At 40.1% G+C, this 62,310-nt stretch overlaps 2 protein-coding genes and 1 long non-coding RNA gene across 9 annotated transcripts in view; 1 reads left to right on the forward strand and 2 right to left on the reverse strand.

The window, feature by feature from the left end:
- Positions 1–8,084: 8,084 nt before the first annotated feature.
- LOC116858710 lies at positions 8,085–20,281 on the reverse strand. Its single transcript, XR_004381003.1, has 3 exons — positions 20,258–20,281; positions 10,896–11,106; positions 8,085–8,479 (listed from the first exon to the last, which is right to left on the reverse strand). It is a non-coding gene; the product is annotated as an uncharacterized LOC116858710 (long non-coding RNA).
- A 5,249-nt stretch (positions 20,282–25,530) lies between these two features.
- On the forward strand, positions 25,531–39,546 carry GRSF1 (G-rich RNA sequence binding factor 1). 3 transcript variants are annotated; one of them, XM_032843750.1, is made up of 10 exons: positions 25,531–25,984; positions 28,481–28,637; positions 29,835–29,990; positions 30,619–30,762; positions 31,435–31,570; positions 33,260–33,444; positions 34,448–34,569; positions 36,110–36,245; positions 36,592–36,666; positions 38,113–39,546. In XM_032843750.1, exons 1-9 carry the CDS (start codon positions 25,631–25,633, stop codon positions 36,639–36,641), a joined length of 1,440 nt encoding a protein of 479 aa, XP_032699641.1. In that variant the 5' UTR covers positions 25,531–25,630; the 3' UTR covers positions 36,642–36,666; positions 38,113–39,546. The 3 variants fall into 3 exon arrangements, with proteins under 3 accessions (XP_032699641.1, XP_032699578.1, XP_032699718.1); XM_032843687.1 differs by having other exon boundaries at positions 25,532–25,984; positions 36,592–36,667; positions 38,117–39,546; XM_032843827.1 differs by lacking the exon at positions 25,531–25,984 and adding an exon at positions 26,260–26,280 and having other exon boundaries at positions 36,592–36,667; positions 38,117–39,546.
- An 11,584-nt stretch (positions 39,547–51,130) lies between these two features.
- The window catches only part of RUFY3 (RUN and FYVE domain containing 3), an 80,464-nt gene continuing 69,284 nt past the window's right edge, over positions 51,131–62,310 (reverse strand). For 3 of the 5 annotated variants that reach the window (XM_032843924.1, XM_032844068.1, XM_032843989.1), the window contains 6 exons: positions 59,975–60,094; positions 58,406–58,505; positions 56,666–56,730; positions 54,115–54,142; positions 53,253–53,321; positions 51,131–51,478 (listed from right to left, as the gene is read on the reverse strand). In XM_032843924.1, the coding sequence (XP_032699815.1) occupies positions 51,335–51,478; positions 53,253–53,321; positions 54,115–54,142; positions 56,666–56,730; positions 58,406–58,505; positions 59,975–60,094 (526 nt within the window). In that variant the 3' untranslated portion in view covers positions 51,131–51,334. Of the gene's footprint in view, positions 51,479–53,252; positions 53,322–54,114; positions 54,143–56,665; positions 56,731–58,404; positions 58,506–59,935; positions 60,095–62,310 lie in introns of those variants that run through there. The other 2 variants (XR_004381084.1, XM_032844180.1) reach the window with 2 other exon arrangements.

Here is a 62,310-nt window from a genome sequence, read left to right on the forward strand (position 1 = left end):
ATTATGTGTTAGTTAATTGAATTTATTTTAAAAAATATTTTATTTTTTATTTTATTTTGCAGAGAGAGATCACAAGTAGACAGAGAGACAGACAGAGAGGGAGGGGGAGGCAGGTTCCCTGCCAAGCAGAGAGCCCAATGTGGGGCTCCATCCCAGCACCCTGAGATCATGACCTGAACCGAAGGCAGAGGCTTAACCTACTGAGCCATCCAGGTGCCCTTAATTGAATTTAAATTTAAAAAAAAACCAAATTTTTAAAAAGAGTCTTAGGTTCCAGGGATTAGGATATGGACACCTTTATGGGGGGCAGTCATTATTTTGCCTGCCACACCATGAAAACTGATTAGCCAAAGAGAATCAACTGGAAAACTATTGTGAGCAATAAAATAATTCATTAGAGTAGCTGACTATAAAATTAATATGAAGAAAAGCAATATCCCATCCACCTAGCAACCAAAATGACAAAAACATAGAAATATATATATAATCTTGATTATGCAAGAAAAATGGTAAAATGTCATTGGGGAGAGCAAATATCAACTTGGGCATCAGAAGAAGGAAAGATAATTATTTTTCAGTGTGTCTGCTTTTACATCATTTAAGTTATTTTATAGCCATTTGCTGCTAAACAAATCAATCTGATCTTGTTACTGCCTATTCAAAATCTTGTATTGGTTTTTTGGTTATTGGGGGTGTTGCTAAATATTGAAATTGTTTTTGTGGGTTGCTTTTTGTTTTTGTTGTCAATTACTGAGCTCCCTTTTCCTATTTGGGGAGAATCTTCTATTGTGTATGGTTTTGATAGGACTCAGTTCCCCATCTTTTATCATGGAAACCGAAGGGGAAAGAAATTGCATCCTTCAAACCAGGGCATTGATTCTGGAGGTGGTTACACTAAAACCATGGGACACGCAGATCTATTCAGGGAACCTGCAGAATCATCCCGCCCGCACTGGCGGAGGTGGGCTCCTGCCAGTATGACTAAAAAACAGCTATTGTACTGTGTGTTTTTGACCTGTTGGGAGCTCCTTGGTTTTCTTCTGTTTCCCAGATCTTACCTTCAGCCTCCTGCTGATTTTGTGAGTCCCCCAGCTTGGGTAATAATGTTCTTTCTTCCAATTTCTTGTAACAAAAAACTCTGACTCCAGTTATCAGTTAAACCTCCACAAACACACACACACCTCTTAGCAAATCATACAAGGCCCCACTTTTTTTTTTTTTTTTTTTTTTTTTTTTTGCAGATTTCTCTCTTATCTACCTCATCCCCAGGACATACCTGGATTTTCCATAATTTCCCAAACATGCTATGCTTTTTTACTCCACCGTAACTACTGAGAATGCTTTCTTTCCCAGACAGGCAAGTACTTTCTGAGCCTTTTTTTTTTTTTTTTAAGATTTTATTTATTTATTTGACAGAGAGAGAAATCACAAGCAGGCAGAGAGGCAGGCGGTGGGGGGGGGCAGGCTCCCTGCTGAGCCAAAAGCCTGATAAGGGACTCGATCCCAGGACCCTGAGATCATGACCTGAGCCCAAAGCAGACAGATGCTTAACCCACTGACCCACCCAGGTGCCCTACTTTCTGAGCTTTTAATACCCACTTAATTCAACTATAATTTCTCTGAAGTGTCCCTTGGCAGTACTTTTTCTCCCACTTCTATAGTCTACTACAATATGTATCATATTACATTTGAAGTATTCGAACCATTTTGTATCAGGCTAAGAGATCCTAGGGAAGATCCACCCATGGGAGCCTGGTTCAGCACACAACGTTTTGGGGTTCCTTAATAAATATTAGTAGGTTGGGTGGGGGCTGGGGTAACTGGGTAATGGGCAATAAGGAGAGCACATGATGTGATAACCACTGGGTGTTGTACGCAACTGATGAATCACTGAATACTACGTCAGAAACTAATAATGTGTTGGCTAACTGAATTTAAATTAAAGAATAATAGTATTTTTAAAAAATCAAATAAATATTAGTTGACTGAATGACATTAGCTAAATGCATTTTTGATAGTCAAGGTCATTATGACTACAACCACCTTTTTCTGGTCTATTTCACTGTAGCCCTTCAGTGTCATGAAAGGTTACAGGATTATTTGTTCCTTTAAGAATATATTTAATATTTGGGGCGCCTGGGTGGCTCGGTCGGTTGAACGGGCCAATTCTTAATTTCACCTCCAGTGGTGGTGGTGGTGGTAGTCTCCGTGTTGTAGCCACTGGGTCCTGGGATCTAGCCTCCTGTCAGGATCCAAGCTCAGTGCAGAGTCTGCTTGTCCCTCTCCCTACCCCTCTGTTCCTCTCCACCACCACCACCAGCACACATGCACTCTTTATCTCCTTATCTCTCAAATAAATAAACAAATAAATAGAATCTTAAAAATATACATATTTATTATTGACAGCTTAAAAATGGCTTCCATGTTCATTTTTTAAAAATTTTTTAGTTAAAAAAATTTTTTTTAGTAATCTCTGTGCTTAACGTGGGACTTGAATTTATGACCCCCAAGATGGAGAGTCACAGGCTCTACTAACTGAGCCAGCCAGGCGCCCCTATACATATATTTTTGTTACAACCATGTGCAGTATGTCAGGGTAATAATTTCCAGGGAGATAGAGTAACTCTCCTAAGATTACATGATTTATAAGCGGCAATAATGATAATAAATTTAATAAAAGAAAAATGTAAAATTTACTTAACACTTACCATATCCAAACACTTTTTTACTTTCTGTGTGTAGTTTGACCCTTTTACTATTACTATGTCTGAGGTTACCAGTTACTAAGTAGTAAAGCTGATATTCGAACCAGATCTGCTGAAATGGAATCAGTTTTCCAAACCATTATCCCACACTGGTAATTTTTTTTTAAGATTTAATTATTTGAGATAAATAAGGGGGGAAGAAGAGGGGAAGGGGGAGGGACAAGCAGGCTCCTCACTGAGCTCACAGCTAACATGGGACTTGATGCCAGGACCCCAAGACCCCAAGACCACCACCTGAGCTGAAACCAGGAGTCCAACGCTTAACAGGCTATGACACCCAGAGGCCCCTACACTGGTAATTTTATTGTAATCTCCTGCTGGCTCCAAATGATGATACTTTATGGCTTCATATAGCTTCTTTTTGTGCTATTTTCTTGTTACCATCCTCATTCACTACTTCTTATCTGTGCTGGAAACCAGGTAAGTAAATTTGGTGTTAGGCCTAAAATTAGGATATGACTATCTGTGGATTTTGTAACATCTTTTATGGGAAAACCTTTTTTTGTTTGTTTACTTATTGATTCTCCATTATATTCTATTTAATAAAAGTCCCAGAAAAGTGCCCCTTCTCAAACAGTTTTATTTGAGTTCACTCATGCTATTGACCTGAAAACAAGGTTCTGTGAATAGTCAATGGAGTGCTGGAGTGGCAATTATCTGGAAGACATAATCTGTTTTTTAGTACTTGAGCTCATACACCTGAACAAAAGAGACACTGGCCCAGTCGTTGAACCTTTCACAGACCGTTTCTGCCGTCGTAAACTGTTTCAACAGAAATAAATGGCTGAGATGATAAATGGATATACCTTGCCAAAGAAGCAGAGCTCACAGCTTCAGAAAAACTGCTGAGCTCTAGAACTCTCGTTAGTAAATGCCCTCTTGAAGGGTTAATTCTTTTACTGATGAATATTTCTTTACTACCACTTCTTTTCATTTTTTTTTAAAGATTTTATTTATTTATTTGACAGAGATCACAAGCAGGCAGAGAGGCAGGCAGAGAGAGAGGAAGGGAAGCAGGCTCCCCGCTGAGCAGAGAGCCTGATGCGGGGCTCAGTCCCAGGACCCTGGGATCAGACCTGAACCGAAGGCAGAGGTTTTAACCCACTGAGCCACCCAGGCTCCCCTCTTTTCTTTTTATTATGTATTCTTATATATGTATGTATCACACACACACACACACACACACACACACACACACACAGTCCAGAGAGCTTAAATTTGTCTACATTACTGGCAAGAGAGAAAAGTCCACTTTTAGTACATGTGCCATCAAAACAGCGCGATAATTACCTTGCAGGAGTCTTCGTGTAATTTCTTTCAGAAGAATGTTTAAGAATCTGATTTCACTCATTCAGTTCATTCCATGCACATTAACTGAGTACTTGCCCTATGTCTAGCGCTCTAGAGATATTAAATATCTGTAGTGAACAAAATCAATATGGTTCCTACCCTCACTGATATCACATGTCTTATTGGGCAGCTTCATTATATAATTAACTTTTATTTTTAGTTTATAACCCAAGGTTATCATAAAATATTGCCTGTAAAATTTCTATAGCAATGTGAAACTTCCTAAATATACTTTCTCAAAAACTATAGGGCCAAATGAAATCATGGGATTTTAGTGCTAAAATACATTTTAAAATGGGCATATATTATGCTCTTCTGCTGTCTTAAATTTTATAAGGTATGGTATTAGTTTCCTATTGCTGCTCTAACAAACTTCATGTTTTCTTAAGCATCATGGCTTAAGAAAACACAGCTTTATTATATGACAGGCTAGAGGTCAGAATGGGTTTCACTAGGGCTATAATCAAGGTATCAGCAGGGCTGGGTTCCTTCTGGAGCCCCTGGGGAGAAACTAGAAGCTGCCTATATTCCTTGGCTTGTGTCTCCATTTCTTCATTTTCAAAGTACAGCACCACTTTGTAAACTGTGCTGAGATTATGGAAATGACTTGTTTTTTTCTTTTCAGCATTTTCTGACGGAAATGTTTTCCTTTTATAATATGAAAAAAACAAAAGAAAATTCCTAAGGTCTGTTTGGAAAACAGTTTAAAGTTCTGTAGAGCTGGAGTGTAAGTGCATGGAACAAACAGATCAGTAGAAATTGAGGTTATTCCAATATCTGGTTGGAACCAAACCAGTCTAACTTCGTAGCCTGGGTAATGATCTGAGCCTGATGTGATGAGCAACGGGGAACGATGGGGGATTTGTAAGCACATGATTGCCAATCAGATTTGTAATTTTAAATATTTTATTTATTTGACAGAGAGAAATCACAACTAGGCAGAGAGGCAGGCTCCCTGTGGAGCAGAGAGCCCGATGCGGGGCTCGATCCCAGGACCCTGAGATCATGACCTGAGCCGAATGCAGAGGCTTAACCCACTGAGCCACCCAGGCGCCCCCAGATTTGTAATTTTAAAAAGAAGCTTTAACAGGGTGCCTGGGTGTGTCACTTGGTTAAGCATCTGCCTTTGGCTCAGGTCATGACCCCAGGGTCCTGGGATTGCCCCGCATCGGACTCCCTGCTCAGTGGGAAGTCTGTTTCTCCCTCTCTCTCTGACCCTGTCCCCTGCTCATGCTCTCTTCCACTCACTCTCTCTCAAATAAACGAATAAAATCTTTAAAAAAACAAAAAGGTGTAATAATAGATTTTATTAAAATAAGATAAACTTTACCACTATTTTGTAATTCCCCCATTTAAATTCACAAGGCATAATTCAGTTGTTTCTATTGCTGACTTATCCCGTTTCTTCATACTAGCAGGGCAAATAATTAAACAAATTTTAATTGAAGTATAGTTGACACACAATATTCCATTAGTCTCAGGTGTACAACATCGTGATTTGACAAGCTCATCACAAGTGTAACTGCCATATGTCATCATATAGCACTATCACAATACCATTGACTATATTCCCTATGCTGTACTTTTTTATTCCCATGACTTATTCATTCCATAACTGGAAGCCCATATCTCCCACTCCTCTTGACCCATTTTGCCCATCCTCCCACTCCTGTCCTCTTCGGCAACCATCAGTTTTTTCTATTTGTTTGTTTTGTTCTTTAGATTCCACAAATAAGTGAAATCATATAGTATTTGCCTATCTCTGTATGACCTATTTCACTCAGCATAATACTCTCCAGGTCCATCCATTTATCACAAATAGCAAAAATCTCATTCTTTTTATGGCTGAGTAATATTCCATTACACACAGCACACACACACACACACACACACACACACACACACCCCACATTTACATTATCCACTCATCTGTTGATGGATATTTGAGTTGTTTCCATATCTTGGCTATTATATATAATGCTGCAACAAACATAGAGGTACACCTATCTTTTCAAATTAATGTTTCTGTTTTCTCTGGGTAAATAGTCATTTTTTCTTCTTTTTTTGTTTTAATTTATTTGGGGGGATACTCATTAGTGGAATTATTGGATCATATAGTAATTCTATTTTTAATTTTTTGAGGAACCTTCATGCTGTTTTCAGAGTGGCAAAAGCAATTTACATGCTCACCAACAGTTGCACGAAGGTTCCGTTTTCTCCACTTCCTTGCCAACAGTTGTTATTTCTTGTCTTTTTTATTCTAGCCATTCTGAGAAGTATAAAGTGATATCTCACTGTGGTTTTGATTTGCATTTCCCTGATGATGAATGATGTTGAACATCTTTTCATGTGTATGTTTGCCATTTGTATGTCTTCTTTGGAAAAATGTCTCTTTGGGTCCTCTACCCATTTTAATTAGATTATTTGTTTTGGGGTGTTCACATGTATAATTTTTATATATTGTGGATACTACCCCTTTATTTGATAACTCATTGCAAACATCTTTTCCCATTAGTTTTGTTGATGGTTTCCTTCACCGTGCAAAACTTTTAGTGTAGTCCCAATAGATTATTTTTACTTTTGTTTCCCTTGCTTTAGAAGATATATCTAGAAAAATGTTTCTGTGACCAATGTCAAAGACATTACTGCCTATGTTTTCTTCTAGGAGTTTTATGGTTTCAGTTCTCATATTTAGGTCTTTAGTTCATTTTCTAAAAAGATTTTATCTACTTGACAGAGAAAGAGAGAACACAAGCAGAGGGAACAGCAGGGAGAGGGGCAAATAGGCTCCCCACTGAGCAGGCAGCCCGACTAAGGACTTGATCCCAGAGCCCTGGGATCATGATCTGAGCTGAAGGCAGCCACTTAACTGACTGAGCCACTCAGGCATCCCTGGTCTTTAATTCTTTTGGAGTTTCTTTTTGTGTTTGGTGTAAGAAAGTAGTCTAGCTTCATTCTTTTGAATGTAGCTGTCCAGTTCTCCCAGCGGTATTTACTGAAGAGGCTGCCCTTTCCCCATTGTACATTCTTGGCTCCTCTGTCATAGATTAATTGACTATGTAAGCATGAGTTTATTTCTGAGGTCTCTATTCTGCTCCATTCATCTTTGTGTCTGTTTTGGTGCCACAACCACACTGTTTTGATTATTACAGCTTTGTAGCTAATCATTCCATTTAAAAAAATTATTTATTTGACAGAGAGAGATCTTAAGTAGGCAGAGAGGCAGGCGGTGGCGGGGGCGGGGGAGCAGGCTCTCCGCTGAGCAGAGAGCCCGATGCGGGACTCGGTCTCAGGACCCCGAGACTATGACCTGAGCCAAAGGCAGAGGCTTAACCCACTGAGTCACCCAGGCGCCCCAATCATTCCATTTTTAATTCACTTTTCGATGCTATGAAGATAAAGTATTTATTTCGTACACTTATGGAAAAATAAGTACAAATAACAAAGGGCATCTGATTAGTATTTAAACACGACCATTTCAAGTGAACCAAACTTTCTGAATAGACAAACTTTTATCAATCAGCAAACCTTTATTGTTCATTAGCCCCAGTACTCCATCATATGATATAGTATCTTCTTGGCCTTTGGCCAGAGGGAAAATAGTCGTGCTGACTTTGTTTCATTCTGATCAATAGGATCTGGGGGGCAGATTTTCAGAAACACTGTAGGGATCAGCAGGAGCTGTTGGGGGATGAACTTATTGAGTGAGACCTCTGCTTCCCTCCCTGTCCCCAGACATACGGATCACAAAGGGAAACTCCTTACTTATCTATTTTATGGCATGTATTAGGTTTTGTGTAAGAATAATTTGAGAGAAAAACTTAGGTTTGAAAATCTTGGAAAACGCTATACCAACCCATTTTTAAGGGTGAAATATTGGAAGCTATGGGTTCTCAGCTTATTTTGAAATAATGGGTAAACCATTCCATAGCTATGGTTTTACACCCTCCTTAGGTCTCTACATACATACACACCATCCTCTGTGCCTTATAATGCATCCAGCCTGGTAGGAGGTAAGATTTTAAGGTTCATTCCAAGGGCATGGCACCTATTTCAAATATTTAGTTACTAAGGAAAATTAGTGACTAAATATCAGATCCCTTCATAATTACTACCTAATTATCTAGAAAAAAATTGTTTCATATAATTGACTTACTTCTACTGAAAGCAGTTTGCTCTCATGACCTAGGCCAGCAAACATGAGTTATTACAGTTGCTTTGGCAAACTATATGGTTTATAATTGCTAGCTTTAAAATTACCCAATATACTTACTTGAATGTCAGTAGCAAAGTACAAGCAAAACAAAAACTGGAGTTATTTCTCTTTTCTGACAAAAGTAGTCCTCTTCTTATCAAATGGTACACTGAAAGAAGAAAAGCAGCTTAATTACTTTTCAATATATATATATATATATTTTTTTTTAAGATTTTTATTTATTTGACAGAAAGATCACAAGTAGGCAGAGAGGCAGGCAGAGAGAGAGAGGAGGAAGCAGGCTTCCCACTGAGCAGAAAGCCCGACGCGGGGCTCGATCCCAGGACCCTGGGATCATGACCTGAGCTGAAGGCAGAGGCTCCAACCCACTGAGCCACCCAGGTGCCCCTACTTTTCAATATATTAATAGAATTCTATTATCTTGTTGAAGAGTGTATCTTGTAATAGAACCTAGTATGTTTTACTTTTTAAAAAACTGACCAATGACTGTCAAATAATAATTAACTGAGTTCTACTTAAGATTAACCCTCCTAATAATGAGACTCAATTTTAATTTCCCTTTTTTTTTTTTAAAGATTTTATTTATTTATTTGACAGAGAGAGATCACAAGTAGGCAGTGAGGCAGGCAGAGAGAGGAGGAAGCAGGGTCCCTGCCGAACAGAGAGCCCGATTTGGGGCTCGATCGCAGGACCCTGGGATCATGACCCAAGCCAAAGGCAGAGGCTTTAACCCACCGAGCCACCCAGGCGCCCCTCAATTTTAATTTCTTAAAATAGCCTAGTCAGTCAATGAAAAGTCAAGCCCACAGCTAGTGTTAAATATGAAACTATCTTTAAGTTCCTATTTAGTTGCATGAAAGAAACACCATTTTAATTTTTTAAATGAAATAGCATTATTATTAGTTAATATCAAGATTGCTTTCACAAGGGGGGCCTGGTAGCCCAGTGGGTTAAGTGTCCAGCTCTTGATTTTGGCTCAGGTCATGATGTCAGGGTTTTGGAATGGAGATCCACATCAGGCTCTGCCCTCAGTGGGGAGTCTGCTTCTCTCCTCCTTCTCCCTTTGCCCCCTCCCTACTCGCTTGCACACACATGGGCACATGCACTCTCTCTCTCATAAAAATAAATAAATCTTTTAAAAAAGACCGCTTTCACAATACAATATATATTGTATTGATGGATTACATCAATATCACTACAACTCAAACTTTACCTTTTATTAACACCTAGCAAATGGAACCACATTTCAAAAGGGAAATTTCACATTTCTAAAAATATCAATTCATAGCAGTCAGATGACAGAAAAGGACCAGGCAAAATATCAGGCATTGAAACTAAGTAGAGCTACATCTTTTCTATTTCTTTGTCAGATAACAGTGACTTTTGTTTTTATTTCCAAAGACTGCTTATGGAACAGTGGTGAAGGAGTAATAGCAGAGCTAGAACTGGCTTTTCCTTTTGCCACATGATTTTAGGGAAGTCAGTGCTGCCATCTGTGGCTTCTATACTTTCTCTTAGAAAGAAATGACATTAAACGTAGGATTAATCCATGTTATAAGACTTAAGGAGATGTTGGAAGAGACATTTGAGCAAGGTCCAAAGTTCCTTGGATATTATATCCAAGGATATCTTTATTATACTTAAACATAAATATATAACATAAGTAATGTACAATACTATGTAATATATACAAATATATAATATAATTAATCTATAAATCCTGGGATATATACTTAAGTTGTTTCTTTATATTTCTATGGATACAAAAATGATAGGGTCCTGGTGATACAAAAATGATAAGCATAATCTCTGTCCTTGAAGATCTTAGAAATAGGGGTCTTCTTCAGATTTTTTTTTTTTTTTAAGTAGGCTCCACACCCAACTTGGAGCTTGAATTCATACGCCTGAGATCAAGAGTCACAGGCTCTACTGATTCAGCGTTAGGCACTCCTATGGGTCTCATATAAACAAAAGGTGGTTATAAAAAAAAGCAAACAGGGACGCCTGGGTGGCTCAGTTGGTTAAGCAGCTGCCTTCGGCTCAGGTCATGATCCCAGCATCCTTGGATCGAGTCCAACATCGGGCTCCTTGCTCTGCGGGGAGCCTGCTTCTCCCTCTGCCTCTGCCTGCCATTCTGTCTGCCTGTGCTCGCTCTCTCTCTCTCTCTCTCTCATAAATAAATAAAATCTTTAAAAAAAAAAAAGTGAAAAAAAAAGCAAACAAAAAAATCTCATCATTTGGTTTCAGTTTCAACATTTTATAGATATGTTAGTTAATTATGGTATAGTCTAAGTTTTTTTTTTTTTAAAGATTTTATTTATTTATTTGACAGACAGAGATCACAAGTAGGCAGAGAGGCAGGCAGAGAGAGAGGAGGAAGCAGGCTCCCCGCTGAGCAGAGAGCCCGATGTGGGGCTCCATCCCAGGACCCTGAGATCATGACCTGAGCTGCAGTCAGAGGCTTTAACCCACTGAGCCACCCAGGTGTCCCAAGTCTAAGTTTTTTAAAACAAAGAGATCTAAAAATACAGTGTCTAAAGAAAGTGTCATTTTCTCTCTCTCACCTAATAGTCCAAGTAGGTCATTCTGGGCTGGTAAAGAGGCTCTGCCATCTTCAATATGTGGCTTTTGTCTCTGGGTCCAAGCTGGGGGTTCTTGCCTGCACCATCACTTTTGTATCCAGACCAGAAGGTTAGAGGAAAAAACAGGTTGAAGGCATGCCAGTTTCTTTGAGGAAAAGATCTGGTCGTGGCAGACATCACTTCTCACATTCCACTATCAGATTTAGAAAAATGGTTGCAATGAGCTGTACTAGCCCAGCTGGATGGCCTAGCAAAAACCTCAGCGTTGTTATGAAAGGACCATCATCAGTCTCTGCGCTGTAGGTATGGTCAAGAGAGTTGATCACAGTTACCTGGTTTTAGTAGCTCTAAGAAAGACGTTCCTCAGGAGCTAAGCCTCTAGACTGAGAAGATACACTTCAGAAAATGATTATAACCATCTTAAAGATGAAACCTTGGGTGAACCCCACCTCATACCATGTGTTGTTTGATGATCAATGATATGCATCAGGACCTTCTTGCTGATTCTTTAATTTGGGGAAGATATATACTCTTACAGCTAATAAGATTATCTAGGAATTTGCTTTAGGATGATCTGGAAATGGGTGGGTGAGGGAAGAAGCAAGCATATGTAAGTAAACATATGTAAAAAATGAAGCAAGATTGATCATGAGTTATTAATTGTTGAAACTTCTGCATATGCTTTACCTTTTCTATATTATAAAGTTTGGAGAATCAATAAATAATAATTGCATCCATATAGGGAACTGCAGATGTTGAAACCTGTTTCATAGATATTATCTTCGTAAGAATTGATTAAGTTCCGTAAGAATTGTTAGCATTGTCCTCTACTTTGAAGGACACAAAACATGGAAGAGGTAAATGCTACAAAAGTATTTATGAAATTCAGAATGCATGTTAAAACAAAAAGTTTAAAAGTACCTGACAACATGCAACTTTATTTTCATTAACCTCCAACTTACATTCCTTTTAAGAATAAAATTATGTCATGTAATACGAGAGCATGTGCTAGGAAGAGAATAACATAATCTCTTGTGTTAGAATGTGCTGTAGTACAAAGAGAAAGAGCTTTGGAGTGAGAAAATCTGGGTAAGACCCTGCTCTACTCTACTAGCTGTGGAACTTGGACCATGTCACTTAATTTCGCTGCATCTCCATTTTCCAATTTAACAAATGGCATTAATATTTAACGTGTTGGTTGTTGTGAGGATACATTCCTATAAATGTAACATTATTATAAATAAGGAGATAGAAGTGCTCATTTTCCCCTTTATGGCTGAGGTTGCCGAAGTAGTGCTTTAAAGAAAAGTACTCTCTTGGGGCACCAGGGTGGCTCAGTGGGTTAGGCATCTGACTCTTGGTTTCTGCCCTCATCTCAGGGTTGTGAGATGAGCCCTGTGTTGGGCTACGTGCTCAGTGGGGAGTCTGCTTGAAGAATGCCTCCCTCTGCCCCTCCCCCACCACACACACACAAGCTTTGCCTGTCTCAAATAAATAAATGGACCTTTAAAAAAAAAAAACTCTCCAATTTTCCTTCTAGTTTTAATAGAATTCTTTAAGTGTCCATATCTAAAAAGATGCCTATGTGAACATTAAGAAGAAAAAAATTTCATCTGTAATGCATTACCTTTTGGCCAGTAAAATAAGGGTTAGGGAGAGCCTGTAGAAGACCAATGGATCTTGGAGAATGACAGTGGATTATTGTAAAATCAATTAGATAGTGATTCCAATCATGGCTCTATTCTAGATGTGGTTTTGTTACTGGAGCAAATCAAAACTGAGCCCCTTACACAGAACCATTCCCTGAGAGGGATCTGTCACCTAGCTGGGAGCAGGTTTACTATGCTGGACTACTTCCATTATGGGAAGACTAGAACTTTGTTCTCACTGGCATAGACATTGATTCTATATATAGATTTTCCTTCTCTGTACATAAAGTTTATGCCAAAACCACCATCCATGGATTTATGGATTGGCTTATATCCACTGTCATGGTATTTCTTACAGCATCACCCTATAAATCTTATCTTGTCACCCCTCATCCTAAAGCCATTGACTTGATAGAAGGTGGAGTGGCTTTTTGAAGACTCATTTATGGCACCAGCTAAATGACGGATGGCATACCTTGTGCAGCTGGGGCAACATCCTCTAAGAGGCTCTAAATCAGATATGATTATGCTCTAAATCAGATAATAATATAGGTGGTGCTCTTTCTTCTACAGACAGAATACGTGGGTCTGGGAATTAAAGGTGGTAGAAATGGGAGTGACTCCTTTCAATATTATCCCTGGTGACCCACTAGCAACTTTTTGTTTCTTATCCTCGTGACTTTGGTTCTGTTAGTATACAGGTCTCAGTTCCAAAGGGAGGAATGCTTCCCCCAGAGGACAAAATAATGGTTCCTTTAAGCTGGAAGTTCAGAGTGTTCCCTGGTCACATTGGTCTCCTCCCGCTGATGAATCAACAGGCAAAGCAGGTGGTTACCATTCTTGGTGTGGCGACTGATCCTACCAAGGGGAAACTGGGTTACTACGGCACAGCGGGGATAAGGAAGAACATGTTTGGACTGTGGGAGATCTCTCAAAGTGCTCTCACCACTCCCACATCCTGTGATTTTAAGGCTAGGGAGAAACTACAGCAACCCAGTTCCGACAGGACTAAGGGCCCACGCCCTTCAGAGTCAGGTCACCCTACCAGGCAAGGAACCAGATAAGGAGTTCGCTGAGGGCAAAGTAACTATGGAATTGATAGTAGTTATAAATACCAGCTACAACCATGTGACCAGGAGTAAAAATGAGGACTGTAATAGTCACAACTATTTTTTTTGTTTTTTTTTAAGATTTTGTTCATCTTTTGACAGAGAGACAGTGAGAGAAGGGAACACAAGCAGGGAGAGTGGGAGAGGGAGAAGCAGGCTTCCTGCTAAGCAGGGAGCTCCATGCAGGGCGCGACCCCACTGGGACCATGACCTGAGCCAAAGGCAGACGCTTTACCACCGAGCCACTTAGGTGCCCCAAAAGTCACAACTATTAAACTGAAAAAATTACCCTAGCCACATTGGTGATTACACAAACTTCCTAATGCTTTATGGAATTTACCTACTATTTGCATTTATTGTGAAATTTCCATCTCTAAAAGGAAAAGAATTTCTTTAAAGTTTTTTTTTTCCCCCCAATAATCTCTACACCTATTGTGGGGCTTGAACTCATGACCCTGAGATCGATGGTCCCATGCTCTTCTGACTAAGCCAACCTACCCCCGGGAAAAGAATTTAATTTCATTTAATTTTTTTAAGAAAGAATTTCTTAAAAGTCTACTTTTGGGATGCCTGGGTGGCTAAGTTGATTAAGCAACTGCCTTTGGCTCAGGTCATGATCCCAGTGTCCTGGAATTAAGTCCCACATCAGGCTCCCTCTGCTCTGCGGGGAGCCTGATTCTCTCTCCCTCTGCCTGCCACTCCCCCTGCTTGTGCTGTCTCTCTCTCTCTCTCTGTCAAATAAATAAAGAAAATCTTAAAAAAAAGTCTATTTTTTTCATTACCTACAAGCACCTTACATAATATTAAATAAATCAATTAGGTGGTGTTCACTAAAGGTTTTAGTATTTTACATATTCCAAACTAGTATGCCAAAGCACAGCTGAGGCAGTGATGATTTCCTGTTCGTTGTTACAGGCATATTCTAGTTATTTGTTCACTGATACAGTTCCCAGGCTAAACTACAAACTCCACAATTGGGATATTTTTTTCTCCATTTTATATGCAGTATCCAGCTAATGTTCAGGCCCTAGAAATAATCTACCTGGGAGAAAAAATGTTTTCAGAATGTGTCGTATAAATGAATGAACTGATATTACATGTGTATAAATGAGTAAGTCTAAAGTGACTAATAATTGATGACTGTATGTAAACATCCTTGCAATCATCTAACAAAAGCATAGTGCAAATAATTTTGGAATCAGAAAGATGGGAGTTTGAATGCTGTCTTTGCAATTTGTTAATAAGCATTGGGCACCTCACTTAGTCTCTCCCGAGTCTCAATTTCCTCTTTTGCAAATTAAAGTAAAAAGGTTGCAGCACTGCTATGAGGACTGGAGATAATTTATGCACCTGACACAGTGCTTGGCTCAGGGTAGGTGCTCAATAAAAGATAGTTCTATCTATTTATCTCTGTTTATTTCAGAACGCATGTGTGGGCACGAGAGAAAGAGAGAGAGAGAGACAGCACAAGAGTACATGCATGCAAGCATGGGGGCGGGGGCATTGGGGTAGAGGGAGCAGCAGAATCCCTGCTCTATCCCAGGACCCTGGGATCATGACCTGAGCAGAAGGCAGATGCTTACCCGATTGAACCACCGAGGTGCCCAAGGATAGTTCTATTATTATTTACTACATGTGTCTAGGAGTAATTAAACAACTCTTTCTATACATTATTAACATTTCTGAATTAGTATTTTGAATTTACTAGATTTAGAAAACAAAAGACAATTGATGATGTTCTGCCTCATAGCTGGAACTGTTTTAAAAATAAGTGAGTTGTATTGTAATTGTAAGTTAAAGTAATCTAATTGTATATATAATCTAATTGTATATATAATTGTATATTATATATACAACATATGTACAATATAATTGTAAGTTTATAATTATAAGTTTAAAAAAACTTACAATACTCTTATAAACCTTGAGCAATTCTCTCACACTTGGGGTTTTGAGAAATTTTATTCTATCTGAAAACCTACCAATATTACAGAATTATTAGAAGAATCAAATATGCAAACGAGTTTTACAAACTATAAAGTGCTAAACAAATGCTAATTATTGTTTTATATCATTGACCTGAGTCCTTCAATCATAATTACGAGAACACGATTCTGTCATTGCACCATTATAACAATGCATTTTTATCTCCTTATTCATTTCCTAAAGAAAAATCAGAGATGAAACCTGCCACTGGATTCACAAAGATATCACGAGGCCCAATGACCTCGTGTTTGTTACAAATTCAGAAAACTCTCATCCTTAGAGACATATACTGCAACTGCCAAAAGAATTAAGACAGTGCTATGTGTCACTTTGTACTCACCAACACATTCTGCTTGTTGAAAACCTACTGTTTAAGTAAACTTAGAAACTTTAAATAAGTCAATAGCAAGCACATTTTATGAGGTACCTAATGTGCCACTGACTCTCCCCATAACCTTTACCTTAAAGACTTGAGAACAAGAGTTTTGTTAACAAAAAATAAACAAAAAAATAACAAAAAAATAAACAACCAAGGTGGCTCCAGGCAGAATAGGGACATTGATTTTATGTGTTTCTGTGAGGTGGGGGTCATGGTGTTTTGTGTGTTTTGTTTTTGTTTTTTTATGTGGCTTCACAGCTGGCAGGTCCTAAATTTAGCTGCACATCAGACTTGCTCAGGAATTCACCCCAGCTCTGCTGAGACAAAATAATACAAGGAGGAGCCCTGGAAACAGCATATTGAACCAATTCCAGGTCCTTCACAGGCAGTCAACTGGACATCTCTGTCTGTGGACCACTGGCAAACTAGCTTATCTTGCCTTGGTGTTGCTTTTCTCTTCTCCACTTCTAGTGCTCTTTCCTTTGCCAGTGGTTCTTTATTTTCCAGGGTCCCCAATGTCAGGATAAAATCCATCGGATAGGTCATTAACACCCTAGTGTGACCTGGTTTAATGTGCCATTTCTTTAGAAATGTTAATGGTGTGATGTGAGACTCTATGATAGCGTGGGCTGGGGCGGTTAAGGGTGGAGAAGCTTTGCTTCCTGGCCCCCAAAATGACATCACTTAGGGAATAGCTTCCTTTAAAGTCCACCTTCCCATAACTAAAAACTTAAAACAAACAAACAGGCTTCCCATAAAGTCAGTCCTACATAATAAATCACTATACAGGATGAATTTTAGGAAAAGAGTGAAAATGAAGTCAATAGAAAATCAGAATAGAGCCTGGAATTTTGACTCGTAAGCCCTACAAAGCTTGCTATTTTCTTTTCTTTCCTTTCTTTAAATTAGGGCAGACGTTTGTGACCTTTCTCAGGAAATGGTAGATTGTGCTCATTGGAATTATTCAACATGGGATGGATCCCCACTTGACAGAGAGGCTGTAAAGGGGATTCAAACATTGGATCAGAATCTTTCAATAACCTTAACATTTTTCTTTTCTATCCCAAAGACTTTATGTTCTTTGATACAGCAAAAATTATTTTATTGGTTTGATATCTCTGCAGTGTGTAACAAGTAGGATTAAAGCCTTTACTTTTGATACATGTCTGTTAGCTGCTTTAGTTTGACCTTTACCTGGTAGCCTGTGTCCAGGGCTGCTAAAAGGCTTATAGAGAACACTTTCAGGAAAGTAGGATTTCCTTCATTAGGCCAAACAGCTCTTGACATTGTTCTTATGGTCTAGATACTTTTTTTAATTCTGTGAATTATTGCATTAGCTCTTGTCCTCGTCCAAACTATGGTCAGAGTCCAATTTCTTAAGTGTAAATGTGCTTGTATCACTTTCCTACTTCAGTCGGCACCCCATTATCTTCCATATGAAGTTCAAGTTCCTTACAATGTATGTACAAGGCCTGATGTCTATTAGACTTTTCAAAATTCCCATTATGTTAGTATTGCTACCACAAATCATCTGTAGTTCCTTGAATTCTCTAAGTCCTCTTATGCCTCTGGGGTTGTGTAAAAACCGTTCCCTCTGCCTAGGACACATTCTCTTCTTCATTTTGCTACTCTTTATTGACTCCTTCACAATCCAACTTTGGTGTCAACTCTCTTGAAATAGTCTTTGATTCAAAGAGTGTGAGAAGTCCTTCTTTTGAAAACCAACGGTATCCAGATACACCTCATTATAGTAACAATTGCAATATGTTGCTATTGATTTTCTTATCCATTTTCCTTAAAAAAGGTAAGAGCCTTGAAAATAGGGATTATTTCCAGTATACATTTCTCAGTGTCTAGCAAAAAGAATGTATTAGCAAATATTTCCAAAAATAATGACTCTCAGAATAGAGAACTAATTCCATGATCTTATTAAAGTATAAGGTCAGATTCATGGTCAACATTCAAGATAACTGTTACCAACAGAAATTGTTATGAGAGGGAAAAAAAAAAACCCAAAAAACAAAACAAACAAGACAAAAAACCAACCACCCAGAACTGTAGGGTAATGTCTCAAAGGGCCAGACCACACTGGGGGAGGAGATACTACTGAAACACAGTCCATCATACAAATTCTGAGAGAAGAGACCCAGAGAGGTCCATGAAGTTGCAAGGAGCATAGAATGGGAGTGGAGTTGGGGAGGATGTCGAGATGCAACTTTGTGTTCTTCTAGGGATAATTCTTGTGATAGCTTAAACTCCCTACTATACCATGTTCTTACCTGAAGGAAAAAACCTAAAAAGCAGGCCTCATAGATTGCAGCTAACCTTTTTTCTCTTGAAATCTTGAGGGCTAATTTGTGATTATACAGTAGTAGGTGGAATAATTTTGGATAAATGAAATATAACAAGTAATCATAATGGGATTATATACTGTACATACATCTCCCATGCCACTCTACAAATGATAATGGTATTATCTTTACTTAAGTGACCACAATGGGGCACCATATGTATACTTCTAGTAGCTGCTGGTAAATATTTATAATAAGTAGAGTCTAGAAATAGTCAAATTAAAAATACATATGAAGATCATTAGAAAACATAGAGTTCCTTTATTTACTGGAAAAATATCCTATCCGATGTCCAATTTACCATTGGCTTTTCTTTCATTTTTGTTACTTTTTGTCCAAATAGAAGTGTTATTTATAAAACCAGCATTAGGGGCGCCTGGATGGCTCAGTGGGTTAAAAGCCTCTGCCTTGGGCTCAGTCATGATCCCAGGGTCCTGGAATGGAGCCCTGCGTCGGGCTCTTTGCCTGGCAGGGAGCCTGCTTCCTCCCCTCTCTCTCTGCCTGCCTCTCTGCCTACTTGTGATCTCTCTGTCTGTCAAATAAATAAATAAAATCTTAAAAAAAATAAAAAACAAAACCAGCATTATATCCCTTACTCCATAGACAAATATATATACATATGTATGTGGATATAAATAATCTATTGATTTCAATTTGATAAACATTTATTGAATAATGATCATGAGCAAAAAACTGTATGTATGTTATATAAACACCTATATCTGTTTTATATTCTTACACACAAATGTATCTATATATATATCATGTAGATAGGTAGGTAGATACATATCTGTATGTCATATAGATAGGTAGGTGGATATAAAGATTTTATTATGATACAGAGCCTTGTTTTAAATGTAGTGGGGAAAACAAGACTAAATATGGTATATACTTCCAAGATCTTTTTACAGTGATGATTCTCATTCCCATGATGTCCTTCAGACCAGCAGGGTATACAACTTCCCTACATTCTAAGATGTGCTTGAACAGACCTCTTAGGGTTTAACCTTTGGCTTTGTGTTTTCTAATTCCATAGAGTCTGTTCCAAGGGAAATTTATTTTCCCAGGGAGGAAGCGGACTTAAACCCTTAGAATCAAGTGGTGCACCCACTGTGCAAAACAGTATGGAGGTTCCTCAAAAAATTAAAAATAGAATACTATATGATCCAGTAATTCCACTACTAGGTATTTAGTCAAAGAAAATGAATACACTAATTTGAAGAGATATATGCACCAAGCACCCCTATGTTTATTGCAGCATTATATACAAAAGCTGACAGAAGCAGCCCAAGTGTCCATCAACAGAGGAGTAGATAGATGTGGTGATATATAGAATGGGATTTTACTCAGCCATAAAAAAGAATGAAATTTTGCCTCTGCAACAACATACATGGATCTAGAGGGTATTATGCTAAGTGAAATAAGTCAGTCAGAGAAAGACAAATACCATATGGTTTCACTCAGATGTGGAATTTAAGAAACAAAACGAATGAACAAATTAAAAAAGATGCAAACAAAAAACCAGACTCTTAATTGTAGAAAACAAACTGATGGGTACCAGAGAGGAGGTGGGTGGGGGGAATGGGTCAAGTAGGTGAGGGGCATTAGGGTACGCTTATTGTGATAAGCACCGAGTAAAGCATGGAACTGTCGAATCACCATATTGTACACCTGGAATTAATATAACATTGTATGTTAATTATACTGGAATTTAAAAAATAAATAAATTTTAAATCCTTATACATTATTAACAAATAAGTACTCAAGTGGTTTTATGTCAATTACATTTCCATTAAAAACAAATGCTGGGGTAGAATTGGAGGGAAGAAACAATTAAAATACAACAATAACCATTTCCTTTAAACAGTACCTAAGGGGTGCCTGGGTGGCTCAGTTGGTTAAGAGTCTGCCTTCTGCTCAGGTCATGATCGCAGGGTGCTGGGATTGAGCCCAGCGTCATACATAGTCCTTGAGTTCTCTACTCAGCAGGGAGGCTGCTTCTCTCCCTCTGCTGCTTCCCCTGCTTGTGCTCTGTCAAATAAATAAATAAAGTTTTAAAAACAACAAAAAAACCCCAGTACCTAAGAAAATGAAAACATACCACTTACCAGGCTCTTCCTAAGTGCTGGATACCTCACAGCTTCTGTGGCAGCTAATATTATCTTTGTTTTTGTAACTTAGGAGAACAAAGCTCAAAGATTGAGTAATGACCAGCTACACAGCTTGACAATGACCTACCCAGCATTTTTTGAGTATGTGACTCTAAAGTTTTGTTCTTCCTAATTAAGCTATGTTGTTAAAGAGGGGAACATTATTCTTCCAAATATCATAGCTGATTTACCTTTTCCTTTCATGCTTTTTTTCCCCAGTGTCCTTTGTTTCTTGTGACAAGGATCTCATTTGTCTCTTGCATTTCCTTTTCCTTTAGCTCTCAATTTAGGAAAACACGGGCTTCAGGACACCCTTTCTTAGCAGGTGGAAAACTTGTCAAAATCCCAAGTACAGTGGAATTACCAAATTTAGAAGTGAGGAAACTGCATTGATCATCTCTGAAAGGATAGACAAGAACAGCACCTTTGAGGAGGACTGCGTAGCTAGAGGACAGTGGCTAGAGGCAAACCTGACTATGTGTGTGTGTACATGTGTGCATTTATAATCCTGCATGGCTTGACTTTTTTTTTTAAATTTTGTTTTTAAAGATTTTATTTATTTATTTATTTGAGAGAGAGAGAGGGAGGGAGCCAGTGGGGAGGAGTAGAGAGGGAGAAACCATCTGAAGCAGACTCCACACTGACTGGGGAGCCTGTCCTGGGGCTCAGTCTCAGGACACAGGATCACGACCTGAGCCAAAAATCAAGAGTTGGACGCTTAATCAACTGAGCCACCCCGGTGCCCCCATCTATTACCTATTTTAAAGAGATGATTATTCAGAATAATGCCTATTAACAAAGGCTTCTTCTTTTTATTTTTTTTTTAAGATTTTATTTATCTATTTGACAGAGAGAGATCACAAATAGGCAGAGAGGCAGGCAGAGAGAGAGAGGGAGAAGCAGGCTCCCCGCCGGGCAGAGAGCCCGATGTGGGGCTCGATCCCAGGACCCCGAGATCATGACCTGAGCTGAAGGCAGAGGCTTAACCCACTGAGCCACCCAGGTGCCCCAACAAAGGCTTCTTGATTATTTTGCACCTTGTGCGTCAGTTGATGTTCAGAGACTTGGGCTCTGGGTGCACCCTAGCTTCTCCCCTCCTAGGAAAAGCTAGTTGATGGGATTACTTTTCATTAGCTGACCAGTAAAAACCACCTTATTTTTGTAAATACGGCCAGACGATGCTCTAGCCCATCATCACACTTTCTAAATCTCCTCGGTGTGAGCTTTACTTAGTAGTACCATCTGAGCATTCACAGAGAATTCAGTTCTGTGACTGCTACATCTATATGGATAAATTAGTTCCTTGTAAATAACTGTGTTTGATAATGTGTTCTGGGAATGCCCTTGGGAATAGAGTTCCCATGTCCAGTCTTGTCCATATTTGCCATGGGAAAAATGGACCATGGTTAATACAAATATTTTCATTTATATTTATGTTACTATTTCTTGACAGCACATTTCATTTAAATAACTAATCAGCTACTCTTTCCTAGAGACCTATCTTAACTTCAAAAAGCTAATTTTAACAAGTGAAGAAGCTGCAGTATTTGGAAGTTTATTGGCCTGTCATGTGTCGATCATAAATAGGCACATTTTATTCCTTCACAGAGTGATTTTCCAAATGCAGTCTACGGGAGAGGCATAAAGATTCACTACTGACAGTAGTGAATACAGGTCAGCTGACAAAGCTAACCTAGGAAACGCATCACTGCGGCAAAAACCAAATCTTTGAGTCTGTGGCTCCAGTGGATCAATTTTCTTTGTCAGATAAAAGAATGAAGCAGTGGTAGTGGTGATAAAATGCACCTCTTTGTCTTTCCTTGGAGGTAATTTTCTTGAAGTTCTGTTGCATCTACTCAATGCAATAAATCTCTTCCTTTAATCTTGGATGATGAATGGCACCTTAATCACAGGTTACACAAATGGGCACCATTTCTTTATGGTACTTCACTTCCATTGCTTTTCCTTTTGCCACCCTAGGTTTATTGACATCCATGGTTCATGATTTTTTTGTTCCTTTCAAATGCAAAGGAGGCCGTGGGGTGGGACCTTTAAGAAGAATTCAACTTCATTGCATATCAGAAGAAAAGTGTGTTCACCTCCAGGAATTAAGGGGCACTAACAATAAAATGTGTTCCTTCATTTCTTTCTTAGTAAGAACAATCATCCCCTTCCAGGTCCTCTCCCAGCTACAAATAATGTGCTCTTTAGAATTAAGAGGACTTCTTTTGAAAATTCTTTCCTAGCAATGGGAGGTGATTGTTTTTCTCAGTCCTTCTCCTTACTCTCCCAAATCTATACAGTGTTTCTTTCCACCAATTTAAATGGCTCTACCTCATAAATTCTCAGGAAAGAAGGAGGTCAATGTTCTGTTAGTGCTACTCTGTATATTGTACTGTAACTGCTAAGTGTACCAGAAGAACAATATGCTTTACAGTTAATTAGGGAAACTGCAGAGCTCTCTCCCATGTAAAGGTAATCTCTGCACCTGAGCTTTGATACCTATCCTCTCTCACCCTTCTAGGAACCCACACATCAATTATGCCTATTTTCTCTTGATTACTCAATTAAATCCATAGCAACTGAATCCTTTCCCAACACCATTTCAACATGCTCTAATCTAACCCAATTTAATTCAAACAAGAAAAACAAAACCCACTTTTGACCTAAAGTTCCTTTACTGCCTTATCCTTTTCTTACCTACAGAATCAAACTTATTTTGCACTTCAATCTCCATTTCCTCACCCCTGCTCTATTCTGGCCTCTGCTATCACTACCCCCAAACATCTGTAGACAAGATGACTGAAGGCTTTCCATATCACTAAATCCAAGACACTTTTTTTCTCATCTCAATTGACAAGTAAGTAATGATCTTAGTAAGGACTTGGCACTGTTAAGATACTCCCTACTCACTTCCAGAGAAACACTCTGCTGGCTTTCTTTAATTTGCTCTTAATTCTCTTTCTTTTCCTTCTCTCTCTCCTTGCAAGTCTATTTTCCTCTACAGGGCATTCACGGTTGTAGTACGTCATTTGTTTCTAGGCCTTCTCACTCCAACTTGGTCCTAGCAATCTCATCCAAACCAGAAGCTTCATCTATACTGACAATTCTCAAACGAATATTTCTACGACAGTCTTCTCTGGCTTAACAGAAATGGGGTTGATTGGCTTCCAGTATTTCTACATTGATTTCTAAACATGCCCAGGGATGAAAAGTTGTCCCCACACATCTCTCCCAACTCCAAACAATAACACAATTACAGAAAACACTATCTCCCTCTCTAATCTAACCTCAAATCCTATTGATTTTACCTCCTAAAATTTGTCTTCCCTCTTCATCTTCTTTGTCACCACTCTCGTCAACAGTGTCTTAAATTTTTTGTCCAAAAGTCTTATTTCCATAATAAAAGTTTAACTGGCACTAAAGAGGGCTATATTTATTTGGGTTAAAATAATATTTAATACAGCTTTTAAAACTGGTGTTCCGTAAGTCATTAGTTGCAATTTACAAAGCCTGTTATTCTTTCTATAATCTAGACATACATAAAAACCTAAACATCACTTTGATATTTGGTCTGTAAACCTATTATTATACCCTGATTGCACACGGCATAGCATCATGCCTGGAACACAGAAAGCACTTAGTAAATGTTTTTTAGATAATTGAATAATTGTTCAAAATTAGTTTCTTTTCTCCCTTGTATTCTCCCAACTTCCTGTAAGTAAAAACTGAGACTTTTTATTTAATACTTTGGTGTTACTCCTGATTATAATCTGCAAGATTTCATTCTATGTATTTAGTTGCTCATCCATTCAGATTTGTGGATTATGCACGATGGCTTCCGCTATTAAGAAAATGAAGGCAAGAGTCAATATAGGCAGAATCCCTAACATGTTTGCAGATTATGATTTAGTGATAATCTGTTATGATGGGCTAACCCATTTTCCTGCTTGAATGGAAGATAAAAAAAAAAAAAAAACCACCTCTCGGATTTTTAAATCTTGCAGATGAGGAAACCCCTTCTTTGATACTTCAAATCCACAAAGCCAAGCCAATCAGATTTTTTTCCTGCTCTTTGCTTTTTTGGTGGGGAAAGGGTTTTCTGGGAAATATTGAACTTTCCTTTTCCTAAGAGTAGGCCAGAGTAAACAACTCAAATTTTAAACACAATTTTCTTGAATACTTCAAAACAACTAATCCAAGAGTCATCCTGTTTTTTTCTTCTTTTTTTAAAGTCCGGATCACTTCAAGGTGTTGCTGAAAGGGGCGCTGACATGATCTCTGGGGTTTGCTTTAAAATATTCCAGCAAAAGAAAAAAATGTTTGCGGCATGGTGGTGGTGACAGATACAAGACTGAAAAAAGAAAAAATAAATTTCTGAAATTCTGGAAGTTCAGTATACTTTGAGATTTTCCTTAATAAAAAGCTTTAAATTTTTCAGATTTTTCTATTTTTTAACTCTCAGTACTCCCTTTGCCCATTAACCTTAGACGGGTCTCAGGATGAGGAAAACTACAACCAGCCTTTTTGCAAACCTCTGCCTGTGCACTAATTTATTAGAGGAGGCTTTATTTTTGCTCTATACATTATCGGCATATGGGTATCTATATATTTCATTTTAAAACAAAGAAAGCTGACCTTCCACCTCAAGTTTCGGGGGTACTACACTTTCGATATTATCCCAACCTCTTTGTAACAATTCTTTTCAGAAACGGCCCTTTCGCCCCTCGAGTCACGCGCTTCGGGGGGACAGTGCGGGGCGTCGCTCAGCCGGCGTCCCGTGTCTCCGCCCTCCCCAGAGCAAGAGGGGACCCGCTCCGTTCTCCCCGGGCCTCAGTGCCCGGCCGGGGAAAGAGCAGCGGGGCTGCAGTCCCCGGGTCCCCGCGGCCCCGCCTGGTCGGCCGGCAGCCCCGCCCCGAGGGCGGAGACCGGGCGGAGCCGCGCGCTCTCCTCCGCCTCCTCCCGACTCGCCGCGGCCCCGGGTGCCGGCGGCGCATGTGCCTGGCGCCCCCTCCCCGGCCCTGGATTCCACTCCCCCTCCGCTCGCGCTGCAGCCGCAGCCGCCTCCAGGCCCCGCGCCGCCTCCGGAGTCCATGGCCGGGACGCGCTGGGTGCTCGGGGCGCTGCTCCGGGGCTGCGGCTGCAACTGCAGCAGCTGCCGGCGCACCGGCGCCGCCTGCCTGCCTTTCTACTCGGCCGCCGGCTCCTTCCCCTCGGGCGTCTCGGGCCGTCGCCGCCTGCTGCTGCTGCTCGGGGCCGCCGCGGCCGCCGCCTCTCACACGCGGGGCCTCCAGACCGGGCCTCCGTCCGCCGGGAGGCTGGCGGGGCCTCCCCCCGCGGCCGCCTCCGCCGCCGCCGCGGCCGCGGCTTCTTACCCGGCCCTGCGTGCCCCTCTGCTGTCGCAGTCGCTGGCCGCGGCCGCGGGCCCGGCGCGGAGCTACAGCCAGGTACGTGGGCGCCGCGAGGGCCCGCGCGCAGGACCCTTCCCCGGCCGCGCGCGCGCGCGCGCGCTCCCGCGCCCCTCGGCCGGCCCCTCGCGTGCACGCCCGGGGATCCGCGGCACGCGCCGCGCAGCCTCCCCCCACCCCCGCCCGCCCAGTCCTCCTATTGGGCCCCAGAACAAGGGACGCTCGCCCAGGCCTCGGGTTTTCTCCTTGTTTTGTTCTCTCGAGTCTCTGGTCGGTTGGGCAGTGTAAGTGTGGCTAGGGGTGAATGTTGAGGCCTTGTTTCCCGCCGGCCCATGGTAGGTTGTGTGAGGCTGTGGGCGCCCCCACCCCGCTTCCCTGTCGCTCTCCGCACGCCGCTTGTGAAGTTGGGAGGCCGGACCCGCCGAGGGTTGGGAGTTTCTGTGCGGCCGGAGCGAGAGGCCTAGGCGGCCCCGGCGCGCCTCGAAGCCTGCTGAGGGGAAGGTCCCCGCACTGACTGACGTGGGCCGGGTCCGAGGGGAAGGAGGCTCGGGGCCCGCGCTCCCTCTCTGTCTCGTGCCGCCGGGGAGAGGCGGGCTGCCCCACTTCGCTGAAGGTCACCCCTGCACTTCCACCTCCTCTAGCAGAAGGACCTTTAGGGCCATGGGTCGCCGCCGACAGGGAGGACAGCGTGGAGACCGATTCGGGGCTGGGGGGTGGCTAGAAGAGCGGGCGCCTGGAGGTGGGGCCGGGACGTGGGGACCCGGGAGTGGATGTACGGTGTTTTCTGAAGTCCGTGTGCCCTTTAAGAACTCCGATTGCGAATCTTGTGTGCCGTGTGGGAAGCCCTCTTTCCTGCTCGTGAACGTGGTATCTGGGAAGCATCAGCTCACGTTTTCACGACCCACCTCCTGATCTCTCGGATCGTAGTTCTCTTAATTCAGTTTGGGCTTCTCCTCGAACTTAGGGAAACCGGGAGGCTCGTCAGCGTGGCTTCTGTCTGCCCGCGGCTGAGCTAATTGATTGGAATCCTGGCCCAATACTTTGTGCTGCCCTTTTCGGTAAAAGCTGGTGATGCGTGTGGAATTCTGGGAAAATGGGGAACGTTACCTTTATTAAAAAACACAGACTATCTCTAAGAGGCCTTTGCGAGGTGGCTACTCTCTTGTTTGTTTGTTTCCTATGAAATCGACTGTAGTGATAGCTGTTGAGCCTCTCCTAGTGCTAGACGCTGTGCTCAGATTTATCATTGACTTCCTAACATTATATGGACGTCTTCATGAAAATGATGGGAACCTGCAAAGGCGTGAAGTACCTCCTTAGCATGACAGATTGCAAGTCGCTTGACTGAGAGCCCGAGCTGTCTTTCCACATTGATTCGTAGTGCTTGTTGCATTTTTATGAAGTAGGGAAAAGACATCTGCTCGAGGTTTCCATTTATCATGGGCTCCTTGTAGGTAGAGAGGTAAGTCTTAGTGTAAACTGTGGGATGGTACAAAGGAATCTTTTTCTTCAGCCCCAGAGAGTACCCAAAGAGTACCAGTCTTAAAACTGCCGTTGTCATTCCTGGTTATGGTTGTAGTGCTGACTGGAATCTTGTTAAATTCCAGTTTTTGCTGAATCTTGTAAAATACAGTTCTTGAGGGATGTCTCAGGCTCTTGTTATCTTACACTACTGCTTTTGCCTCTTAGGATTTTTCCTCACTCAGTTGGTCTGATTTACCAGTTGACAGACTACTCTTTCCAAACACCCTGCTCTCTCCATATTTTACCCACTCCGAAATGTCTTTTATTAACTCTTTCTTGCCTACTGGGTGAAGGGGACACATTGAGCTTGACATTCAAGTCCCTCTGTTGTATGGTACCAAGTTCCTTTTGCCAGCTCATCTTCTTTGGCTCCTAATTGTACCCTGCAGTGGAGCCAAATGGGATTATTGCTGTTTTGCAAACAGGCTTTTGTTCATTCATATTGCTTCTTCCCCTCACCTCTCAAACTGGAATGCTTTATATATTGCTGTCAAAATTCTGTGCTTCCTTTGAGGCACATCTTATGTCTTGACTCTTCTGTTAGTGTTCTGTTTTGGATTCCTAATAATCTTGTATCTTAATTGTAGCTCATAAAGCATCCTGTCTTGTAATGCTCGTCTTAGTCTAGATGATAAGCTCTTTGGGATGAGAGCCTAATACCACACACGGTGAGTAGGAAGCATTCATATTTGTCCAACTGAAGGGACCCTTCTTGTCCTGCCTTAACTAAAACACTATTATTAGGTGTAATTCGGGACCGATAATTTAAAAAACAAGCCCTGGATGAAATTTATGTCCTGCAAAGTCATTGGGATATACCTGCTTGTTGGTTTAGAATGTATAATTTAAGCCAAAAAAGGATGCGTTAGATTTGTGAAGTTTATTTCTTGCCTCTGAAATAGTAACTGTCCCTTAAGAATAACATCCAGGGCATTGGTTTGCAGAAATAAACGTGTTCCCAGTAAGGTTGTTCAAAGAAATATTTTTACTTTTCTTCATTTATCTCGGAAGGAGTCCAAAACTACGTACCTGGAAGACCTCCCTCCTCTCCCTGAGTATGAGTTGGCTTCGTCCAAGTTAGGAGAAGAAGTGGATGATGTTTATCTCATTCGAGCTCAAGGATTGCCCTGGTCGTGCACTATAGAAGACGTGGTTAACTTTTTCTCAGGTATATTCTATGTGTGTTTGAGATACGTAATTTTGTTTGAGTGCGAGGTAGTCTCACAACATGGTAGAAACCAGTTTTCTCCAGAAATTTTGGTATGTACTTAACCAAACCGCAAAACCAGTTCAGCATAGCTCTTTATGTAACACATACATTTAGAATACAAGATTGCTTAGTGTCAAGTGATGTAATTTCCTTAATAACACTTTTGGAATGTTTACATATCTGTGATTAATTTTTAAGTTCTGTATCTCACTATGATTTTTAATTTTCCTCTTAAAAGGCTCTTAGGGGATGCCTGAGTCACTCAGTCAGCTAACGGTTCAGCTTGATTTCAGCTCAGGTCATGATCTCAGGGTCCCGGGATTGAGCCCCGAGTCTGGCTTCATGCTCAGTGGGGGAACCCTGCCTGAGGATTCTCTCCCTCCGCTTTCCCCCACTTGCAGTTTCTCTCTCTCACAGAAGTAAATACAATAAATCTTTTAAAAAAAGGGGGCTTTATTTTTTATTTTATTTTATTTTTTTAAAGATTTTATTTATTTATTTGACAGAGAGAGATCACAAGTAGGCAGCGAGGCAGGCAGAGAGAGAGGAGGAAGCAGGCTCCCTGCCGAGCAGAGAGCCCGATGTGGGGCTCGATCCCAGGACCCTGGGATCATGACCTGAGCTGAAGGCAGAGGCTTTAACCCGCTGAGCCGCCCAGGTGCCCCTATTTGTTTTTTTAAAAAGATTTTGTTCATTTATCTGAGAGAGAGCGAGAGCGAGCTGGCATGAGTCAGGAGAGGGGCAGAAGGACAAGCAGACTTCCCTTCCTACAAAGCACAGAGCAGCTGCCTTGGGCTCAGGTCATGATCTCAGGGTCCTGGGATCGAGCTCCACATCAGGCTCCTTGCTGAGTGGGGAGCCTGTTTCTCCCCTGCCTGCCATTCCCCCTGCTTGTGCTTGCTCTCTCTCTCTCTCTGTCAAATAAATAAATAAAAATCTTTAAAAAAAAAAAGAAAAGAAAATGGAACAGTGTATAGACTACCATCTCATTAGCGTTTGGATGCCTTCAGCGATGGGGGTTTCTGTACGGAATAGGATAGACATTGTGATTCATGCTTTGCTTTGTTGTTGGAATCGGAGGATTGCATTCTCGTGACTTGTATAATTGAGCTAAAAGTTTGGTTTCTGGTTTTGATTTCACTGCCGTACTTTCAGACTGCAGAATCCGCAATGGTGAGAATGGAATACACTTCCTCTTAAACAGAGATGGGAAACGAAGGGGTGATGCCTTAATTGAAATGGAGTCAGAGCAGGATGTGCAAAAAGCCTTAGAAAAGCATCGCATGTACATGGGACAACGATATGTGGAAGGTACGTGAAGTCACGCTCTGGCTTTTGTGATCAGAACCTTAGCCTGTACTTTCTTTTTTTTTTTTTTAAGATTTTATTTATTTATTTATTTGTCAGAGAGAGAGAGAGAGAGAGAGAACACAAGCAGGCAGAGCGGCAGGCAGAGGCAGAGAGAGAAGCAGGCTCCATGCTGAGCAAGGAGCCTGATATGGGACTCGATCCTAGGACCCTGGGATCATGACCTGAGCCTAAGGCAGCGGCTTAACCCACTGAGCCACCCAGGCGTCCCCAGCCTGTACTTTCGAAGGCAGTTTCATTTGATCCTTAGCAATAATGAAGGAGATAGGCGTTACGAATACACCCTTTTACAGGGTATGAAAATGAAACACAGAGATAATCTCATTTTCTATCTATAAAATGAGGATGTTGACCAAGTTTACCTCCCAAGTTGGGATGTTTAAATAAGTCACAGCTGGCACACAGTAAATATTCAGTAAATGTCATTTGTTATTTTCTCCAAAGAAGTACATAAAGATTAAAAATACTGGCTTCTCCATTCTTGGATAACCCACTAAGTTTGATTTTTCTTTTTTAATGTCTCCTTCCTTTGCTATGGAAATGTGCGTGCTTCTGTGCTTTTTCTTTGCAGTGTACGAGATAAACAATGAAGATGTGGATGCCTTAATGAAGAGCCTACAGGTGAAGTCCTCACCTGTGGTAAACGATGGTGTGGTTCGTTTGAGAGGACTTCCGTATAGTTGCAATGAGAAAGACATCGTAGACTTCTTTGCAGGTGCTTTTTGCTTATATCATGTTTGGGGCCTCATTTTTTTTCTCCCCTTACTGTTTTCTTTATATCTTAAATGAACCTTTTCCTAGTTAACTGCATGCAATTGTATTAGGTTCTCTAGGGGAGAACTCTGCACTTAGGTTACCAATGTTTATAGATTACGTAAGTGTTTTGACCTATTACGCTGACCTTTGGAGGATGTCACATTTCAGAATTACCTTATGCAGGTTTGTTTTACTGTTGAGGAAGATAACCTCTTGTAAGAGTGGCCATATTTGTCTAAGAAAGTAACAATTTTTATCATTTAAAAGTATTATTGTCTAGTTCTTAGCTGTGAAAAATGTAACATTAGTAGTGTTGTTAGTCTAAATTCCTGTTTCCCCTACTCCATAATTAATGGCCAACCCCCCCCTCCCCCAGAGATTGTGTATTTTAGATGGATTGCATGAATCCTAAATATTCTGGAAATACAGATATGTAGGTGTTATTAGCTTTGCTGCGTAATAATTTTCTTTCCTTTAGGCATGTATCCAACTTAGAGATTAGCAAAACAGGCCTTAGGTTATACTAATAAAAAAAAAAATTACTGGTATGTGAATGAATGTATTAATCCTAAGGATAAAAAAGGCTTCCGTTAGTAGCACTAAATTTGTAATAATTTTTTTGGTGTCCTAGGACTGAATATAGTAGACATCACTTTTGTCATGGACTACAGAGGGAGGAGAAAAACAGGGGAAGCCTATGTACAGTTTGAAGAACCAGAAATGGCCAACCAAGCCCTATTGAAACATAGGGAGGAAATTGGTACCCGGTGAGTGGAACAGGTTCTAATAACGCTCAAGTACTGTACTAACAACAGTAGCGGTCATTTATGGTCTAATGCCAGTCCATAGTCACACTTTCCCGATTTTCCATACCAAAATTGTCTTTTCAGAGTTGTGGACTGTTTTTGTTTTGTTTTGTTTTTGGAGAGAGAGAACAAGCTAGAGAGCACTGAGCTTGGGAGGAGAGGGAGAAGCAGGGTCCCCACAAGCGAGGATCCCGAATAGGGGCTCAATCCCAGGATCCTCGGACCATGACCTGAGCCTGAGGCAGACGCTCAGCTCACTGAGCCACCCAGGTGCCCCTCAGAGATGTTTGTGTTTTGTTTTTTTTTTTTTTCCTTTTGCTTCCAGAATCTATATAGGGACCACGCATGGCATTTGATTGTTATATCTATAGTTCTCCTAAACTTGAGAAGTCTCCTTCACCTGTATAGTTTTATTCCCTTTCCCTTTTAAAATGCAGTTAACTTCTGAAGAAACTGAGTCATCCTGTAAAATGTCTCATGTTTTATGTTGATCTTGTTGCTTCTTTATGGTGTGACTTTGTTCCTTTGTATCTTCTATTACTTCCTGAAAATGGGAAGTTAAAGCTGAAGTCTTGAATTGATTTGGGTTAACATTTTGATACAGATAATACACTGTAGGTATTGCTGTACATCACACGGGATGCTTTAGTGTTGGAGCGGTTCATTGTGTCAAATTTGGAGTACTCAAAAGTGTCAGATTTTAGATTGTTGTTTTCCTGCTTTCTGGCTGTTTTATTTGGCTCCGCTGAAGTTTTAAAAAAATGAAGAGCTATTACAAAGCCATGTATTTCAGGATCTATGTATAGAGTTGATTCAGGGGTCTTTATTAAATTTTTTTAAAAATAAAAATGTGTATGCAAACCACCCTCCTCTCCCATTTTCTTTTAGTACTCTTCACATTTTCTTATAACATGTCTTAGAACAAATAGATTAGTGTTACATTTTTATGTGGGAAGATTATGGCAGTGTATAAATCTCTTCAATAAATTAAGAAGTAGTGCCTATCTAATCTTTATAGATCTGTAAATACAAATGGTTTTTGTAATTTGTGCTTAATAACCTAATTTGGAAGAGCGGTATTGAGAAAAAAACTGGTTTGAGAAGCTTGGATTTAATAGGCAATCCCACTGCCAAGCAGATAACAAGTCAGAATCGACATTTAGTTCATCGAATTCTCGATGGTGTCTTGTTGAAGTTCTGGGGGATTTTAGCTCCTCACGTACTCTGACGTTTAATATCTTACACAGATATCATTGATTTTCACAGAATTGTCTTGTAAGGCTTTAAGAAATAGTTAACCGACAGTAAAAAACAAAGCCCTTCTTACCAGATATTTTCATACACACAATTTGTCTCGGCATAGTTGTTCTCACGAAGTAAAACAGAATAGAAAATACTCTTAATTAAATGTGTATGAAGAAAGCTGTTGCCTTGGGCAGGAGTGTGGGGGAGATTAAATCCGTGGCCCATTCTGTTGAGAATACTTTTCAGGGACTAATATCTGTATCTAGTCTTTTTCTCTCATCTGTTATCTTTGGACACTTTGTTTTATACTGTCAGAAATATTATATGTGCATGTTCTATTTTAAATGACTTCAGTGTAAAGTTACTTTGCATTATTTGTGTCTGTTCACTTTTGCTTTGATACAGGTATATAGAGATATTTCCAAGCAGAAGGAATGAAGTCCGAACACATGTTGGTTCTCATAAGGGAAAGAAAATGGCATCTTCTCCTACTGCTAAGTATATAACTGAGCCAGAAATGGTCTTTGAAGAACATGAAGTAAGTGAGGATATTCGACCCATGACAGCTTTTGAAAGTGAGAAGGAAATAGGTAAGGACCTGCATCTTGGTGAGACTTACTGAATCTGTCTTGTATGTTTTGATATTTAAAATATTTTTTACGACCACTTTGTATGGAATTATTAGATTATGGGACCAGGGAATTGAGTTGGAAGATTTATCTGCCTTTGAGTGTAGTATGTACTTAGAATATATGCAGACGGGCTTAATTATTTCATAAAGGTTTTTATATAACTGTTTTTGTGGGTTCCATATGCAAAGCTGCGTGGCATAAATTAATAAAAGAATGTAAAATGTCAACATTTAAACTAAGGTGAGAAAAGAATAGTTAGAGAGCTTGAATGTTGACTAAAGTAAAACTTTTGTTTGCCTCTGTATTTAATTATTCCTCTGATTCCTAACCCCAAAGCCACATGTGGGATCTTTGAAGTTTGATGAATCTTTTTTCAACTCATGCCATGGTGGGTTGCTTGAATGGCTCAGTTGTTTGAGCAGTGGACTCTTGATTTCTGCTCAGGTCATGAATGGGGGTCCTGGGATTGAGCCCTGCGTTGGGCTCTAAGCTCAGCAGGGAGTCTGCTTCAGGGTTCTCTTTCCCTCTGCCCCCACCCCCATTCTCGTGGGTGCACGGTTGCTCTCAAATAAATAAAACTTTAAACCCGTGCCATGGAATTATCCCGTTACCATGTTTATTCTTTTTTTTAAAGTGCCTATAACTCAGAACGTTTGTTGCCCTTTTATTCACTCATAATCATGTTTCCTTCTTTCTGTTTTTATAGAAATATCTGTTTTTATGTAATCTCGTAGTGGTTTGAGGCACTAAATCTTTGCACTAAATCCTCATGGGTGTTCAGGTGATATTTGTTAGGTGGCAGAAATTTCAGAACATTTTTGCTTTTAAAAATAAAGCCCTTCTTCTTTACTGGTTCAGGAAGAATTGAGGATTTTGACATGAAGGGCATAACTAATTATAATATGTTAATAACTCTTGAAGTTCTTCTGTTACTGACGGTGCTTTTTGTTCCACTTCTCAGAGTTGCCTAAGGAGATGTCGGAAAAGCTTCCAGAGGCTGCTGACTTTGGGACTGGATCTTCACTGCATTTTGTCCACATGCGAGGACTGCCTTTCCAAGCTAATGCCCAAGATATTATAAACGTGTGTGGCAGTAAGATATCCAATCTTAATAGGTTTGGAACAAAAATCCTAAAATTAAACTTATATTAACTTGGGAAAGATACAGAAGAAAATACCCTATTTCTGAACCATTTTTGTACACTAAAGTGGCAGGCGTCCCCTTTGTTGTGGAAGCTTGTCTTACTTTCTTCAACTGAGAAGTATGGGCTTCATTACATTTTAAGGTCAAATGTATAAGATAAGAGGATTTTGTAGGTACAAAATAATATGATGTAGCTTTAGTATGCAAAGGAAGGAAGTTTGTTTTTTCTTTAAATTGGTTCAACTTAGTCATTTTTGAGTTTAGGAAACTGAGACCCAGAGGGAATTTGTCACGGGGGAGGTATATACTAAGCAAGAATCCCAGTGCTCCTGAGTGCTTAGAAGCTTGTAGCATTCTTCAGGATTCCCTAATTTTGAGAAAGAAATTTAAAAAAATATTTTTATTTTATTACAATGTATGAAAAGAGGGGCGCCGGGGTGGCTTAGTTGTTAAGCGTCTGCCTTTGGCTCTGGTTGTGGTCCCAGGGTCCTGGGATTGAGCCCCTCATTGGGCTCCCTGCTTAGCGGGAAGCCTGCTTCTCCCTCTCCCACTCCCCCTGCTTGTGTTCCCTCTCTTGCTGTGTTTCTCTGTCAAATAATAAAATCTCAAAAAAAAAAAAAAAAAAAAGAAAAGGAAGGGAAACAATAGCCATATTGACTTCATGAATTTGAGAACATATACTTAATTAAGGTAGAACCAAAGCTAGAATCTTCAGTTAGTAGTGGGTCCTCTGAGTTGTCTTTTTCTTTTCTTTTTTTTTTTTAAAGATTTTATTGATTTATTTGACAGAGAGAGATCACAAGTAGGCAGAGCATCAGGCAGAGAGAGATGGGGAAGCAGGCTTCCTGCTGAGCAGAGAGCTCGATAATGGGGCTCACACCCAAGACCCTGGGATCACGACCCGAGCCGAAGGCAGAGGCTTTAACCCACTGAGCCATCCAGGCGCCCCTGTCTTCATTATTTCAAAAAGCCTGATAGGAATCATATCTTAAACCAGACAGAGGTCGCACAATCTCATTAAAGCATTACATTCTATTGCTTTGGTTTGAAATGGTAACCACTCAGTGTGGTACCTCTGTTTGTGTAGTGCTGGTAAAAAAACTGATGAGCAGGTGCATATCTGATATAAAAATGACTAAGAAATGAAAGATGGGCGCTCTTCAGAAACAGGGAAGGATGTATGTGGGAGGAGTAACAAAAGTGGTCCTTGCTGGCATAGAAAAGTTTGAGCACTCTTGGTGTGTTGTGTATTGTACAGTTTTTTTCTGTGAACAGATAGTTGAAATGTGACCTTGAGTTCTCAGAGGATCAGAAAAGCCAGAAGACATGGTATATGTGTAACTACTTTGTTGCTTAAAGAGATTTTCTAAGAACAGTGTCTTGGGTGTATCAATCATCGTCTGAAACAAAAATGCAGTGTCTTAGACTGCTAGAAATTGGACCTAGTACCATTATGTTCCTTCTGGCTTCTGTGTTTAGTTCTTTGCTCCGCTGAAGCCTGTTAGAATCACCATGGAATACAGTTCCAATGGGAAGGCCACTGGAGAAGCAGACGTGCACTTCGATACCCATGAGGACGCTGTTGCAGCTATGCTCAAGGACCGGTCCCATGTTCGTAAGTGCTGCCCATGGTGTTCATTGTCAGTGCTCAGTTTGTCCTCACCTTTCTCTGTTTTGGAGTTTGCCTAGACTTTTTCTTTGGGAAACTGTGCTCTGTTAATACTCCTAAATTAAATGTAAAAAGGACAGAACACTATATTGTAATGAGAAGCATTTGTTTGCTAATTGTCCTGCATATTTCTATGTGGAGGTCGATATTTTTTTGCTTGTTTTTTAATTTTGTTTTTGTTTTTAATTAGGAAATGGACAAAGGGTTTGACTTGCTGTCTGAACTATGAGAAAATTTATATTATTATTTCTCCATTTTCACCTTAAAATGAATCTTTTCTTGTCATTCTCAGATCATAGGTATATTGAATTGTTCCTGAATTCATGTCCAAAGGGAAAATAAGACTTCCAGGGACTCTAGATAATAAGGTAAATTTAAGAGGTATAATTGTGGGAATTATTTTCAATTGATAAATTAGGCATTAACTCACTAATTTGTAATATGGTGAAAACCTTTTTTTTTTTTTAATATTTTATTTATTTGAGAGAGGCGGGAGGTGTGCATGTGTGCACAGGGCAAGGAGCAGAAGGAGAGGGAGAAGCAGACTCTGTGCTGAGCACAGGGCCCAACGCAGAGCTCCATCCCATGACCCTGAGATCATGACTGGAGCCCAAATCAAGAGTCGGACGCTCAGCCGACTGTGCTACTCAGGAGCCCCTTAATATTGATCAGACTGATCAAGATAACTCAAGCATCAAAATAAAGAATGAAAATCTCCTGGGAAATAGGATTCATTATGATTGAATAGTGGCTTTGGGTATTTTTCCCATATAGAATCTTTTGCCATCATCTCCAATGTTCATCCTGCTGTGTGCCTAAAAATAATTTTTTACCTTTAATATCTATATATTACGCTGAAAATGTGCTTATATATGCGTTCTTCCTATAAAATTTAAACACATTTCCTTAGTTCCAAGATATTAAAATGTTTAACATGATAAATTTGATGTGTAAGCCCGATGATTCACAGACCTGTAGCCCTGGGGCAAATAATACATTATATGTTAATAAAAAAAACACACACACACAAAAATGATACATTTGAAATTGGGATTTTTCATTATTATCTACACTTAATGTACCACTATCTCTTTCCTAAGAAAGTGTTATGAAAATAGTTGTCTGTCCTAGGAAGTACACAATTTCATAGAGTTAACTTAAGGTGTGACAAGTCTACTGAATGTTTGGATGTCCCCTCCCTTGACTAAATGTTATGTGGTATTTTTTATTTACCCATAAAATCTTTTAATGTATTATAATCATTTTTCTATTTATAGTGGTGCATTTGAGATAGTTAACTAATGATTTATTGGAAATACATGAGGCATTTCTTTACTATAGTTCATAGTTGTATTTGTCATAGGCTGTTTTTGGATATAAAATCCCATAATCTTATGATGTTAAATATTAGCTAAAATCTATGTAAAATATATTTTGTGCTCAACTCTGAAAATTTGTCTTTATACCAGGATGTAAACAATAATGTCTAATTTTCTTCACTGTAACATAATGGATTTGTCACTAAATGGATTTGCACTAAATCAGAAAAAAAAGTATTGGGGCACTTGGGTAGGTCATTTGGGTAAGTGTCCCCAACTCTTGATAACAGCTCTGGTCTCGATCTCATGGTTTTGAGTTCAAGCCCCTCGTTGGGCTCCACACTAGGCATGAAGCCCACTTTAAAAAAATTATTAAATTTGTAATTCTAAATGGTCTGGGAAAGAGTATGGTATGGTAACACTTTTTCTTTTATTTATTTACTTTGCACCACTTTTTCATTTTGAGTCCATGTACAACATTTTTCTTTTTATTTTCAGGATGAAGCAAGAAGCATTTCATTTGCACATCTTTCTTGGACGTGGAATATAAAGTTCCAGTTTTGTAGCAGCAGCTGCTAGAGAAAGGATTTGGGGGTTTTGGGTTAATTGCTTATAAGACAAATTGCATAGTGGACTGTTAAGAAAAGGAAAGATTCAGTTTGAAATTATGAAATAAACCACAAATTTAAAATTTTTGTTTAATCTGTTCAAGATCTGATTTAAAAATCTGGTTTCTGTTATATATGATTAAACAGTTTGTTTTCATAGAAGATGTGTTACCCAATGAAAAGACTACATATTTTTATTCAGTACTGTCCTTGAAAGTCTTTCTCCTGTTTTACAAATGCTCTGTTGGAGGTTTTGTCTTTTTGCCTCTGAATTAAGGCTCTGATGTAAAACTTCTCTGGAATGAAATACTGATTTATTTTAACCAAATACTCACCAAAGCAAGGAAACGTTTCAGACCTTTCAATCATTAAGGTTTGGCAGAGTAGTTTTAATTTTAGGTGTATTAGATTATTTAGGTAGGAGTAGAAATTTAAAAAAAAAGAAAACCAGAAATAAGTACCACAGGTTAGTGAGTGTAAGTGACAACAATTTGGCAGTTTTATGTCTTTAGAAATGTTTGCCTTTCTAAGCCTTGTGCTAAAGGCATTTGACTTTGGTGCCTGTATCCGTAAGGAGAGAATTCTAGTCTTAAAAGTTCTTTGAACACTCACCTCCCAATTTTTTTTGATTGTGGGTAAACCTTAAGGGTGTTTGTTAGTCTCAAACTGTGAAGTGACATGTCAAAACAGTCCTGACTGGTAAGGACGTTAATGGCTTCACTTGAATTTAAACCAGCTCCTGAGAGGAAAAAAAATCTGTCTCCTCATTTTGCTTTTTCAGTGGGATAGCACATCCCATATTTTAGAACAAGTAGGGGTGCCTTGCTTAAATAAAAATAGCATTTAATGTATAACTGTGTGAAGGGTTTATGGATAAAGCTGTACTTCTGTCACATTGTGACAGTACCTTCTGCTTTAATATTAAACAGCTTGTTATTTAAATATTGGATCAAAATGGCTGGCTTCAAAATGTAGTCCTTAATAAACTAACTTTACGTGCACCTGTGTAGGAGAATCAAAGTCCTGTATACTTTCTTTGCCTTGTTCCTGTTCTCAGGGTGACGACTGCCACATAGTTACCAGGAGATACAATTCTAGTTCTTAAAATTGAATTAGCCCCGATTTCTGAGAGGTGATACCTGGAAGAGAGATGACGCCTTCTCTCCCTTAATACATAACCATCTCTGATTACCAGCCAAGATGTGAAATCACTGTACTGTAAGTAGTCAATAAATGAAGGCTTCTTTCAGGCTGCAGATTACCTAAGAGTATTTATTTTGGAGTGTGTCTATCAACCAAATATATTTTTGTTACATCAAATCCTGGTATGGTATGAGAAGAAATTGTAATTTTCGTTTGTATTTCTATCATCCCATATGAACATGACTTCATTAAGCATCTAACCATTTTCAGTATTACTAAAGTAGAAATGTGTTCTCATGGGGCTGAGTATAGCAGGCTATCAGAAGGGGTGTCTGTGGCTGTGTGATCTATTAGAATATGCTCTTTTCTCTGTTTAGCAGTATGTATCTTATTTGCTATGGAAAAAATCTATAGGGACTGTTGGGATTGGGGTTGGTGAGAAATTAAATCATTTGCAATTATTTTAAAACTAATGAATATCATTTGTACAGCTCTAGGAAAAGAATGAGAGCAAAATCATCAAGATGTTATGTGGTGGGTAAGCATGAAGGTGGCACCGGTTGTCTTGCCACATTAGTGGCTGAGGGCTCAGTACAAAAGGTGGCCATTCTCGGGAAGTCATCGTATGAATTTGCATACTTTACTCCTTTAGTAGGTGATCACTCATAATTTAGGCTAGTAAATGAATGATTGCTGAGAAGGCAAATGTAGCTACTGGGAAGAGAAGAAAAGTACATAATAGATTAAAAGTAACCTTTCCATCCAATCAAAAGACATACTTCTATCTCCCAAAATATGACAAGACTGGGTTGTATAGTAGCTATTGAAAGAAGTAATGATGGTGAATATTTCTCTTCTGGGTGGGTCCTTTGTGTCTTTATCATCTCTTTGGTGATAAAGCTACAAAAAAATAGCAGGTTTAGATACGAAGAGGTGACCCATCTTGCCGTGGCTAGATTTGCAGGGGTGGCATGAATTGCAGGGGTGGCAGGGGGATGTCTGATGATTAGCATATAGATACCATGGAGGACATTGCTGGAGATTGTGATCTGATGGATACACTCACTGACATGAGAGAAGGAAGCAGAACCTGAGTTGTCCCTCTGCCTGGGTGAATGAGGCTTCTGCCGGGTGGGAAGAGAGACTGAATCCACCGTGGAGTGGGGGGCTCTGAATCCTTACTACTGTGGTGCGGGGCGGAGGAAGTGGAAGAAGGCCCCTTACAGCCACAGGCCATTTTGAGGCAATGGCCCTGCTTATGATGAGTCAGCAGGTCCTGTGGGCATCCTCTGCCAGGAACAGTCCTTTAACAGATTGTCATTTGGAGTGTTTCCTCTGGGTTCGACCCTATTCCTTTTATAATCTAAGACATTCCATTGTTTTAAGAGTGTCCCCTAAATCATGTGAAAGCGTTCACATTGAACTGGCAGGGCCTGTGTCACGGAGTAGACCGGAGTATCTCAGATGTAAGGTAGAGGCAGGCCCAAGTTCCAGAGGCTTTACAAAAAAATGTGTAGTAGGAATAGGTTTTCCCTCAATCCACACTAGATGAGACTCTGAGGTTTGCAGGAAGGGAATGAAGCTGCTATAAAACATTCCTGTGTAGGATTTTGTGTGTACACAAGATTTCAGCTCATTTGGGTAAATACCAAGGACGACGATTGCTGGATCATATGGTAAGACTATGTTTAGTTTTGTAAGAAACTGCCAGACTCTTCCAAGGTAACTGTGTCATTTTGCATTCCCACTAGCAGGGAGTGCGAGTTCCTGTAGCAGTTCCTTCTTGACAGCACTGGGTGTTGTCAGTGTTTTGAATTTGAGCTGTTGTCATAGGCGTTCACTGGCTATCTTGTTTTATTTTGCTGTTCCGTAATGACCCAAGACGGTGAGCCTCTTTTTTATATATTTATTTGTATCTGTGTATTGTCTTTGGTGAGATGTCTGTTTAGAGCTTTTGCCTAGTTTCTTAGGTGGTTTTCTTACTGAATTTTAGGACAGGGATATAGGAAGGTTTAGTTTCGTTCTTAAACCTTGACGACATGAAAATAAATGGTGGGATGATTTATAAATTGTATTTTATTTTTTGAACAAAATAAAATTCAAAAGATATACAAGGGTATACGGTGAAGTCTCCTTCCCATCCTACACTTTAGCCATTTAGTTCCCCTACTCAGGCAACCCTTTCATCAGTTTCCAGGTAAACTTCCAGTGATGTTTACTGTATAGATGAGCAAATATTTAATAGACATTTTCATTTCTTTTAAAAATATAAATCATAGCATAACTCTACATGCTATTCTGTGCCATTTTTTCCCTTTTAATATGTCCCAAAGATCGTTTTATATCCACATATAGAATCCTCTCATTTTTTAAAATGTACAGTATGGATATATGTAATTTAACGTGTCCATTACTGGTGAACAGGTGAGTTGTTTCCAGTCTTTTGCTATTGTAATGCTGAAATGAGTTATCTTGTATAAATTTATGTCATTTTGTACATACACAAATTTCTCTAGGATAAATGGTCAGAGTATGTGCACTTGTAATTTATATCTAAAATTAAACTTGTAACAATAATTTATTTTTTCTTAGTTTACACCAGCAGCGCAAGGGCCCATTTTCCCATAGCCTCACTAACACAGCATATTAGCAATCTATTTGCCAATCTGACTGGTTTAAAAAAACTGCAGTGGTATTCTCTTAGGAGGTAGCATTTCATGTTTAAGACTCCTGGGGTTTCCTTTTCTGTGAGTCGTCTTCATATCCTAACCCCATTTGTCTCCCCCCCCCCCCCCGCCTTGTTATCCCTGTCTGCTTATCTCTTCATATCAATCTTAAAGCAAATCTAAGACCTAGCATCATAACATATGACCCTATTTCAGCATGCATCTCTTCCTTAAAAAGGACTTAAAAAGAACCATTCCTAAAAATACTAATTTCTTGTCAAAAATATCTTTCTAAAAAATGATTTTTAAAAAGTTTTATTTGAATCAGGATGTAAACAGCAGCCCTTACGTTGCAGTTGGTTATTATGACTCTGCTCCAACATTTTTAAATAAAAAATTTTGAGCATAGAGAATAAATTATCAACATATGTACACCTACACCTAGATTCTACAAGTAATATTTTGTCATACTTTCTTCATCATATCTGTGCATCTATCAGTCTGTCTTTTTTTCTTTTTTTTATTTTTATTTTTTTTTTATTTATTTATTTTTAAAAAATATATATATATATTTTTAATTTATTTGACAGAGAGAGAGAGAGAGCACAAGTAGGCAGAGAGGCAGGCAGAGAGAGGGGGAAGCAGGCTCACTGCCAAGCAGAGAGCCCGATGCGGGGCTCGATCCCAGGACCCTGAGATCATGACCTGAGCCGAAGGCAGAGGCTTAACCCACTGAGCCACCCAGGTTCCCCTGTCTTTTTTTCTTTATAGATATCAAAGTTGTAGACATACTTAACTCTTAAGCTTTTTGAAATACATACTGTAGAGTTTTTCCTTGAGGTGAAATTTATAGTGAACAAGTGTTAAGTGTACCTGCCACGTGATGAGTTTAATGTACAACCGTGTAACCTCTGGCAAGCTGTGGAACATTTCCATCATGTCACGAGATTTCTTTACCCAGTCAAGTCCTGCACCTTTCCCATCCCCTCTTCCTGTTAGAATTTTTTTTTTTTTGCCATAGATTAGTTGACCTATTCTAGAACTTTCGTATAAATGGAATCATACAGTGTAAAGTTCAACTCAGCATGTTTTGAAAGTCATCTGTTTCAGCCGTTTGTTCATTTTCATTGCCGACTAGTATTCCATTATCGGCAACTACCACAGTTTAACCTTTCACTTAGATGAACAACTGATGGACAGTGGGCTGTTTCTAGTTTTGGCTCCTGTGAATAAAGTGGCTATGAACATTCTTGTGCAAGCCTTTTTGTGGATCTACATTTTAATTTCTTCTGGGTAGTATTTAGTTGAATAACCTGAGTTGTAATATAGATGTAGTTTTAAGTTTACTAGAAATTGACATACTTTTTTCTAAAGTGGTCATCCTATTTTGTAAACCAACAATACGAGAGTTCCAGTAGATTATTTTTGGGAAAAGTATAGTCTTTATAATATTAAACCTTTCTATCCAAGAACACAAGATCTGTTTCCATTTCATTTGGGTATTATTTAGTGTTCTAAAAGTTTCATAATTTTCTGCGTATCATAATTTTCTTGCATATTATTATTTAGTAAGCATAGCTAATGAGGTACATCTTCTATTTTTATCTACATATTTTTGTGAGATGTCTTTTTTTAGTCCTTATAGCTATTAAAGCTAAATATTGAAATAAAATTATTTTAGAACCAGACATTTAAATTATATCCTAATTGAAAAGAATTACAAACTAATATTTTTATTAAGGAAAATTTTACTTACCAACTAAAATAATTACATTAGTATTTATGTTACTCATTTTAAGTTTCTACTAGGGATTTCATGCCTTATAAGGAATATGTGTCAAATTTTTGCTAAGGAAACAGAAAGGCCTTGAGGATGAAGGTTAAAGCTGCTGATGGCTTTCAGGAAATCAGGATTTGTAGGAGTTGCAGGAAATGGCTGACTGTGATTCAGCTACATATTCACCACTGAAATGAAATAATTCACAGGAGGAATACCAGAAGCTTCTGGAAGCATCTTAAATCTAATGTTTGCCAAAGCACATGACATGCTTGCCAGTGGCAAGGAAAAATATTGTGGGTTCTGCTTCTCTCCCACTGTGCAAAGCTTGTGTGAGTCTCTCTTATAGGCAGAATATAATGCAAAACCCTGCTGGCAGGGAATTCTGAGAAATCTAGTTCCTAGTCTTCTAGCCTTCGTGAATAAGACATTCTGGAAGGTGGATAGTAGGTCCACATCCTCACTGTTTGGTGCCAGCTTGCACTTTTAGCCATTCTGTGTGTAGTGGTCTATTTAGTTGTGGCTTTAATTTGCTGTTCATGACAATTGATAATGTTAAACATTTTTTCATAAGCTTGTTGGCCATAGAAATACCTTCTTTAGTGAAAATGAAGTGCCTATTATTTCTTCTAACCTGTATGTTCCCCTTTCCATATCTTTTGCCCTTATTTGAAGAAATAAGATTAACCTGTAAAGGTCTCCATGAATTGAATTTTGTCAGTTGCCTCTCTATGATGTTTATTGACCACTTTTCTATTGTGTTTGATTTTTTTTCTTAATAGGAGCCCTTTGTTCTTACAATGAGCTAACTAAATACCTTTCCCCTCAGCGCTTTGCCGTTTTGTTTGCTAGTCATGGCAGAAAATATTTTTATGTGGTGTAATTTTTTTTTAAGTTTTTAAAAAAAATTTATTTATTTATTTATTTATCAGAGAGAGAGAGAGAGAGCAGCAGCAGGCAGAGGGAGAAGCAGGCTCCCCATTGAGCAGGGAGCCTGATGCGGGACTCTTATCTTAGGACCCTAGGATCATGACCCGAGCCGAAGGCGGATGCTCAGCTCACTGAGCACCCAGGTGTCCCTGTGTGGTGTAATTCTTATTTATTATTTTGGAGAGCATAGGAGTGGGGGAGGGGCAGCGGGAGAGGGAGAGATAATCCCAAGCAGACTCCATGTTGAGCATGGAGTATGACATGGGTCTTGATCTCACGACTCTGATATCATTACCTGAGCAAATTCAGGAGCCGGATGCTGAACCAATTGAGCCATCCATGCACCTCTATGTGGTGCATCTCTTAAATCTCCCCTTTTATGGCTGCTAGGTTTTGTGTCAGGATTAGGCCATTGTAGTGAAATGCTTTTGAAAGTACCTGGTGAAGCCATGGAAGCCAGTGTAGACTGGAATATGAATGGACTCAGTGAAACTCTCAAGGATCACTATGGTACATTTAAGAAAAAGTCTTTAAAGTGATCTAGACTGAATTTGAAGGCCGCAGGTGAAATTTCCCAAGTATTTTCACCAAAGACCTGTGATCCCAAAACATACCTGGTTCTAACTAACCTTTCTGTTATTTGACGATGACATTTGAGAATAAAGACCAAGAGTTAAGGAAACACTGAGTTATTCATAGTCTCTGATAGGCTGGCTGTAGTGTTCATTCATCTCTTGGTCTTGTCAAGAAAGCAAATGGGGGAATACAAGTTATAATATTGGGCTAATTTTTAACCTGCTTTAAATTTTTAAGCTTTTTTTTTTTAAGATTTTATTTATTTATTTGACAGAGATCACAAGTAGGCAGCGAGGCAGGCAGAGAGAGAGGAGAAAGCAAGCTTCCTGCTGAGCAGAGAGCCCGATGTGGGGCTCGATCCGAGGACCCTGGGATCATGACCTGAGCCAAAGGCAGAGGCTTTAACCCACTGAGCCACCCAGGTGCCCCTAAATTTTAAAGCTTTTAACTTTAAAAACTTTAACCTGCTTTTAATGAACTTTAAATTTATTTAAAGAATAAATTATTTTTGATAGACCTTATAATTGAATATGAATGATGATATTGTGTCAGAAAGCAGCACCCCAAAATGGTAAGGCAGTGTTGCTGCCTGGGGACTTCTGTAGCTTTTCTTTCTTTCTTTTTTTTAAGATTTTATTTATTTATTTGACAGATGAGATGACAAGTAGGCAGAGAAGCAGGCAGAGACAGAGGGGGAAGCAATCTCCCTGCTGAGCAGAGAGCCCAGTGTGGGGCTCAATCCCAGGACTCTGAGCCAAAGGCAGAGGCTTTAACCCACTGAGCTACCCAGGTGCCCCTTCTATAGCTTTTCTGTCCCATCTGCCTGTTGGAGGCCTGAGTGCTCGCTCTCTACCAAGCTTAATTATTAACTCAGGACTCCGACATCCTAAGCAATGCTTACAACTGGTCACTGGCTCTGTTTTTTAAAATAACTTTTTGTTTCAATATGCTGTCTTTGGATAAAATTTGACTTTTATTTGAGGTGTAGAAATTGTACATGCCAGATATTTAATTTCTGATTTGGTAGACTGACATGCATATAAAATTCTCTATACAAAAGTAATGTGTTAACAAAATTGTCCTCAGGGATGTTGAGAATAAAAGATTCAATAGTGTCCAACAAATGTCTAAGAAGCCTTAAGATTTGACTTGAGGGACCATTAAGGGGATATATTAGGCTAAGTTATTTGAAAAGTGTTTTATTATAAATCAAAATATGGTCACTTCTGAAATACAATTCTTTCAAAACGGCCTACCTTTTCTGTTGAGCAAAGCTAAAATGAGGCTATAATAGTGACCCCACGAACTACTTTAAAATCACTAGTCCATACCTGGGGTCCTTTTATAGAATGGTTAAATTCTGTTTTAAGAGTTTCATCATACATCTTTATTGACTTACACTGAGCTATAAATCTGACTTAAAATCCTCATTCTGAGGAAACTTCTATTTGGAAATAAATAGCATTTGGGAAGTTAAGTTCCATTAAGTTTAGACCTATGAGTATGAAAGTACCCTTTTTTTATTTAAGGCAAATTTTTTTAGATTTTATTTTTCCTTAGTAATCTCTCCACCCAATGTAGGGTGCAAATTCATACCCCTGAAATCAAGGGATGCATGCCCCACCGACTGGACCAGCCAGGCGCCCCTAAGTACACCTAATTTCAGAGTAGTTTTAGGTATACAAAAATATTGGAAAAATAGATTTCCTTTATGTAGCTCATCTAGTTTCACTATTGTTCACCTCTTACATTGCTACAGTGTATTTGTCACAACTAATGTTAGTACGTTACCATGAACTAAATTCTACACTTCATTTAGATTTTATTGGCTTTTGCCTCCTGTCTGTCTTGTTCCAGGATACCACATTACATTTAATCATCATGTCTCTGTAACCTCTGACCTTGTTTCTGACGACCTCGACAATTTTAAGGAATACTGACTGGTCAGGCATTTTGTAGAATGTCTTTCAGTGGAGTTTTCTGAGGTTTTTCTCATGGTTACAGTGGGGTTATAGGATTTGGTGAGGAAGAACACCAGGGTCCCATTTTCACTCATCTTATTAAAGATTCATGTTTTCAGTGTGACTCATCACTGACATCAATTTTGATCACCTGACCAAGATAGGGTTTGCTGGGTGACTATAAATTTCCTTTTTCCTTTTTCTATATTGTACTTTAAAAAAAAAATTATACTTTCTATATTGTGCAGTTACTAAGTACAGCCCACATTCAAAAGGTGGAAAGTAAAGCTTCATTTTGAAGAAAGAGAAAATAGTTTGGGAATTTTCTGTGTAGATTTGCCACTTCTCCCTCACTTAAAATCTTTTGTATTAATAGGAGCTCAGATATTTTGTACTTTGGCTTATAATCCTATACTACATTATTTCGTTGCTTACACTTAACAGCTTTGGCCACTGGGAGCTTTTTATTGGCCACTGTATCCCTTCAGTGTCCTTGAACCCTTGGTTTTTATGCTACTTTCTTACTTTCTGGCATTACAAGATGTCCCAGACCTAGCATCAGCCATTTCTTCAAAGAGCCCTGGTTCCTTTTAATGGATAATGGTGTTAGAAACCAAGCTTTAGGGTGGCTCAGTCAGTTAAGCGTTTGCCTTCAGTTCAGGTCATGATCCCAGGGTCCTGGTTTTGAGCCCGGCATGGGCTCCTTGCTCAGTGGGGAGCCTGCTTCTCCATCTCCACCTGCCCGCCACTCCCCTTGCTGTGCTGTCAAGTAAAATCTTAAAAAAAAAACCAAAAACCCAACACCCAAGCTTCAGTCTTTCTTTCTTTCTCTTTTCTTTTTCTAAGAGCTTATCTATTTGAAGGAGAGCAAGGGAGAACATGACCAGGGGGGAGGGAGAGGGAGAAGCAGGCTCCCTGCTGAGCAGGGAGCCTGATGCGGGACTCCATCCCAGGACCCCAGGATCATGACCTGAGCAGAAGGCAGACGTTTAACTGACTGAGCCACCCAGGCGCCCAAGGCTTTAGTTTCTAATGAAAGATTAGATATCGGGTTGTGCCCACTGCTACCAAGTGTTGCCTTCTAGACCCCCTCAGCAGACAGAACTGTGTGCAAACCCATATTCATCTTCCCCAACTGAATTCCCCCTTCCCTCAAACCCCTGGCAACAACCATTCTACTGTGTCTGAATTCGGCTGCTCTAGGGACCTCACACAAGTGGAGTCCTATCTGTCCTGTGACTGGCTTGTTTCACTTGTAATGTCCTCAGGATTCATCTGTGTAGTAGTATGTGTCAGAATTTCCTTCCTTTTTAAGGCTGAATATGCCATTGTATGTATTTGCCGCATTGTTTCTTCTTGGTGGACACTTGGGTTGCTTCCCATTTTGGCTATTGTAAATGCTGCTATGAACATAGTTGTATAAATATGTTTGAGTCCCTGCTTTCACTTTTGAGTGTAGTATACCCAGGAGGGGAATTGCTGTATTACCTGGTGATTTTAATTTCTTCAGGAACCGCCATACTGTTCGGCAGTGGCCGCACCCCTGCCAACAGCACACAGGAGTTCCAGTTTCTCCACAATTCTGATGAAAGTCCAACCCATGTTTTTTTTGTTATTGTTGTTGCCTGTGCTTTTGGTGTCTTATATCCAATAAATTATTGCCAAATCTAATATGAATCTTTTCCTGTTTTTTTCCCCCTAGTTCTAGTTCTAGCTCATTTGTTTAGGTATTTGAACAATTTGGAGTTAATATTTGTATATGTTTTAGTAGAGGTCCCACTTTTTTCCCTTGCTTGGGACATCAATTTTCTCACCAAATTTGTTGAAAACACTGTCCTTCAAGCCCCTTCTGGTCTTGGCACCCTTCTCAAAAATCATTAGACCGTATATATATAAAGGCTTATTTCTAAGCTCTCCTATTCCATTGGTCTAGGTCTTTAAGCCAGTACCATACTTTTTTTTTTTTAAACCATACCGTTTTGATCACTGTAGCTTTGTACTAAGTTTTGAAGTAAGAAATGAGACCTCCAACTTTGTTCTTTTTCAAGATTGTTTTGGCTATTTGGGTGTCCCCTGGGATTCCATACGAATTTAGCATGGGTACTTTTATTTAGGCAAAAAATATTGGGGTTTTTGATAGGATTACATGGGATCTGTAGATGGATTTGAGTAATATTGACATCTTAACAATATCGTCTTCCAATCCATAAACATGGTGTGTCCTCCCGTTTGTTGTGATCTTTAATTTCTTTAGGCAATGTTCTGTAGTCTCTAGTGTACAAATCTTTTGCCTCTGTTTATTCCTAAGAATGGTATTCTTGTTGGTGCTACACTGTGAATACTGGAAAGCGCAATTTTTAAGGAAGACAGAACTAACATGAAGTCAAGGCATTCATGACTTGGTTCCCTTGCTTTTGTGGACAGTTGCACCAAGAGATCTTTGGAGATTTGTCGGGGGGGGGGGGAGCCTAAATAGCTTTGTGTGTTAAGTCACAATAAAAATCTCAAGTGGCTAATTACTCTTCCTCACATTCCAGGTACCGAGTTGCCTCCTCTTTGCAATTTGATTCAAAACTAATTATAAAATAGCTTTTGCTAATTTGGGATAATTCCCCACATTACCTGTAGCACCTAGAACAGCGCTGAGAACATGCAGATGGCCAAAAATAAGATGATCTCACACACACACACACACACACACACACACAATATTATTCAAAGGGATAAAAATAGTCAACAACCTAGGCTAGGATTATTAGATTTTATTTTTCCCTAGTACTTTTAAAAGCTCAGCTTCACCATGTAACAGGCCAGACTTTTGGAATAACAACTCTTTCCCAGGCTATAACCCTTTTGAGGAGAATTTATCAAGTATGATGGTTCCAGGATGTTTCCACCCCAGAATTCTAAACCGGTTACAGAATCTGTATCTTCTTAGGTCTTAATTGTAATTAATAACCTAGACACATGTAACATAATCAAAATAGCACATACCAAAGTTTTTCTTCCCTTGTGGAAGGCACTTCCCCCAACTTTCCCCAAAGGGTTTGATATGAAGAGATGTTTTAAGTATCACACTTTCCAAAAAATCTGTCTACCAACCAGTTCTAATTCTTGGCTCAGAGAAAGGTACCCCTTATTCAAGAAAATAAATACTCTGAGCTAACTGATCTCAGCCACGGACAAATTAAAATTGTTTTACTTTACACCTGACAAACCTTTGCTTTCAATACCTCCTATTTGCAAAACTCAAACCTTATCTTTAAAACACAGTTGTCATTATGACTTGGGAGAGCAGGGAAGGCTTAGGAAGGGAGCTGGCTTCTATTTTGCAGGAGGACATTCTGAAAAGGGCAGATACTTATTTCTGAAGTCATTAAGTGGAGAAATGGCAAATGATCCTCTTATTCTGATACTGAAAACACTTGTAAGGCCAGGACCTTTCTGTTCCTGAAACTGTAATAAATTACATTGTTTTAAGTACATTCAAAATTTATATTACTCTGTAATTACTTTTCCCTGAGTTTGGGTTCACAGTTTGGTAGAGATACTTTAAAGAGGTAGTTGGGGGGGGGGGTGAAGAGGAAACCGTTTATGTCTAGCAGCACCTGGGGATAATATAAAACATCTAAATTTTGTTCTCAGTTAACATTTATCTTTCCCCCTTGAATCTGCAAATGTAAAAGAAGGAGATGATCATTTTCCTATTTTTTTTTCTTATCTGTATGGACCCTCTCTCCTACTTTGTTCATGCCAGTATTGTCACTATTTATAAAAATAGTTCCTCCAAAGACATGCTAAAAAATAACGCCTTTAAAGGTGGGATTGTTTAAGATTTAGAAGAGAGAGGCTCAGCTGAGTAACTTTTATTCCTACAGTCATCAGGGCAACTGAGCAAACCTTCCAGCAACCCCAACCACTGCCTTTTCTCCCTGGACCCGGTTTATTTAAACCATTCCTATCAATGCTGGAGCTGACTCTTTAAGTTCTGGGCTCTAGGAGATCCTGACATCTAACATGGGTGGAGACACTGGTCCAGGTCTCGGCTTCCAGTCTTACGATGGGCTGGTGGAATACTGTCTCATCAGATGCTCGTGGCAGGGATTGCACACTCGCTCAGGCTTGATACTTGAAGGAAGAGGCAGTACGTTTGTTGAACAGGCATTACAGAAGGTCCCTCTGCAGTTCTTACACACATTCTGCGAGGAGAAGAGGGAGGTTAGGCGGGGAACAGAAGTGCAGGGCATACAGATACATGGGCTATAAAAGGCCACGTACGAAAAATGCTCAGTGCCTCGTCAAGTATTGACTGAATGTTTGCTAAGTGCCAGATGGGATCTGACCAAGCACAGTCTGTCTACGAAGAAGCTTCCTATCTCATTTTTAGATCTAAATGAGAAGCCTTGCCACAGAATTCCAAAGAACATATAATACACGAATAATGTAAGTTTAGAATACTTTCATTCATTATATTCACTTTCAGAGGGGCTAATTCTAAAATCAGTTCGCAAGTATCTAAGAATACTCCAAATGAGGCAGTGAGTGGCCAAGTGATGGGCCGGGTAGCCAGCCTAGGGTTAAAAATGTTGCGGAGTATGAACCCAAAATGTACTTCCTGATGCACTGATGCACTTAATGCTTTCCTGGAAAGCTGTATAAGCACACCCTTTGGGTTATCAGTGCGGCAGGAGCACAGCCCCCTGCATCCTCTTTATAGGGAAATCAGTCTCTTTATGAAGCGTTTTGACTCTTTCGTGGTCATGCAATGGGGCAGCATGTGGGTCATTCTGGCAGTGTCACTGGAAAGGTTGTGACAGGGTGGTGCCCACAGAGCTCCAAGGGTCCCTGTATAAAGGCTGTGAAGAGTAATTGGCCCCATTAATAGTGCCACTTTCTCCCAAACAATTCACCTTCCTGACAGTGCGGTAGAGGTAGGGGCCACTTTTATTTGAAAGCCTGAGAGGAATTTCCCTCTGACATACTGCGGTTATCCTGCATGGCCAGAAAAGCCCGAATTACATTAGCCGTTTCTTTATTTTGGGAAGTATGTCTAGAATTCCAGTTCTAATTCTAGAGAGGCAAGTTCATCTTCATCGGATTCTGCTTATTTGAGACGAGGTCCTATTATAATTTTGCTCACTAAAATTCAGCAAGGTCACAAACGGCAGCATGCAGGGTGCAATCCGGAATTTGGGCACATTTCCTTATCTCTTCTAAGCAGTTGTTTCTTACAGTCATTTGTCCATTTCTGAGCATCTACAATGAAACGGGCACCGAATGCCATGCTGGGGGGCAGCAGTGTGAGCAGGTCCAGGAGCCACTCACAGTACATGAACGCTTCCTTCTCTCTGCCTCGGGCAAGCGCTCTGCCAGAGACCCCGCGGGCCCGAGGGGAAAGCAAGTGGTTTGGTGGAGAGGGCGCAGCTCCCTGGCAGAGGCTGATCCTCCAAATAATTCAGAGAATCCCTCCCGCCCCAACCTAGCTGATTCGTTCTAGGCAGGAGAAACTATCGGAGGAGTATAGATTTTGGAGCCAAAGTCAGGTTGCAGCCGGGCTTTGCCGCTTACAACCTGAGGAACTTTGAGAAATGTGCCTAAAATCTCTGAGCCCGAGGTGCTTCGTCCATAAACCGGTGGCACAAAGGTGACAAGCTTTACAACAGGGACTTGGTCCATGCTGGCTCATTACTCCTTCTCGAGCACAGGAAATAGCACATTCCACACAATAGGCACTCAATAAACTTTTAGTTGTAAGTTTATTTTTAAAATTACTTATATTTATTTTAATGGGGATTTACTGACATGACTTACTACGGCTGGAAAAACACCAACAACCCGTATTTTTTAAACAGGTATTTTATAAACGCTTGCACCCTTTTGCTTTTCTCCCCACTCTGTACTCTACACAGCAAAGTCCCTAGTATTGAAAGGGCCATCCCTGTGAAGAACCCGTTTGGGCCTCAGCGCTGTTACCTTGGTTCGGCTGCCATCTTCCCGGCATAGCTGACACGTCTGTGGCTTCTCAGAGAGCAGCAGCTGATTCTAAACCACACATTGAGCGAGTTAGTGTCTCTTAGCCCACAAACAGTAATACTTGCAGAATATTCATTTTTTTAAATCACAAAATTAGTAGAACCACACTACAAACTGTCTGGAAACCAAAGAAACAAATGACATATGGTTCTAACTCCTTAATGCAGCTCTGGTAATCCCATCAATATTCCTGGGGCTCTTTTCATTTTTATAAAAAAGTAACGTGATTTTATTTCTAAAAAGAAAATTCGAGGATACAAGTGTAAAGTAGAAAGTTAAAAAAAAAAAAAAAGCCCCATCTCTCTTGTCCTACTGTATCATCAAGAATGGAAGACAGTAGGCTTTTTTTGTATCTCATGGATGATGGATGGGCTGGCTTATGACTATAGCCGCACTTACCCTCTTTCTCTGCAGGTTGTCATAGCCTGTTTTACCTGCAAAGTATCTCACAACCCTTTATATTTGCTTATTTCCAAGTGATCAATAAGTCTTTTTTATGGAAGGAAAAACTAAGGGGAAAAGAGGTACAGTGAGCTCTCTTAGGTCCCACAGCATGGCAAAGAGAATTTCAAGTAAGAAGCGAGACCTGCTGTTTACTTAGTAAAGTGCCCAGAGCTCCGCGACTTCCGGGCAGGCGACAGTTTCAGGCAAATGCACCTGTGTTAAGGATACTGATACACGGGCGGGCCCCAGGGGCCTGTGTGCATTCACCGACTTCCCATGCTGCCAGTGTACAGCCAGGAAGAGTACCGGTGACTAGAGAATTCATTCAAGATGTCTGAGAACGGGGGGAAGCCATTACCTGTTCATCCACAGGGTGAGACGGCAGCCTACAATAGAAAATTAAAAACAGGAACAAACAGCAACTTATTATATTTCTATGTGAATCATTGCAAAAGCACAGGAAAAGCAGCACCACGGTTCTTTTACATTGTTGGGACTGACATAATTGTTAATCTTGACCTCCAAGGAGAGGAAATTTTGGTGGTTCGATCTATTAGCAGAATCTGATCCTTGACTTAAATTATAGTTCCTGCTTAAAAACAGACTTGGGGGGTACCTGGGTGGCTCAGTGGGCCTAGCCTCTGCCTTCGGCTCAGGTCATGATCTCAGGGTTCCTGGGATGGAGCCCCACATCAGGCTCTCTGCTCAGCGGGGAGCCTGCCTCCGCCGTCTCTCTGCCTGCCTCTCTGCCTACCTGTGATCTCTCTCTCCATCAAATAAATAAATAAAATCTTAAAAAAAAAAACCAAAAAACAGACTTGGAGTTATATTGTATGCTTCATTTTTACTACCAAGAAAATAGTTTAGCGTTCATATCCCAGCCTGTAAAACTCCAATGGCCAATGCTATTCATTTTAGTATCTTTTGTTATGATATTACAGAAATCTACCCATTATATGTCCTGTATTAGTTCCCCTCTTCCAAATGTCCTTAAAATGTCAACTTTAGCAAATTAATCAGGGTAAGGGGAATGAATGAGATTGTCACGGGAGTACCCATTCATGCTGAACTATTTCTTCCTGAGACCTAGCTAAGCTCACCCTCCTTTTTCCAATTTGAAACAGAATTTAAGAGGAGAAGCAGTTCTGGGGATAATACACCACAGATCCACAGTGGTTCTAATTCTCTTCCACCGAGGGGCAGTGTGACCACCAGTGTGACCAGGTGTCCAAGCTGTTCCTCGAACTCTAATTCCAAGAAACCTGGCTATGTTTTAGGATTGTTGCTCTGGCCAGGACAGGCTCTGGAAACAGCTATTACGTAGAGCAAAGGACTTCAACAAAGACATGAGAAGCAGAAGCCGCTTAGGTGGGCCATGTTACTTCTCTGTGCTCCCCAGTTTTCTCTTCTGGAGAATTACATTTTTAAGGAGATAATGAATGTGAAACACACTATTTAAGCTGCAGGGCACTATATAGGTAGAAGATAGTGTCTTATATTCCCAGGGCTGAAATCAGATGCTGGCTTGTAAGGTCTCCTGATTGTAAATGACTTAGTTCTAGTCTGGAATGGGGCTGATTCTGAAAGGCTCTTTTAAGCCCTCATTAATTTTACAGCCTTTCTAGTTCCTTTCTTTGGCCCATGCTGATCTGCAGGGTCATTTAAGGTTAGTCCTCAATCAGGCCGTGCGCTCTTAGGGAGTAAACTGAAAGCTTTGGAATCATTCTGGCCTTGGAGGTCAAGTACCTGCATAAGGAATCTTTTTGTTGGAACTGTGTTGATTTATCTTCTCCAGCAGTGACTTTGCTCAGTGACACACTACCTCATTCTTGAGGCATCAAAGCTTGGAGAGGGACAGCTGCCAAAATGTATGCAGTATAGTTCTCTCCAAGTCCCTCTGTGGGATCTTTCTCATTACTAACTTTGGCTGCTGCTGCTGTTCTTAGAACACACTGATTCTGGGAGCAGTTTTAGATTCATAGCAAAACTGAGCAGAAAGTCTTGATATTTCCCATATAACCTCGCCTGTCCTTCCACCTTCCCCCAACATCAACATTCCACACCAGGGGGGTAAACGAAGTGACAACGGATGAACCCACATTAACACATCATAACTAATCACTCTACGGGCTGCATTAGGCCTCACTCTTGGTGTTGTACATTCTAGGGGTCTGGACAATTGGAGGACACGTATTTATCATCGCAGTCCCATGTGTTTTCACGGTCCTAAAAAATCCATCATACCCCCGAGCCCCTGGCAAGCACTGTCTCCATGGTTTTGGCTCTTCCAGAATGTTGTACAGTTGGACTCCTTCATTTTTTAATGCAGGTGGCACTGTGTAATATTTTGTTCTATTTCTACCTGCTAAAATAATTATTAAAAGGCAACTTCCTTGAATAATCCTATGGTTTTCATAGTGAGCACATCAGATGAAGAGTTGAGAAAAAAGCATCAAGTGAAGCTTTTTGAGACCCTTAAGAGAAAGGACACGAAGAAAATAAGAGGATTTACTGGAAACAGAGCTGCCTTTCACATAGCACATGGGGGAAACAAGCCATACTCGAGTTCATTTAAGAACCTAAGAATGCTATGATTTGTACTTCATTCTTCTGTGATACCAGTCCCGTAAAGATGAGAAATGATCGCTGAAGTGATCATTTGAATTTGGGGATTAACCGGGGAAGAGTCAGAGGAGGACAGCTTAATCACCTTTCTTCTTGAAATGGACTAAGTGGGCGTGGTTTAGTCTGTGTTCTCTGGTTGATTTATTCATTCCCCCTTCAAAATGTCTTTCTGGAGTGTTACTATTACAAGTTGTTGTCTGGCCTGTGCCACTGTATATATCAAACTCTCCCTCTTTGCGCCACCCCAAACCAGAGTTCTTTGTTAGTACTTTATTAACAAACACCTGTGGCTTTCGTCCAGGGCCTCTTTTGGTTTAACATTTTCCTCTTGAATTCTGTGCTTCCCATCCTGCCAAAAGAAAATAACCCAATTCATTAGTTATTCAGAATGCTCAACAGCGATGGTATTGCAGACATTTCTTCTGTACTGCCTTAGCTTAGGTATAGAAAGCTAAGCAGCTTTTTTTGTTAGGGAAGGAATTTAACTTTCAAGATATTTTCCCTCATTCTTCGCTCTAAGTAGTTTCTTAACAAATTATTCTGATAGCGTTTGCCACAAATGGTTTTCAGAGTAGCTATTTTCCTTCTTAACTCTTGAGGTTCAATGAAAATTCAGAATATACTGGATTTATTTACGAAGTGAGCTCAAGGTATCAGTTCCTTCTTAGGGTATGTTAGTTACTTCTGTAAATCTCTATCTGCCTCCACCCTCACTCCCAGCTGAGCTCTGGAAAATTGGGAAAACCGAGCACCGCACGTCTAGCAGACCGTAATCCTCTGGACACTCAGTCAAGCCGCTGCCACGATGTCATGACAACCTACACGGCCCACACAACTCGATGATACGTCTACTCTGAAGGACCAATGTAAAGTTCCAAACTGCATTTCTACCAATGCTCGTAAGCCATGCCTGGGCGGTTCTCAGTGACAAATTCTTTCTGTGGCGCGCACAGTGCTGTCTTGAGCTGCTGTCCATCAGCCTCCAAAAATAGAATGTACGTTCTTAGACCACTCAAGTGTCAAGGAAAGGAGGTTAGTGCAATATTTACACTCCTGGAACCCCGACTGCAGGGCAATTTAAGATTGAGAAACTCAAGGGCTCACTGGAAAAGCAGGTAAGATAGGCCAAGCATTTAAGTAAATAAATCTCTGCAAGCCTGGCTAAGGAGATTTTCTGTTTGTGAAACTAAACTAATAAAGATGGCATGGTACCAAAAATAGTATTTTGCACACAGTAAAGGGGTAGTAATGAGTACTACACAATACATTTCCATTTACTATTATTTGCTACGCTCCAGCAAACTAGCATCTCTTTCTCTAAAAATGCTAGATAAGAAGCTTATACATTTGTCCTTTGTTATATATAACATGAACCAAGAAGCTACTTTTATCCTGTGTTTGTCTTTGACACAAAAGGTATTACATACTTTTCTGATTTTATTATTTGAAAAGGTTGGCTCCAATTTCCTGGGTCCCAGAGATGGTCTCATTGAACGTTAGCTCCCTTGCCACTATAGGAGCTGGGGGTCTCTCTCCTAAGGCTGTTGTGTAGAAACTTCTACTGCTGTTCTTTAAAAACTTTGTATTACTTTCTTTTCCCCAAGCAACTCTAGTTCCCTCTTGTTCTAATTTTCCCAAGAAAAGTACCTTGAGCATAGTAAAACTGAAATCCTCACGATTCTGAAAAGGCATACAGAAGCAAATCCACATTTAAGACAATAAAGGGAAATTCAGAGTCGGGAAGGATTACTCTAACCTAGTATTAAAGGTATTAGGCAGAAGAAGTCCAAGGAACATGAATTTTTGTTAAGACACCCAAATAATCTTACTTAAAGTGAAATCAAGTTAGAGAGAGTGTCTAGAGGTAGACTGAGAACCAAAGCCTGTGTTCACTCCAGGTCTTGTCTGCATGTACATACTCGAGGCCATAGCATTACGCTTGTGTTGCCAGAGAGAAAACCGTCCAGCTCAACGAGGTAGCCCCTAAAAATTAAGTAAATGACCAAGGGAATAACAAATATTACCATTTTGGGTTGTGGCTTCTGAGGACCCTTTCCTGGGATGCTCCTGTTGTTCTGTACCCTTCTTTCTCTTTCCAGTTTTAGTTCTAACTCAAGCTGGTGCCTGGGATGGGCAGGAGATGAAAAGGATCATAATTTGAATTTCTGCAATCATATTCTCTAAAGAATACCAAACCCTTTCTTAAAGCTCAGCAATTAAATTTTAATACTTGATTAATAAAAAGTTACCAGATATATATGGACAATCAGGCTTTAAGGTGTTAAAACACAATACAGTAAAACCAGTAACACTAAATACAGACAATATGTTTACTATTTTTTGGATAATTAAGAATGTACTTTGTGGTGCCTGAGTGGCTCAGTGGGTTAAAGCCTCTGTCTTTGGCTCAGGTCGTGATCCCAGGGTCCTGGGATCAAGCCCCGCATCGGGCTCTCTGCTCAGCAGGGAACCTGCTTCCTCCTCTCTGCCTACTTGTGATCTTTGTCTGTCAAATAAATAAATAAAATCTTAAAAAAAAAAAAAAAAGGAATGTACTTTAAGGGGTGGCTCAGTCAGTTAAGTACCTGCCTTTGGCTGAGCTCATGATCTCAGGGTCCTGGGATTGTCCCAGGTGGGACTCCGTGTCCAGCAGGGAGTCTGCTTCTCCCTCTGCCCCTCCCCCTGCTCATGCTCTCTCTCTCTCTCTCTTTCTCTCTCTCTCAAATAAATAAATGAAATCTTAAAAAAGGGATGTACTTTAAGATCTCCCAGTGCCTGAGGGTCACCACTCTGAATATCAGTATTTAAGATTAACTCTTAATAAAGAGTTGTAGTCAATTGAATGATGTTTAGTAGGGTTAACTACAATTAGAAGACACTATGTACAGAATTTCAGCAAGAAACAACCTGAAAGTACCAACTCTGTTGTCCCATTTCATCTTAATTAGCTGGTCTCTAATCTTCAATGTCCAGTTCTACTGTCCGCCACTAGTGTCCCTGGCAGCCATGTGCTTTTATATCCAACAACAAAGTTCTCTTTGTTTGAAGTCAGTGGCTTCAGCAAAGAATTGAGTCTCACTGGACAGATAATATGGAAGAGTGGTTAAGGACTTGGAGTCAGAGAGACAGACTCTTAAAGTGCTGCTACTTACTTGCTGAACTGTGTCAATCTGGACAAGCTGAACGCATCTAAGCTTTAATTTCATCTGAAAGGGGGGTAAGACAGCTCCTACGAACAGGTGGGTGGGAAGATGTTGGGATCGGATGCCCGTGTAGTGCTTCAGAAAGTTTGCGGCACACAGTAAAAATTTAGGGAATACTATTTTTATCAGTGTTATGTGGGCTATTAATTCTCTTAGTCCTTTCTATTTATCTGGGGCCTTGGGTTCTAGTTTCCTCTTTTTCTGATCGCAATGCATGTAGACAAAGATACGGGAATGTCGATATATGCGAAGCTTCCTGAATGCTAATTCCAGAGAAAGGACACTTCGAAGACAGAACGGAGAGGGCTGGCTCAGGGGACCTCCTTCTCTTGCTGCCGGCCTTAGAATTACCCACGACCGCCCTGGGAGCTCCTGGCGCCCTCTCTTCACCGCTGCCTGGTGAGCTGGTCCACTTGCAGCTGCAGACTGTTTATCTTGTCTCCGAAGTCCTGCTTGAAGAGCCGGTTGTCTGACTCGGCCGACTGGCGGCCCCGCTCAGCCTGGCGCAATCTGGATGTGAGCCACATGAACTTGTGATAAAAAACAAAAGCCACGGTGGGGAGGAAGACCAAGTTTACAACACAAAATAAAGCAACCCAAGGAAGAGGCGTGGAGAGATAGAGGGGGGAAAAAATGCTTTGCAGGACACAGGGGAAGAAATTGTACAAGGGTGGGGAAAAAGATGGAGAAGAAACAAACTCTAAAGAAAGGCCAGATGAAGGTGAACCAGGCAGAGGAAAAGTTGATTTTCCAATTTTTTTTTTATTCTAGTACTACAGTTTACAGCCATTAGATGATAAACAATAAAACATCACTTTTTAGAAAATCCATATCCAAAGCCAACCTCAAGTACACAGTAATTAAAGTCAAACCCACTTCTTTGTTTGGGTTTATTTCCTAACAGGCTTGGTACCTTATATTTCTGCTTTACACACATAACTGGAACTTGCAAATGGGCAACTACCTTCTTACACGTGGAACAAGAACATTTTCCTGGTCCTTTCCCTACACCACGAGTTGCATTAAATCACGACATTGACATGAACCCTTACCTAGGCTTCGAGTTCTTCTCTAAGGAAAAGCCTTTGTCAGAGTTTGGCCATCTCTTTCCTCTTCCATTCCTACCAGGTGGTGTGTGACTAAGTGGACAAAGAACTCAGCACCGGGCCTATATGACATTCCTGATCGCATTCTCTGGAAAATTCTAATGAATGCTTTCTTCTATAAATCCCATAACTTTGCACCTATAAAGAAGCGCGTTCTAAGAGGTGAAACATCCGGGGCTCTATAGAATAGAACTGGAAAGCATACTATCTGTAGTCTTTAAAATGTTTTATTTTAGTGTTGGAACACTCTTCCCAAATGCTCATAGAAAAGGCAACTCATCACCACAAAAGGCTGATGAAGATAAGAAAAGGTGCAAAATTAGAAGAACTAAAATAAGTTCAAGAGCACAGTTTATTCCATGAGGTTGGTCATATGCTCTTTGACTTGACTTTGGTTCAAGTCTGTAAGGACCTATAGAAGCACACGTGAAATCTACCTTACTCTCTTAATTCTGTTTTTTCCAAGAAGAAGGTAAAGAGTTTCAAAAGCTGGAAGCAAAGTGGGGTTATGTTTGTTCCCACCTAAGCAGCTGAAATGCTGCAAATCATACCAAAATGAGAAAAAATATTTTTTTTTTTGTCAAGACTTCTTGAAGGAATGAAAGCTTATGTAAAGCCTGTTCCCCCAAATCAAAAGTCATTAAAAAAAATCCAAGTATTTATAGGATTATTTACAATGTAAAGCCTAGAAAGGGGAGTAGATCTGTGGTCACTTAGAAAAAGAAGCCCTGCTAATTAATTACTATGTATGGAGATCTGCGGGAAATTTTTATTTTTACACTAAATAATAATAAAGTTTATCATGTATCTATTTCCTACGCTGAAATGGTTTTCTAATAATTAGATTGTTAGTTTCCCAGAGACATTAGCAGATCCCCATCGGAACAGAAAGTAACAGAAACTCTTAAGTAAATGTTTCTAGCAAGAAATGACAGGTGGGAAACCATCACTTATGTTTATACCTTGTTGTCTTTACTCCAAAAGGAAAAGCAGGATAGATCTGAAAATTGTGTAGTGTTGTGTTGTGTTTTGTTTTTATAGGAGACGAGTTTTTTCATTAAAATCATTCTCTCTGAGCTACCTAAATAGGAAGTGGAACTGCAGGAAAATGGCAGAGGTAGAAGATGGCGAATATTCCACATTATTATGTTATCGTAAGTTACCTAATCACTAACTTTATCTCTACGAACTTTAAAGAAATGTAAGGATGCGGGTTTGTTTCCCCCCCCAAAGTCACTAAGGCAAAAAAGTTGCAAGCAATCTTGGTTACGGAGAACAGAACTGTAGTGAAATGCTAAGTACTTATCTGTGGCTTGGGGAGTAAACCTACACAAGGAACGTGGGGAGGGGACGTGGCCTAGGAGACAGAGCTACTTTAGAAGAGTCCAAGTCCGCAGGGCTGTCACCTCCAGTCCATTACATCGCAATGGCAGAGCAGGCTCTCTGGCATGGACAGCGCACCTAGAATCTGGTAGTCTGAGACAGAGCTGTAAAGGCATCAATAAAAGATGCACAGAGTGTCCATTCCCTAGGCCTTTTTTTTTTTTTTAATGGTGTGTTTATTTATTGGTCAACTTTTAAATGGTGTTTATTTATTGGTCAACTCAACCTTTTTTTTTT

This window comes from Lontra canadensis, unplaced genomic scaffold (genome assembly GCF_010015895.1).
Source record: "Lontra canadensis isolate GAN:19392208 unplaced genomic scaffold, GSC_riverotter_1.0 scaffold1, whole genome shotgun sequence".
Taxonomy (NCBI): Eukaryota; Metazoa; Chordata; class Mammalia; order Carnivora; family Mustelidae; genus Lontra; species Lontra canadensis.

Bases quoted from the DNA above. Each gene is read 5' to 3' on its own strand.
- GRSF1 (XM_032843750.1), top strand. From the start codon at position 25,631: ATGGCCGGGACGCGCTGGGTGCTCGGGGCGCTGCTCCGGGGCTGCGGC. The intron at 25,985-28,480 runs GTACGTGGGCGC...TTATCTCGGAAG, and splicing joins CGGCGCGGAGCTACAGCCAG to GAGTCCAAAACTACGTACCT. The intron at 28,638-29,834 runs GTATATTCTATG...CCGTACTTTCAG, and splicing joins CGTGGTTAACTTTTTCTCAG to ACTGCAGAATCCGCAATGGT.